At 44.4% G+C, this 72,089-nt stretch overlaps 2 protein-coding genes across 3 annotated transcripts; both read left to right on the top strand.

Annotated features, from left to right (window-relative positions):
- The first annotated feature begins 5,384 nt into the window (after positions 1 to 5,384).
- Positions 5,385 to 7,219, top strand: LOC144753001 (uncharacterized). Its single transcript, XM_078640809.1, has one exon. The coding sequence runs from the start codon at positions 5,385 to 5,387 to the stop codon at positions 6,675 to 6,677; it is 1,293 nt and encodes a 430-aa protein (XP_078496935.1). The 3' UTR covers positions 6,678 to 7,219.
- A 25,518-nt stretch (positions 7,220 to 32,737) lies between these two features.
- Positions 32,738 to 58,503, top strand: LOC144753002 (uncharacterized). 2 transcript variants are annotated; one of them, XM_078640810.1, is made up of 2 exons: positions 32,738 to 32,876; positions 37,839 to 39,171. In XM_078640810.1, exons 1-2 carry the CDS (start codon positions 32,821 to 32,823, stop codon positions 39,169 to 39,171), a joined length of 1,389 nt encoding a protein of 462 aa, XP_078496936.1. In that variant the 5' UTR covers positions 32,738 to 32,820. The 2 variants fall into 2 exon arrangements, with proteins under 2 accessions (XP_078496936.1, XP_078496937.1); XM_078640811.1 differs by lacking the exon at positions 37,839 to 39,171 and adding an exon at positions 56,990 to 58,503 and having other exon boundaries at positions 32,760 to 32,876.
- Positions 58,504 to 72,089: the final 13,586 nt, after the last annotated feature.

Genomic DNA, 72,089 nt, shown 5'->3' on the forward strand with positions numbered 1-72,089 from the left:
TCTACACGTGTCACTGGCAGAGCAGCACGCTCCTTGAACACTCCTCACTGTTATCCTGCCACACAGGGCAACATTCTGGGGACAGATCAGGGTCTTCTGGACAGAGGGGTACCCTGGGCAGGGAAGGAAAACCCCCTTGGGTCATGGAAATAGGCCATAGAGAGCCCCAGGCTTGGGTGTTTCACAAGGAAGTCACCATCTTCGTTCATATTGGAGCTCTGCCCCCTTTCAAATTTTTCTTAGTACATTTTCAATAGATACATCTCACTCCTGGAACTTGTTGTGACTTGCGCTGTTTCTCTCCACATCATTGTCTCTTGAGTCATTTTCTTTCTGTACAAGAAGCACCTCACAAATCTCATCATCCATAGAATCAAGAATTCATCAGTATGGCAGTAATACTCAACTGTACCTAAAGGTCTTCAAAAAAGGCCTTATCAGAAAACTCCTATCACTGAAAAATGGATTTCAAGTTCCTTACTGAAGGTGTACCCTACCAAACTGAATCAATCCTCCCTGCAAATGACCACAAAGAAGTCAACGTCCAAGAGTGACTCAAACACATGTATCTGGTCAGATTCTCCCCTTGGCTTAGCCCCAAAGCAAAATGCCTGACTTTCATTATTGACTCTGACCCATTCTTCAAAACTCACATTGCATAGAAAAAACAATCGGCATGGAACCAACTCTGTCCTGTGCACAACCACCAAACACAACTTCATCTTTTCCAGTTTGGATGTGGCAATACCCTCTGCACAGGAGTCCCAGATTTGACTCTAAAATTACTGAAAATGATCCTCTTAATAATGTGTGGAATGACAAGGGAACACACAAGCCTACCATGAGTGCTCACCCTTAAAGGTCACTTCATGTCTAGTACACATACAAAGAAGTAAAACATTTCCCCTCTGTTCCATACAGAGTAGGAACATTGAATATTGAACAGATCTTCTGTGTTGTGGGCCAGAATACCTGTTGACAGAGCATTTCATCATACTGATGTTTGTTTTTATTTAATTACTTAGACTATAATGTCAGAAAACTATCTTCAAAGTACATACAACCAGCCATTACATGCAAACAATTATCAGTAATATAATCAATTACATTGATTTAAATACAGCAACATCCAGTATGTTGATAAAATCAGGGCAGGACTGGCTACCGGGCAGTTGTGTGTGCTGCCGAGCTAGGGGCTAATTTCTCTGCGGTTGGGGCTTATTTCGTTGATGGGGACTTGCGTGCGATTTGAAATTAAAAAATCAAAACGAATTTCGTTTTGCACACGCAGATCCCCATCAACGAAATTAGCCCTCAGCACGGCAGCACACACAACTGCCCAGTAGCCAGTCCGGCCCTGGATAAAATGGTTCAAAGGAATTTTAAACATCGCTTATAAAACACTTGCATATTGGCAGTGGTGTGTGACTGTGTTGGGGTTGGCTGACATTTATCAAGAGAAACCCAATCCCCACAGTGGCGTAATGAAACATGAGGGGACTCCCCGGTAAAAAGTACACAGAGGGGGCCCCCCACACTCCGGACCCAGTCACGAGCTCCCACGCCAGGAGCCCGCTGCCTATGCCAGTGCCGGAGGGGGCCCCCTGGATCTCCCAGGGTCCCCACACCACGGGGCTGCCACCTTATTGACGGCATCTTTCACCATGTTAGTAAGAGACTCAGGGGCATATTATCAACAAGTAGCGATATTTATCGCTAACTAAACTTAGCGTCAATTTTTCTATCGCCGTGCTTTGCCTGATTTTATCGCAGAGATAACGTGCTATTAGCAACGGTTATCTCAAATGTGATAAAATGACAGGCGTTAGCGGCGAAATGCGTGAATATCGCTGGTAATCCAGCGATATTCACGCATTATCGCCAATGGGGACTTAGCCAGAATAACCACCTCCCATTGGATATAATGGCTAAGAACTGTTCTGAGCAGGCGTTCGTTTTTTGCGATATTCGCGATTAGCGCATTTTTATATCGCTACGTCTGGCTTGCTAATAGGCGATAGCGATGTTAGCGACTGCTTTCAGTCGCTAACAGGTTGGGTACGCCCACTTTGCATGACATTAGCAATAAATATCCCTGACATCAAAGCGGGCCCCAAACCACTCGCTATCGCCTACAAACTGTCGCTAACTGCTGTTAGCGACAGCTTGCTAATAGGGCAATGAAATTATCGCCGCTTAGCGGCTGAAAACGTCCGCTAAAGCGGTGACAATTTCATTTCGCCCTCCTTGATATTATACCTCTCAATTTCCTGATCAAACTCATCAGGCTGTGTCCTCCTAGGCGGGTTTCCTCTCAAAGCATCCCCTAGGCTGCCTGCCTCAATTTTGCTCCACCTTCGTACTACCCTCCATTCCGGGGGTGGTTGCATCGGCCGCCTAGCCAAAGGGACCATGAATCTGATCAGATAGTGGTCCAACCAGCTGCAGGGCCTGATGTCTATCAGACTGGCCGGTGGCTGAGTGGTCCAAATGAAACCACTCATTTGTCATTTGGCAATTTGTGGCCCACGAATGATGGTGGTGTAAGGCACCCTTAATGTGACTCAAAAAGACAAGAAGGAGAGATGTATTCAGCTTCCAATGGTGCAATCTTGTCATTGAAGGGGAATGAATCACTTGTGTCAACAATCCAGAGTCTCAAGCAGATTTTTTTGGAGACCCTCAACCACACATTGACAGTAGGATGGATAGTATTATCATTGAGGCATTATCTCTTGAGGGTTTGTTCTCCAAATGATTAACCCTCCTCAACCAGGAGGGAGACTGTCTGGGAAGTAGCAGTCATTAAAAGTGATTTAAAAATATCTCTTATCCTGTGAGAGGGAGTTCATTAGTCAGGAAAGGGACACGACTAAAAGAAATGGCGGTGCCTCCTCAGGTTCAGGACCCTTGGATGGCATCGGAGTGCAATCCTCTATGAACAAAGGAGAATTCTGAAGTTTTGGGCTCTTCATGACTGTGAATCGGCCTGCGTGCACCAAAACTCTGCCGCCTGTGGTGTCCACCAAATTGAAACTCTAGTGAACTGACTCTGAGCGCTACAGTGACCACCAGTGACAACTTGCAACATGAGATCTGCACTTTCCTCTACATCTTTGACAGCCTGTGTAACCTCTAACTGAAGCTCCACCAACAACCGTCTGCAACGCTTGACTGGATCTCCATGTAACAGTTACAACCATCTGTGATGCCAGGCCTGCTTTTCGCGTTGCAGCAGTAGTCATCTGCAACACTGTCCCTGCACCACAAGGCATCCTCCACTACGAACTGGGCTCTTTGCATTGGACTTTGAGATGGTAACATTTTCAGTGGGACTAGCCTAGTCCCTGTATCTGGCTCACTCGCCATCATGGTCAGCCTGAACTTATGATTGTCCCTTGGTCTAGCACCTTCAAATGACCATGAGTGGCCCTTTGTGCATTTAGATGCTAAACGTACCTAAAACATTAAAACTGAACTGGTTCTACTGATTGGATTTTTGTCATTCTGATAACATTTTATTTATTGAAGCCTCAACAGCGCTGGCGCTGTCTGCTAGACCCTGTGTATCTCTTCAGTGGGCTTTTGGCACACACACCAACTGCCATAGGTTTTTTCTTGTACCATTCCGACATGATGACTTTCTATTGGTCCATTCCTCTGAGTTGTCCCTCCTTTGGGTGCCTGTACCAGCTGAGGCGATTTCACAAAGTGATTGCTTTTGATGGCCATCAGCAGCTTCCTCCTGCAATGACAAGTTATGCGGCAATACTCCAGAGCCCACAAAGTACATACATCAGATCATCCTGCAGCGCTGTAGATTTGACCTAAAAGGGGTAAAGGGGGTCAAATTCAGGGCATTGTGTTCGCTGTCCTGCCTCTGCATGATACAAAAATCAAGGACCTTATCCCAGAATCTCGTTTCCACCATGATGTAATCAATTAGGGAGGATTGGCCTGCTCTGTTAAAAGTGTGCTGACTTGGCTGGTCGGAAGTAGTTCTTCCATTACATGCCCTAAGTGAAAGAGCTAGGGTATGTGAGTTGAGCTGCATTACCAGTGGTGACCATACTTTGGTAGGGGTAGTCAGGGGATCGGGTATAGACCAGTAAAGGTCTTCTTCAGTAGAAACTGAATGATTCAGGGTGACGAGGGGTTCGAAATGGCAATAAAAATCACCCCCTACAATCAACCATATCTCTGGGTCCAGGTTTAGGAATAAACGGCCACATGCATCATTGTTGGTATTTGCGATTCCTAAATTGCGAAAATTAAGGAATCACAATTTAGAAATCGCAAATACCTATGCATTAAAAATTCACATTTTTTTTGCGATTCCTTATTTTTCCTTATTTGCGATTCCCAATTTTGCGAATCGCAAATAAGGAATCCCTTTACATTGATTCCTATGGGCCTAGAGGCCCATAGGAATCAATGGGAAGGCATTCTCATTTTGCGATTCGCAATTAAGGAATCGCAAAATGAGAATGCAATTTCTAGGGTGCAGGGGGGGTCCAAAGGACCCCCCCCCCGCACCCCAGAAATGTAACTTACAGTCCATTTTTCACACATACATGCCCAAGGGCATGTGTGAGTGTAAAATGAAAGTGTCAAAAATTGACTTTTGTGCATTTTTTAAACTTTTCTTAAATTACCATGAAGGTTGACTTCATGCTAATTTAACACTTCTAATTTGCGAATTCGCAAACTTTTTCAGATGATGCATTGCATTTAAGACATCGCAAAATTGCGATTTCTTAAATGTAATCGCAATTTCAGAAATCGCAAATAATTTGCGATTTCTTAAATTGCGAAAAAACAAAAAAGGTTAATGCATCCCAAAACAAAGAATTGCATTCGCAAACGGCCGAATTTTGCGATTCGCACCGTTTGCGAATGCAATTCTGTTTGATGCATGTGGGCCAAAGTGTCCCAGGTGGTCGATTGTGACTGATTCTTGGCTGTTAATATATTTCTACTTATGCTTTTAGTAAAGTTGTACTTATTTGTGCAATTGTTTGGTTTAATTTATTCTGCAATTAAAGTTGCTTGAAATAAAGCCCCTAAAAAACAGTGCCCGATAACAAGGCAAGTTGATGGGGTGCATTGGTTTTAACCTGTCTGGTTTTTTTTTTGCCAAGGATTGTCATGTTGGTTCAAAACTGTGCTTGGCAGAGATACTAATTATTTACCGAGTTGTGTTTACACAATGCTTGCATCATCATCCACAATGCAGTGATTAGAAGTGGTAAATCAAGAATGAATTAGTTTACCTGTTTTACCTTTCATTGAACAATACTTTTAACTGTGCTATTAAACCATATACCTTTATTTTGATTCCAGGTACATGGAGGCTGCTGTACACAAAAATACGCTATTTGGAAATGGCTTTGTTAAGAAAATGGCGGGTGTGCTGTTTACTGGCAGCCATATTTCAAACTTCTGTGATACACTATGCGCTAGAAAACCTTTCCATTGTTCCAAAAAACACAGTACAAGAACATACCAATCAAGGTATTACACCCCTGAGTGACAACCGAACCTTCATAATCGGAGCTTATTACGATAAACGAGAAAATTACTCTGCACAGGTGGTCGCAATTGTTCATCGGCAGGAAGTGAAAGAACTCTACTGTTGGTCCGACTGCAGTAACATTAAGGGCTATATGTCTGTAAAGAAGGCGGTTATCGATTTCCTTGCCCATGATTTTGGGTTCCCCTATGTCATAGCACATCTCCTTTGCCCACAAGTCAGCCACTGCAACCCAAAATATGTGTCAATTCACTGGTCCAACAAAGGAGACATTGCCAAGCTCCCTGTATTTGAGATAAGAAACCGCGGGCCAAATACAATAACTTCCAACTTCACGGTCTGTATTTCCACTATGTTTGGAAATTCGACCAATGTTTTACAAATCATTCAAGCCATAGAGATGTACAAACTGCTTGGTGCCCAGAAAGTGATGATCTATAAACATAGCTGCAGCTTGCTGGTAGACAGAGTCTTACAGCATTACATCTCTGAAGGTACTGTTGAGGTGATACCTTGGCCAATTGACTTGTATCTTGATGTCTCTACAAACTGGCATTTTTCAATGGATCCTTACCCAAGAGATTTGGGCTATTATGGACAATTGGCAACCCTTAATGACTGCGTCTACAGAAATATGTACAGCAGCAAGTATGTGGTAATCAATGACTTGGATGAAATTATTATCCCCAAAAAGCACCCCAATTGGGCAGATATGATGGATTATCTCAATAAGCAATATCCAAATACTGGTATCTTTTTATTTGAAAACCACATCTTCCCCAACAATGTGGTAGACCCAACTTTGAATGTATCAGCATGGAGTGCAATACCTGGAGTTAACCTCTTGCAGCATGTTTACAGGGAGCCCAGGACCCCTGATAGCGAGAAAATGATCGTCAACCCCAGGGAAGTGATACAGATTTCGGTTCACACTGTTTTAAAAGCCTACGGAGGTTGGTGGAGGGTCCCTGGAGAAGTTGCAATTCTCCATCACTGCAGAGAAGCCAAGCAACCAAAGTTACCAAAAGAATCCTTAATTAGGGACACAACACTCTGGAGGTACAGTATGCCCCTAATCAGAAGGACTGAAGAGCTGAAAAACGATCATTCCCTGTTTGGAAACTTTCTATCACAAGCACCTTGACAGTGGTCCACCAACACCAGTAACTCCAGCTCAAACAACTGCTCATCAACCTGAACAGTGGGTCTCTCGAAAGGAGGAGAAAACTTTGTTTAAGGCATGCAAACATCCTTGTGTACGGATAAAGTGGCAGCACAAACAGGAAATGAAAAACAATGTAGTGACAAACGAATATACAAACCAATTTTTTCACAGATTTACACACATTATGCACCTTTCAGGTGTGACCTGTGATGATAAACAAAATAGCAAGACTTGTTTGATTCTCCAGGGTCTGAATTTAAAAACTATTTATGAAACCCATTAGATATATTATACCTGGTACTTCTTCTCAAGTCTTCTCACTGAGTTAACTTTAATCATGAGGATCACATTGCTTAACTTCCCCTTTCCTGGTATGATATGCTATCAGAAAATTGTAAACTCGGACAACGATGTGTATATATCATGATATTACCAAATGGCAGCCTTTAATGGAATGCAAGCGGGGAACAACCTTTACAACGAAGGTTTTACAACGCGGTACTGTTACCACACAACTTTTACAACGCAAAAGAGCGCTGGGGGGCGCTCTAGGATAGTAAATAGTTTAATTTACTATCCAACTCCTTCCCTACTATCCACGGGGAATGGAGTTGGAATAGTAAATTAAAATATTTACTATCCTGCGCCCCCCAACGCAAGTCGTTGTAACGACTTGCGTTGTAAAAATTACGTAGTAACGGCACGCGTTGTAAAAGTACACGTTGTAACGTCGTACATCCATGCAAGCAGCTCACGCTTTCGATTGTAATGCCAATTTCAGGCATATTTTCAGGACAAATTCCTCATTAATGTGATAATTTGTCTATGAATGGGGACAGTGTCTTGACTTCAGCTAGTAAACGAACACAAGGGATACTCAAAGTGCCAGTAAGGAACCAAGAATATTTAACTATCAAGCATCATTGGTTCACTGTGGACTTATTTACTAGAAAAATATTAAATACGGTGGATAATAATAATCCTGTATTTTGTAAAGCGCACAGCTACCCGTAGGTTTCCCGGCGCTGGAGGCCGTCGGGAAGATTAAGCAAGCTATTGCCCAGAGTCACATGGTGCTGGGCAGATCCCTGTCGCCGGTGATCGAACCGTGATCCCCAGTGCCTGGCGTCAGTCACCCTGTCCGCTGCGCCACACCTCTTCCACTCGCCCTGGCCGCTGCTCCACACCTCTGCCTGACTTATCAACAAATTAGATAATCAAAGATAGAAAACTTGTATCTTTCCCACGTAGATTGAATCTACTGCCGTCAGCACTTGAAAACAAGCATTTGCAATGCCATAGGTTTTGCATTTACGCGAGTTTGAGCTATTGACATTGCAAATGATGCATTTTATTTTGGTTCTCGTTTTTTAAAACATAAATAAAAGGCATTCTCAATTACAATGCCAATAGCTTAATCTCGCGTAAATGCGAGATCTATTGAATTGCACATGCTTTTTTTCATAGCTCAAACCTGTTACCTGTTACCAAGAGCATTAGGGCACTTTACAACACAACTAGGCTGTTACACGTTTGTAATTCCCAGAAACACTCACCAGCAGGTTTAAAAATCTGCTCAATATCCTTACCCAGAAAACAAAGAAAAGTTTATTAAATGGAGTACTTCGAGTCCGGACAAAGCGGCCTGATGGCTGATGGCATGGGAAAATGATAATTGGCCAGCTACCACAAGCAAAGGCAGGGCTTTAGAGGACAGCACTAAAGAGTACACGAACACTGACACAGAGAAGAATATTAGGAAAATTGTGCCCTGGGCAGCCTAACCCCCTTTTTCCATTGTTTTGGTATCTTCCATCTCTTTTGCCATACAGCCACGACGTGCATTAGGCACTGCTGAATTTAAAGGGCCAACAGGAAACAGCGGTCTTGTTACTTAGAGATTGCAGAGTACAGCACAGACAGTCATTAGAAAACACTGATTATTAGTAGGTCTCCTAGCTATAATTCCAGTAGTTGCAAAAAACACAGTTGATGGACAGAATGTAGAACAATGTCTTACATTCACCCCAGTACAAGGATCTGGGCCTAAATCCATCATTTTTTTGCACTCCACACCACCCTGGGTTAGACACGGTTAGAACGGTGATGGATTAAACCCAGATCTTTGACTGGGTGTGAGTGTTTGATTGATTCAGATGCTCCGTCCATCACCACCCCCTTTTGTACCGCTTTTGGCCGCCATAAGTGTGCAGGGTATGCTCAGACGTGAGTCCCTTGCTCACTTTGCCACTGGATTCAAGCAAGCCTGGCTGAAGACGGCTGGAATGCCAGAAACCGGTCCTCGGAAGCTTGTTTCCGGTCCAGGGAAGACATGGCTTGGCAGTTCGGGCTGGACTGTTCCCATGAGGCACAGGGTCAGACTGATTTGCATATAGCCATGTCTGAACTGGGGTGGCAGAGTGGGCTAAAGAACGGTGATGGATTAAACCCAGATCTTTGACTGGGTGTGAGTGTTTGATTGATTCAGATGCTCCGTCCAGCACCACCCCCTTTTGTACCGCTATAATTCCAGTAGTGTCTGGTTTTACAGGGGCTGACTGCTGCCGGCCTGTACCATAGCGTTTAACATAGCTCTTTGCTCCCCCTTTAGCAAGGCTGTCTCCCTATTATTGTACTTGCATTTATATAGCGCTACCTACACTGGCGTGTGCTCCAAGCACGAGATGGCCTTCTGGCTGCACCGAGGGGATTCAGCTACACTAGCTTAAAGTGAGAGTGCTCCAAGCACACGATGGTGGTGGGGGAGGGGTTGGATTCACTAGCAAACCCTGATTGTGCTCCAAGCACAAAATCGTAGGCTGGCTGCACTGCTCGGGGTTTGCAGCCGCACGGGCTTACATCGATACACAGTGTGGAATTGTTGCTTTAGATGAATGTGCACAAGCATACAAGATGGCTCTTTGTATGTGATGACATGCTTATGATATTATTACTATTTAAAATGTCAGGAGTTGTCCTGATAAAGTCGGCACACCAGTTGAGTCAGTTGGTTCTCCGATGCGTTGGCTATGCTGGCCGTAGGCTCCTTCTGTTTACCACTTTTGATATCTACAACTGGAGCATCCAATCATAACTGTGGGATCACTTACTACATTTGGCGACAGGATCTGTACCCACTTCAGGAGCCTACAGCAACATTTCTTTTTTTTTTATTTCAACAGTTTTTTATTAGCAAATTTTTCATATATACATACAGTACAGTGGTAGCGTTGCCTCGCGGGCTCCAACATTTCTGCGATTTTAGAAGTATCTTGCAAACCTTGGTGCAGCGTGCTTCCTGCATTAAATGACATGCCCGGAGGCATCGGCACTCATAACAAAGGGGACACTGCCGTAGTTGGAGTGAGCATCATGAAAATAGAATCGGAGGAAAGTGGCGGGTGAAAAAGCGACGGGCGGGCACAACAATTACAAACAAGCATTTGCAATGCAATAGGTCTCGCATTAGGAACGTTTGAGCTATTGGTATTGCAAATGACACATTTTTTATTTATGTTTTGTTTTCGAAAATAGCGAAATTAATAGCTTTGTCATTTACAATGCCAATAGTTATAACTTTCGCAAATGTGACACCTAAAGCATTTGTAATGCAATATGTGTTGTATTAACGTGACTTACATGTATTGATATTACAAATAACAATGGCTTTTCATTTTTTTCCAATAATTAATACTTAAATACAAGTTATTGTAATTTATAATGGCAATAGCTTAAACTTTTGTAAATAACTTTTGTGAAGATTATGTTCAGTGTATTTTATTGTGACGAAAATCCAAGAACAGAAGTGAAATATTAACATCTTTTTGTTACATTTGTAATAAAGCTTGAAACATTGAGAGAACATATTTTAACCAGTTGTTGTTGAATGGTTGCACAAAGTGATGCTGTGGCGTTCAGTGATGCTGTGGTAGCGCATAGTGATGTTGTGGTGCCCGAGTGATGCTGTGGTGGTGCGGAGTGATGCTGTATTCTATGTTTTGTTTTGCTATCCTATGTTTTGTTTTGTTATGCTATGCTTTGCTATCCTATGCTTTGATTTGTTATGCTATGCTATGCTGTGTTTTGTTATGCTATACTATGTTTTGTTGTGCTATGCTATGTTTTGTTGTGTTTTATTATGTTATGCTTTGTTTTGCTATGCTATGTTTTGTTGTGTTTGGTATGCTGTTTTGCTATGCTATTATGTTTTGTTTTGCTATGCTATGTTTTGTTGTGTTTTGTTAAGCTCTGCTATGTTTTGTTCTGTTTTGCTAGTTTTGTTATGCTATGTGTTATGTTATGCTATGTTTTGTTTTGCTATCCTATGTTTTGTTTTGTAATGGTGTTTTGCAATCCTATACTTTTTGATTTGTTATGCTATGCTATGCTGTGTTTTGTTATGCTATGCTGTGTTTTGTTATGCTATGCTATGTTTTGATATGCTATGCTATGTTTTGTTATGCTATGCTTTGTTTTGTTATGCTATGCTATGTTTAGTTTTGCTATCCTATGCTTTGCTTTGTTATGCTATGTTTTGCTATCCTATGCTTTGATTTGTTATGCTATGCCATTGGGTGCTAGGTCTCACGGAAACTAGAACAAGGAAAACAAGCATTGGCGAAAGCAAAATGAAATTAAAAAAAACAAAAAACTCAAGTGGTGACATGAGTGGTGTGCACACGCATCACCGCAAGTGCTCCTTTGCTGGCGTTCTGCTTGTTATAATGCACATGCGCGCGCGCTCTTGTGTGTGTTCTAGCAAGCAGATCGCCAGCAAAGTAGCATTTCCAGAGCACCTACTAGTTGTCTCTGCCGAGACAGCGCATGCGCTGGATCAGGCCGAAACCTAAAAATGACAGAACATTCCTTTTCTTTTCCCCTGCGTTGGTGCACAATTGGCTGCCATTCGCCAACGCAGGCACCCATGTGCCATGGTGCACATGTGTCTGTGTTGGGTACTTAAGCTGCCGGTGAATATGGAGGACCTGGGCTAACGTCATTTGGACCGTTTTTTCTGCTTGAAAGTCTGTGGATTCTGAAATTCATTTGTGATATGCGAACCCAGGCCTCCACCTACTTGGATTTACTTTTTGGAATCTATTGACTGCCGTATATTAATTATTTGAATCAAGATCCGGATACTTGAGCCCTAACAAAGTTCCATTCGAAACGAAACGCGTTGGCTGATGTCCCAATTTTTAAACTGAAAATATAATAAAGGATATATTTTGGAATACATTTGAAGCTCATTGACTTCATCCTGGTGCACCTTCCTTCTCTTTATGAACTCATTTATCTGGTTTCCAGTGGAGTGAAAGTACAGCGAACTCCGGATGTGTTTGCACAGACATTTTACTAATCTGTTGACTTAGGAACTGAGGTGCAGAACTGTGGTCAGCCGCATTTTGCTTTGTTTACTGTGTTGTAGAAGTGATTGTTTTTGTGCAGGAGGGACACCATCCAGCACAAAAACAATCACAAGAGGTGTTTTGCACATTCTATGCGGAATGCAGCACACATAAAAACAAGAAAAAATAAAGGTATTTCTCCTTGTTGGGCCTCTGTTACGCCTACCCTGTGGGGGGCGTAGGAATCTGACGCATTCCCAGCTTTACCAAACCTTGTAAATCTGGGAAAGCGCCAGGTTCCCTGGATGTTTCGTGGATATACCCACAACAACACCCATGGTACACCCCTTTCACGCAAAGTAATGCATGAATGGGAGCCATATTTACAAGGCCCGGAAAAGCCATGCAGGGTGGCTTTACATTGGCTTGTAAAATATAGGCAGGCACATTGCACCCCTGGTGTGCCTGCTAAAAAAGTGACGCATCGGTGGCGTAATGGCCGTGTAAATAAGCCCCCAAGACTACAATTCCCAGAAGGCACTGTGGTGTTAAATGAAGTACCATGATTGGAAACCATTTCCTTGCAGTCATTCTGTTGCCACTCTACCAAGGATGGAAACATGGTGATATGGAATCAGATCTAAACACTAGGGGTGGGTGAAATATTCCTTTCTGCCGGTGGAATTGGCAGAGTTCTGGCCAAATTCCACCAACCGCCACGCGGCGGAATTATTTCTCATGCGTCGCTTCGGAACGGTAAGTTTGCGACCATGAGTGAGATTTGGCGTCCACTACCATGATTTCTGGTTGCTATGAGGACATCAGGTGATATTTTTCTAACATGGGTGGTCACGACCATTCACAGATAGAAGGCTGCCACTTGAGTAGCGGAATTCTACGAGTTCCGCCCACCCACTACTAAATACTGAAAAGAACAGACTGTGCCCCATTCTTAAAGTTCGATGGAGAAATTCCTCTCTTATGCAAAGTTGGAAATACTTTTACAGGAGCTTTCAACTGCTGCAGGCGGGTGGAGCCAATCAAAACTAACGGCTGAATGGAGCGCATATTGCAATATCAGTGGGGCGCAACACTCTTCCCAGCACTCTTTCTGCCCTCTATTGATGTTAGCAAACATCTGTACAGTAGTGTATTGCGATGTACTAGGATTGGAAACCATTTCCTTGCAGTCATTCTGTTGCCACTCTACCAAGGATGGAAACATGGTGATATGGAATCAGATCTAAACACTAGGGGTGGGTGAAATATTCCTTTCTGCCGGTGGAATTGGCAGAGTTCTGGCCAAATTCCACCAACCGCCACGTGGCGGAATTATTTCTCATGCGTCGCTTCGGAACGGTAAGTTTGCGACCATGAGTGAGATTTGGCGTCCACTACCATGATTTCTGGTTGCTATGAGGACATCAGGTGAGATTTTTCTAACATGGGTGGTCACGACCATTCACAGATAGAAGGCTGCCACTTGAGTAGCGGAATTCTACGAGTTCCGCCCACCCACTACTAAACACTGAAAAGAACAGACTGTGCCCCATTCTTAAAGTTCGATGGAGAAATTCCTCTCTTATGCAAAGTTGGAAATACTTTTACAGGAGCTTTCAACTGCTGGAGGCGGGTGGAGCCAATCAAAACTAACGGCTGAATGGAGCGCATATTGCAATATCAGTGGGGCGCAACACTCTTCCCAGCACTCTTTCTGCCCTCTATTGATGTTAGCAAACATCTGTACAGTAGTGTATTGCGATGTACTAGGATTGGAAACCATTTCCTTGCATTGCTTCTGTTGCCACTCTACCACGGAGTCGTATTGCGATTAGTATGGCGATTAGTATGGCTCCGAAGCCTTCTCACTGGAAATTATGTGGTGTCACTGCCATAGCTACCAACTATGTAACTGGGAAACAGATGAGAGTTTCTGCATCGACTCAATATCCTGTGATTCTTGGCAAATCACTTAATCTCCTTATGCCTAAAAAAGTTAATGTGACCTGGTGTCATTTAATTGGTGCTCTTGTAAAGCTCTCCAATAGGTTTGGGAAACGTTCATGCTCTATAAAACTGTTAAAAAATACATTACGTGATTCCTTCGTAGGCCTGTGTTCTATTCCAGTAGAATAAGTCAGATTCACCATGTTTACGTGGCCCTGCATTGCTTGCTAAATGTGGAGTAATGCAATACAGAGCAAGCCACTGCCTTGCGTTACTCTGCCTTGGGAAGGTGTTACATAGGTGAGCGTGGGTGCTCCTGCACGTCCACCCATGGAGTTTGGCACACTCCAAGATTTACCATGACTGGTAAGCCTGGGTATGTGTCAAAATGCTATGCCTTCCCACAGGAGATGCAACTCCTCGTTGTTTCTTCTTTCTAAGTGTGCTGCATTCTGAAAAAAAGTCTCAATGACAGTGCCAGACGGGGTACCGAAATAGGCCCTGGCAAACTGCTTGGCTGCCCATAGCTGTTTGCTAGGGCCAGTTTCAGCCAATTTTGTTACAGGGGGCCGATATTGCTTGCCCTCTGTAACAAAAATCAGCCCCCTGGGGCTCAAAACTGGCTCTCACCCTGGCGGCCCACAGGGGAAAGGCCCGGTGCCCGCTATGGCCAGTCCGGCCCTGCTCAAAGAATTGTTTTTGTGCAAGAAGCTGTCTCTTCCTGCAATAAAAACAATCCAGCCTGCAACTCATGCACTCTTGCACCATGGCGCAAGAGTCTCTGGATTGCTGTTAGGCAGCAGATTGTGTGCCAGTGCAGGGAGAGAGCAGGAATGCACCATATCTTAGTAAATATGGCGCATTCCTGTCCTCTCCCTTTCACGCAGCACAGCAAGTTGTCTTGCTGCATTACGCTGCATGAAAGATTGTTAAATCTGCCCAATGGTGTCTTGGGTGCCATCAAGTTTCTTCATTATATTGGTACTTTGAATGTACAATTATTTCCCATAGCTCTTAAGTTGTCACGTTGTGAACACTTGAGCACCTTTGCACAGTACTTCATATTAATAATGTGATGACATATTTAATACGTTTTTTCGTAAATACCTTTGTATGACTTTGTTATAAATAACTTTACATTGTATGTCTTTTGTAAGACGTATGTACAATTAATGATTTGTAAATCAGTGAGCATATAACATATAGAGCTATCAGCCACTGTTGCATAAGTTCATCACCCAGGCTCTTGGCCGTTCATAGGGTAGCTCCTGTTTTCAGCACCCTGTTCTCCTGAATATCGTGGGAAACCAATACCATCTAAGTTTGTCCTCATAGTAAAATTGTATTAAAAGTTGATGATTTATCTGACAGTTAGAAGCACAGTGCTGGAGGATATTCTGAAGGATGAGCACAAAACATGTTTTTCTCAGCCAGTGGGCTAGGCAAATAGGCGCAGTCTTAGCCAATGCTTTCAATGCTCTCACATGCCGAAAAGATGGTCCTTGGATTCACCATAAAAGCTTTACGAGAAGAACATGTGTTAAGCATTTCAAAGAACCAACATGGACAATAAGTAATTGACATGACTCGAAAGAAATCCAACACCAATTTATTCAAATAAAGTAGAGTTTGATATTAACTTAGACCCCCAAACTAACACGATCAGATACATATAACTGGAGTTTGGGATTTTAGAAGAAAACATAAATCACAGCAAGTCAATACTGCAGAACTTTTGCATTGCGGTCAATGGGTATAAGAGGTAGTGACAGTCAGTCACTTGCAGGTCGAGATGCGTGGAACTCATGAGGTTAAAGGTGATGTGAGTTCCAGAATAAAGTAACAGCAGTCAGGTCAGTTTTACCTGGCCTGTGGATCATGGGTGCAGAGTTGTCCTGGTTGACCATGGTGCTGAACGGGAGCCACGGGAGAGCTGCTTTACCGCTTAAACACGGTGCTATGAAGAAACAGGGTGCAAAATCTCAACAACTGAGGCATTGTTGATGTCAGACGATAGTTGTAGGACATTGGCTATAGATGCAGCATCAGGTGAAGGGGTAAGTTGCCAGACCGGTGTCCAACAAGCCTTGGGAGCAGTAAGCACAACAGATGGGTACTTCGATGTCCAGAGGTCCCAGGGGACATAGTAGCTACCAGAATCCTCATGGAGGGCAGGACTACAGTTCTCACAATACACTAGACCATCTAGATTTGAGCGATCCTTTGGAGAGCCCGATGGCCAGCGATTTCACAGATCCAGAGTGGTCTTTTACCTGCAGTTTGCAGGGGACTAGTGCCACTAATTCAGGAGAGTCTGAGGTTGCTTCTGACTCTCACAGGGGTTCCTCTGTCTGAGGGAATCGAGCTTCAGCCTAGGATGAGTCTTGGTCATGCTGTTCCAGGAGTGTTGCCACAGATGCAGAGTATCCCTCTTTTGGTTTGTGTAAGTCCTGTTGTCACATACTCTGGTCTCCTCTTAGTCCTCTTTGATGCAGGTTGGTTCAGAACTGAGGTTAGCCCTTAAATCCTAGACCTTTAGGTGTTAGAGGTGTGGGTTCAAGTTGCCAATAGCGTACTAGCCCCATTGGCTAATCCGCCCATGAGGAGACCATATCCCGGGTTGTAGTTCAACTTTTCTACACAGAAAGCCACAATTCTACCACTTTTAAAAATGCCATAAATCTCCTTTAGCTGTATAGACCAGATATCCCACCCTAGAGGTGGTGTTAGCCTTCTGGGGGTGTACACCTGGGCATAGGGGGAGGCCTCCTTGTTACATATCAAAGGTGGTGCAGTCTTTGAAGCTTGATGTGTCACTTTAATAGCCAACCTGTCAGGGAGGTAGGTGTGACCTCCTTCCCATCCAGGCCATTGTTTCTGACTCCTGGGAGAGGCCACACCTCCTGGCAGGGGGCAGATTTCTGTCTTGGCAGCAGCAAGTGCTGGATGTCAGCCAGGGCACAGGAAAGGCTGGGGCAACCAAATGGTCAACCTCTAATGTAGCCACCGGGTGCATGCCACATCATACCCGACACAAGATTCGGACCAGGGGCGATGAGACTCTTTGTTTGATACCAAACATGACATATTTAAATGATAACAAAATGGATCTGCCAACCTCGGGTTTCTTCGGGTGCCAGACCATTTTATCCCATAGACTGTCTATCACTTATGGTGTCATTTAATGATAAAGTCCACTATAGGGAGATATAGGCTTGCACTACAGTCTGCGATGGCAGGTCGGCCGTCAGTAGTTCACTTGGGTCCTCCAGGGAGGCACAACCAGTGCTTCAGGCCCTGGTGAACTCTTTAACGCCCATGGCCTGGTACCACTGCTGCCATAATATAGGGACTAATAAGGGGGTTAAATTTCTTTGCCAATTGGGGTTACCAATTCACACATATCAGTTTTAGGGAAAGAACACTGGCCATGATCAAGGGTGTTACATGTGAACTCTTGAATGACTAGTCCCCATTTGTGGTACTTCTTCACTTTGGACTAATAGAAGAATACACTACATCAGCAATTTAATGTCTCTGTGACTTACTCTCACATGATCTATGTGCATTTTTACCAGTTGTTACACTATACACGTGGTAATGTGGCACACCATAATGGCACCTGAGGGTCGAAGCTTTTACAGGTGCCAAACCATGATGAGGGCTTTCCTTTTAATGGCACTCCAACCCTGCTCTCTAGGGAAGAGTCAATTTATGATATAGGCAACTGGTTGCTCCTGGCTCTCTTAAATGTTTTCTGACAACACTGCCCTAATCCAAGAAGCTCAGATCCTCAGAAGTATCTGTTTGAACAATGAACTCCTTCCCATAGTCTGGTGCCTTCAGGTCAGGTGCTGAGTATTTAGCCTCCTTGAGGGTGTCTAAGGCTGTTTGGCATCCCTATGGTCCATATGACATTCTTAGGATACTTTTTGGAGGTATTTTCAGTGAGTGGGACTACAATGGCCCCATACCCCTACACAAACCTCCTCTGGTACCCAGTCAAGCGAAGGAATGCCTTCACTTGGGTCTGGGTTTTGGGAGCCTCCCACTTCAGAATGGTCTTGATCTTGGTTTAGAGAAGTTTTACTTGGACTCCAGCTACAAGATGGCCCAAGTACACAACAGAACTCTGCATTATCTGGCACTTACTGGCTTTGATAGTTAGACCTGCCTGATGCGGGCCTGTAAAACCTCTTCATGTGGACCAGGTGATCCTCCTAGGTAGAATTAAAGACATCTGTATCATGTAGATATGCTACACTAAAGTTGTCTAGGACTGATAACTCTATTCACCATGCTTTGGAAAGTGGTAGGTACATTTTTCAGACCAAAGGGCATCACTTTAAATTGAAAGTGCCCTCTGGGGTTGAAAATGCTGACCTCTCTTTTTAGTCCGATCTGCCAGTACCCTGGTGTTAAATCAAAAGTACTTAAGAAAATAAGCTCATCTGCTCTTAGAATGGCGTGTGAATCAGTTTTAGTGACTGGATTTCAACCTCTGTAATCCACATAGAACCTCACTGGGTTTCCACTTTTGAGTGAGGTTATGGGACAAGAACTAGTGGGCAAGCCCGGAGACTGTCAGAAGGTTCAATCACCTCCAGCTCTAGCATCTTGATGACCTCAGTCTTAATGTAAGCCTTGACTTGATCAGACAGTTTTTATATTTTATTCTTGACAGGGAGACTGTCACCAGTGTCCACATCATGGGTACACCATGTTTTCGGACCAGGGGCCAAAGAAAAGAGCTCAGCAAACTGAACTAGGACTTGCCTGCAGTAAGCTTGCTGTTGGTCAGTCAGAGAGTCTGATAAGACAACACCCTCTACCGTACCACCATGTGGGTTGTTTGACAGTATGTCAGGGAGGGGTTCACTTTCCTCCATTTGGCCTTCACTAGTGGCCATGAGCATGGACATGTCAGCTCCGGCATGGTGTGGCTTCAGACGATTTACATGGAGAACTCTGTGAGGATTCCTAGGGGTGCCTAAGTAATCCAAGTAGGTGACTTACCCTTTCTTCTCCAAAATGGGATAGGGCCCTGTCCACTTGTCCTGGAGGGCCCTGGGAGCTACAACCAGTGCTGACTTTTGGTCATGCCAGTGCTTGATAAGTTCCTGGCTGGCCTCTAAATATTTGTTTGCTCTCTTCATGTACTCAGCCATGCATGAACACAGGCCCCATACATAGTCCACTATGTCCTGTTTGGGCTCCTTGGGAGGTTTTTCCCATACTTCCTTCACCAAACTTAAAGGACCCCTTACAGCATGGGCAAACAAAAGTTCACAAGGGCTGAATCCAACCCACTTTTGTAGGCAAACAAGAGCCATGGTAACAGAATATCCCATCTCCTTCTGAGTGTTTCTGGGAGACCTATTACCAAGCCTTTCATGGTTTTATTGAACCTTTAAACTAAACAATTTGTCTGAGGGTCATAGGGGGTGGTGAACTTGTAGCTCACACCACATTCATCCCATATTGCTTTTAGATATGCAGATATGGAATTTGTAAGGAGAAAATGTTTGCGCTTGAAAATAAATGATGTACGGCCAAGTACCTTCAATTTTATGTGAGTTGAATATGCACTGTTAATAAAAGCATAAATAAATTATTTTAAAAAGACATGGAATTTGTCCCTCTAATAGAGACCACCTCTTTAGGAAACCCTACCCTGGTGAAGGTACCAAGGAGGACCTTTGCCACTGCAGAGGTAGTGACAGTCCTGAGGGGAATTGCCTTTGGTTACCTAGTGGCATGGTCCACTACCACTACACCAAATCTGCTCCCACATGCAGTTTGATGGTCAAGGGGACCAACATTGTAAATCCCTACCTTCTCAAAGGGAGTCCCAACCATTGAAAGTGGAGCTAAGGGAGCCTTTGGCTGTGCCCCTGTCTTGGTACTGGCTTGACAGGTGACACAGGAGCGGCAACTTCACCTTTTCAGACATCTGCAGGTAATAGAAATGGGCAACCAATCTGTGACAGGTTTTGGTTTTCCCAAAATGTCCAGCTAGAGGGATGTCATGTGCTAAGGTCAGAATAAACTCTCTGTACACCTGGGGGACCACCGCTTTCCTCGCTGCCCTTGGTTTGGAGTCCCTGGCCTCAGTGTACAGAAGCTCATTTTCCCAGGGGATTCAATGGGTGCCTCTGCCATCTCCCTCTTCCTGCCACCTTGCAGCTTGTTGCCCAAGGCCTCAAGAGTTGGGTATGTCTTTTGCCTGTGGCATAGGTCCTCTTTGGAGGATCCCTCTGCACTTGGTTGCTCTGCCAGGTCAGGCCAGACTCCTTCTGCTGCAGTTTCCTCAGGCACCAGAGCATCACCATCAGGAGAACTCTTCCCCTGGTCTTGTGGCCTCATTGAGGCTACCTTATCAGTCCTCTTGCTTTTTCTTTTGCTTTTGGTGCTGTGGTCCACTATTTCAGGATCAAAGCTCCCATGACTTCCCTGGTGTGCTGTTTGTTCCCCTGTGGTAACACCCACCGACTAAGGGAGACCCATCATTTCTGCATAAGCCTTCCTTTCAAATTCTGCCCAAGTAGACATCTCAAGACTATTTCCCAACAGACACTCTACTAGGATGTTGGGACAAAACCACCTTCTTTGGGCCAGTATACCCTCCCAACTTTAAGCCTACCAAGGTCATTGGATGGAGTTTAATCTCATTGTCAGCACTGGTCACATGGTGACTAACACCAAGTATCATTTGGTCTGGGGAAACCAGTCTAACAGCCACCTTAGTGAATCTGGCACCTGTATCCCTCAGGGCCTCTACCTCTGTGCAATTGCGTTTAAGCCTTTGCCTATACTTCTCCAGGCTTGGAGATAAGACAACCAGGGCTTCAATATCCACCCCACCCAGCGAAACACAAGTGGCCTCAATGTATCCTCTGGCCTCTCCAGAGTATAGTTCCACCCCCAATCTTATGTTAGCCAACCCATTGGATTTTCCACCGCTGCAGGACTTTTTAGAGCATGCTGCCTCTCCTTTCTTGTGTCCTGACACAGCCCAGAAGCCTTTGCTAGGTCCCAGTTCTTACCCTGATACCCTTTGCCCTTGGTCTGGGAGACATTTCTGGGCCCACCATAATGAGAACAATTTTGGGGGCCTTTTGGGAGCTCTTTTTTATCATTGTTATTGCTCACCTCCTTCCCCTGCTGTGAAGTCCGAGTAGCCTTCTTATGGTCACTGCGACGATGGGTCTTTCTGGACACCCTGGATACCCATTTGTCAGCTAGCCTCCGCTCCTCTCTGGGAGAAGACAATTGGGAATCCAAATGCTGATGCAAATTCTCTATGGTACAAAATGTGCTCCTTCATAATCAAATTATAAAGCTGATCTAAATGTCGACCTCCAGCAATGATTGTGCCGCCTACTTAAGTAGCCCTTCAAACATATCTCATACCAGCCATTGCCGCCTGTATGTGCAGTTTTAAACTGCCATTTCGACCTGCCAAAATAAACCTTATGCCAGACCCAAGCCTTTCATTTTCATACATATAAGTCACCCCTAGAGCAGGCCCTGAACAGCCTAAAAGGCATGGTGCAGTATATTTAAAAAGTAGGAAATTTTAGGTTTTATATGTCCTGGTAGCGAAAATCTCTTAAATTCGTTTTTCACTGCACAATACCTACCTCTCCCATAAGATAGCATTTGAGTTACTTTATTACATTTAATAAGCTGTAATTTCCAAATGGGAGCAAGTACCCAGTTCATGTTTGGCATATTTGGAATTGTAATGAAAAATCCTCACTTATGGTAAAGTTGGATTTTAAATTGCAATTTTGAAAATGCCACATTTAGAAAGTTGGCATTTACCTGCCTTAGCCGGTTAGTGCCTGTAGCCTGTCCGTGGGTCACATGACTAGGTATAGCTGACAGTTTGGCTTTGTGTATTTCTCATAGACAGCCGCACACAATAGAGAGCTTAGGTGTGCCTGTATGAGCCATCACTACTAGCAGGGTAGGAGGATGGAGCTGGGCCCAGCCCTACTTACACTTGAATAGGCTATGTCGTCCACACAAAGGACTGCAGACCCTCTGTAGTTACTATGGAGCCAGGACCATGAAGGAGAGATGCCAGGGGATTGCAAAAGGAAACCTTTAGAAATTTCTCCTCCACTTCAAAATCACAACTCTGTATAAACATTTGACCTCAAACCGCAGCTCTTCAGTACACTTCTGAACCTGTAGATACTCTACCAGAAAGAATGCCTGTTGTGCTATTGAATGGACAACCACTCTGCTGACCTGCTGCAATGAAGGACTGCTGCCCTGCTGGGCAGATCTACTACTTGCTTCCCTCTTGTCTGAATGAGAAGGACTGGATCTCCCTCCAGGACTCCAAAGTGACAGTTGATTGGGCTACAGAGTAGAGCCTCAGGCTCCAACAACCTTGAACAAGCACCTGGACTCTGCCATCTTTGAGTCTACCCTGCCGACTCTACCCTGCCACCCCAGTCAACGCTACCCTGCCACCCCAGTCCTGGACCCTTGGAAGTCAGTCTAAGGTGCTCTACCAGCCTTTGTGGATCTAGCAGAACCAAATCTTTTCCTCTGCTGTGCAGCACAACCCCGAGCAGAACTGATGCATCGCTGCTACTGCATGTTTTTGAACCACCACAAAGACCCGCATCACTCCTCGTCGCCTTGTGGAAAAGTAAATTTTGCCATGTTCTGTGTCCCTACGTGTTCCCCATCTTATGTTATGTGTGCATGATTAATATGCATATGTATTCCCCATGTTTGATTAAAGACGCAATTACAGTTGTGTCCATCTCTAGTATGCCAGTTTCCAGTTCTCGTGAAAGCTACGAGTATTAGGCCTATGTAAAGTTACGTTGCCACGTTTCTCAGTGTGCACGTTATTTCATTGAAAAGTCTCCGTTTCTAGGCCTCAAAAGGGCCCGGACACCAGATTCAGCTCCTGTCTCCTGAGCCCTCGCTGAGGAGCGATACAGCCCCCACCTGTATTCCTGACCCTTCACTTACTTCCTGCCTCACAGTGCCCGGCTCAGCCTGGCTCTGCCTGCTAGTCTGCCAAGAGTATGTTATGATTCTAGTTATCAGTCCAGCCCTCCTTCTCTGCATTCCTAAGCTACTGAATCGCATCAATAGTTTCAGTCATCGTCTAGCCTTTACGTCTCCATGTAAGAGAAATACTGTATTAATGGTCATTTCATATTCTTCAACACGCACTACATGTAGAATAATGCATGCACCAGTCTTAGAGTCTGTTAGCCTTTACCCCGATAACTTCTGGATTCTATCAACATGTTCTCTAAACATCAGATACTAGATAGTGTTTAGGTACATGTCGCCCTGACTCTCCAGACTTCAGTCTCTGCTCCTAGCGCAGAAGTCATAGCCCCCAGCTTCTCCTAGTAACACGTCATTGTCAGTTTACGCGCACCACTAGGTTAGAGGTTCCAGCTCCTTAGGTAGCCCCCTCCATGTTTCCGCCCCATTTTATGACATATTCTGTTACGTTTACATCACATGTCTATGTTCACGCCTCTTGTTACACCTACTTTCACCCTTATCTTTCGCGACTGCTATTGACCACACCCACTGCTCCGCCTATTGTATGTACTGTAATGCAATTGTTTTAGTATATATACTTGTGCACTGTTATTAAATGTTACGCCGACGCCTGTACGCCAACACCGATCCTGCCCCCGGCAGCGCTGCCATCCTATTCCTGTGCAGGTTGTCCTGTTCCTGTCCTTATGCTGTATTAAACCTGCAAACTCCTACTACCTCGAATCTTGACTCTTATTTATTGAGCTATCTGTTATTACTATGTCCAGTCAAAAATAGATCCGGTATTATTTATTTATATACCACATAATGGCGCCCAAACAGGGACTTGCCCTTTCCCCACGCGCCGGTGAAGCCACGTATGCCCCCTGATCCTCTGCAGCCGTGACGGAACCATACCGTGCACGTGCAGATATTTCTGCTTCAAGTATCCCTCAGGCCCACGGAGGAGACGGAGGTTGCGGTCCAGCATCCAGACGAGGCGGTGGAGGAACGCGGCGAGTCCCGACCAGAGCCCAAGCCGAGAAGACACTAGTGATTTTTATTCTAGATTTGAAAAATGTTTTATTATAAACAGTGGATTGAAGACGAGTAGCGAGTCATACCCTCATCTTTTTGTTACTAAATTAGTCGAGAATTCAAGTCCACAAGTTAAGAATCGAGTTTTGAAAGTCGAAAGTACATGGCAAGCTAGTACCCCGTCCCAGATGTTACAGATGCTCCAGTATCACCAGAATAGAATCAGAGAAGAGCAAGAACACGAGAGAAGACGTATGAAAGACACGAAAATGAAAGTACTAGTTGCACAATCTATTCCTCAAGACAGTCAGAAGAAGGGTACGAATCAAGCCAGTCATCCTGCAGCTCCCGTTAAAGGGACCTGCAATTATTGTAAACAGCCAGGTCATTTTATAAACGAGTGTGCAGTTCTGAAACATAATATAGCCACTGGTAAGACTAAAGAAAGACCACGTCCGCCTAGACAAGAACAAGTTTCACAGACTTCTCAACCACAGAATGCACAACAGACAGTTCCAGCACCGCAGCCTATTGCTGCAACACAGCATGTTACACAGCAGATGTACCAGTATGCACAGTCCGAGTATCCAGAGTACCAGCAGTACTCATGAAACAGCCTAGAGAGGGAGGTAGGCTTGCCTCTCATCGAGATTCCTGTAGATCAAGAAGGTCCCTATGTTCACAGTCAAGTATTAGGGAAAGACAGAAAGTTTCTGATTGATACAGGGGCAAGTAGGACCACTATAAGTCACGCCGAAGTACCAGGGGCTCCGCTCTCAGGCTCTAGAAATGTTTCCCTTGGATTTTCAGGAAAGCCTATTATAAACGAGATATCTAAGCCAGTTACTTTAGAAGTGGGTCCATTGTCCCGCACTACTGATCTATTACTTACGAAATCATGTCCAGAAAATTTGTTAGGCATTAAGACACTGAAAGAATTAGGTGCAGTCATATGTTGTTCCCCCGAGGGAATACGTTTGTTCTTACGTGACTTCAAGGGTCACTATGTATTACGAGATTTTGATCCGAGATTGTCTAATGTCCCGCAGCATCTATGGGCGCAAGGTCCAACTGATGTAGGTTTCATGCAGATCACACCTCATCGTGTGACTCTCAAGCAAGGTATAGTCCTGCCACGAATCAGACAGTACAGATTGCCACCTGAGGCTGTAGCAGCCTTATCCAAAATTATTGACGAGCTCATGGCTCAAGGAGTAGTTGTAGAAACTGACTCCAATGTATGTAATTCTCCGATCATTCCAGTCATGAAGCGTACTGATCCAAATGCACCCCCAGTATATCGATTAGTGATTGACCTTCGAGAACTCAATAAATGTATTATTCCCCAGTACCCAGTTGTTCCAGATATTTCTTCCCTATTGACAGCCATTGATTCCGAAGCCTCATTTTTTACAGTCATAGACCTCAAGAACGCGTTTTTCAGTGTCCCCATTCATCCAGACAGCCAGTTTCTTTTCGGATTTTGTTTAAATGGAAGGAGCTATAAATTCACACGAGCTCCTCAAGGTTTCACAGAAAGTCCTAGTATTAATAGTCAAGCACTTAAGAGACAACTAGACAACATTCACATGCCAGCTGACACTGCCCTGCTCCAGTATGTCGATGATCTACTGATCACAGCCCGTTCTGAACGTGACTGCGAGCGAGCGTCACTTACAGTTCTGTATTTCCTAGCCGAAATGGGGCACAAGGTGTCCCCTTCAAAACTTCAATTCTGTGTCCAGCAAGTGATCTACTTAGGCCACTTACTGTCCAAGTGGGGTAGGCAGTTGACACCAGACCGTATCCAGTTAATAGCGAGTCTTCCTCAGCCCAAGACCCAGAAGGAGGTACGTGCTTTTATCGGCCTTACTTCTTATTGCAGACAATGGATTCCTCAGTATGCATTTCTAGCCAAGCCATTAATCCAGTTAACGACACAGGAGGCAGCCGTATCGACTGTCCTCCCTTGGACATCTGAACATACACTTAGTTTCAATGAGTTAAAGAAAGCTTTATGCCAAGCTCCTGTTTTAGCTACACCAAACTACAGTAAGCCTTTTACACTTTTCGTCACAGAACGTGAAGGTACAGCATTATCTGTTCTCACGCAAGATCAAGCAGGACAATACAAGCCCTGTGCTTATTTTTCGAGCACACTAGATCCAGTAGCCCAGGCTCTGCCTGCGTGCCTCAAGTCAGTTGCAGCCACAGCACTAGCTATCAGACAAAGTGATTCCATAGTATTAGGTCACTCCTTGACAGTACAAGTTCCACACTCTGTGGAAGTTCTTTTAAACCGAACACAGACTCAGCACTTGACAATTGCACGTTTAACAGGTTATGAACTGACACTGTTCCAGCCACACATAGAAATCAGACGCTGCAACGTTCTAAATCCTGCTACACTGTTACCGTCAGTTATTTCGAATCCTGCCACACACGACTGTGTGGAAGTAGTTAATACTATGACTAAGCCAAGACAAGATCTGACAGATATTCCATTACCAGATCCTGACCTGACACTTTATGTGGATGGTTCATGTATGAGAACAAGTACAGGAGAACTAGTAGCCGCGTATGCAGTGACTACTGACACTGAAGTTATAGAAACACACTGTATTGACACCCTGTCTGCTCAAGCAGCAGAGCTAGTTGCTCTGACCCAAGCCTGCATACATGCCAAGAACCTGAAAGTTAATATTTACACAGATTCACGCTACGCATTCGGAGTTGTACACGACTTTGGAGTGCTCTGGCAGGAGAGAGGTTTCATGACCTCTCATGGAACCAAGATTCAGCATGGTCTCCTAATTCAAGCTCTGTTAGATGCCATACATTTACCGACATCTATTGCTATCATGAAATGCAAAGAGTCCAGACATGTCAGTTAATCCGACACAGACACATACTCCAGATCCGACTACCTGCATGACAGTTAAGGACCCTACTCAAGATGTCATAGATATCCAGTTACATGCTACTCCCGATGAAATCAAGAAATGGTCCGAACAAGGAGGGGTCCAGACAGATCAGGGATGGGTAACGAAGGGAAAAGCCACATGGTTTCTCCCCGACTCTATGGTTCAAGTCATTATCAATACCGCACATAGTCCAGCACATTTAGGAGAAAAAGCCATGTTAGACAGTATCCAGAACATTTGGTTCAACAAGCATTTACGAGCTGCAGCCAAGCAGAAAGTCCGTACCTGTATGATATGTTGCCAGTTTAATCCAGGTAAAAGTGTCCCGGTGGAACAAGGTGGATTCCAACCCCCTGACCACCCTTTTGAGGTCCTCCAGATGGATTATATTCAGATGGAGCGATGTCGAGGTTTCAAGTATGTCCTTGTAGTTGTATGCGCTTTGTCCAGGTGGACAGAAGCATATCCAGTCCCAGATTACACAGCCACGACCACTGCCAAGCAGTTGGTTCGTGAATTCTTCCCCCGCTATGGACTCCCTAGGGTCGTATATTCTGATAACGGCCAGCCATTCTCATCTGAATTGATGAAACACGTTTCCCTTTTGTTAGGATACCAGTGGAAGTTCCATTGTGTACGCCATCCTGAAGCAGCCGGTCTCGTAGAGAGACATAATCAAACCCTGAAAATCCGTATTGCCAAAGTCTGTCAAGAAAAAGGTGTAGATTGGCTAGTTGCTCTGCCAGTCGCTCTGTTTTATATGCGCATGGTCGCACATTCCAGATCAGGTCTGTCCCCGTACGAGGTCGTATTCGGCCGCCCCCCAAATATGTGGGGTACACCTAGACCTCGAAGTATTACAGATGTTTCAAGTAATATGCTGACAGATTACCTAGCTTCCTTGATGTCTGCCCTCCACTCTTGTCGTTCACAGGTTGCCGCCGCATTTCCAGACAATACCGAGGTGGCACCGCATTAAATCGTTCCCGGAAGTCTGGTTCTCGTAAGGAACTTTGATCGTTCAAGTCCGCTGGAGCCCCGCTGGAAGGAGCCCAAGCAAGTCCTCCTGGCCACCCGTACTGCCGTCAAGCTGGAAGGCAGGAAGGGCTGGGTGCATTTGTCGCATGTAAAGAAGTTTTATGGACTAAAGACTGTTTCCAAGAACATTTCCGAGGATTTTAAAGACTGCCAAAGTACTATTCTCAAGGACTGTCCCGCAAATGACATTGATACGAAACCCTCCCTGTTAGAGAAAACTCCGCAGCAGGAGTATAAGTTAAAATTAAGGTCTAGCAAAATAAGTCAGCCAGTTTGATTGTCTAAGTCCTCCCCTAGGTGAAACGGTTAGACCGGTTTCTGACATGTATAAAATAGACCCCCATAGAGAGAGAGTTAGTGAGAACTCTAAAAGTTGCATTATTATTTTATGTTTTCTGTTATATCTCAGCCTTATGATTACCTGCACGAGTTATGCATTGTATTTATATTTTCCAGTTTCTCATGTAAATAAGTCTCCTAATACTACAGTAGAGCATACGTTTAGTGATCTGCCTCCTCATGAACTATCTTATCGTCTTGCTATGCGAAATAATTCCTTTATCCGCATGTTACATTATTCACACCAGACCAGCAATGCCACTAATTGTTGGGTGTGTGGTCGACTCCCCCCTTTCCAGACACCGAAGGGAGTTCTGCCACTGTTTCCTTATCCATTTTCACATAACGGTTCATGTGGAGCATGGTCCACGTTAACGTCATCCTCAAATGATATGTCCTTTCTGAACAGTACATGTTTTCCAGACAAGCAAGGTCTTCCCCACAGAACAGGGTTAGATCTAGAAAATGAAGTTTATAATTTGGGTAATTATTCTTCGAATTTTATGGTATTGAATGTTCAGTCTGATACTACTCCAGACTTACCTGCTATGTCAGTATTACCAGTTAAAGGTGAATTATGTGTCAGAAATAATGGTTCCGTACATGTAGGACATAGTGATTGTACTACTATTGTCGAGTATAGTGACAGTGGGAAATCTATTTTCAAAGCTTCACGTCATTCTTATTTTGTTTGTGGTCAGACCGCATATGTTCGTTTGCCCCTCGATTGGGAGGGAACCTGTTACATTGCCTTCCTACTGCCACCAGTTTTTCTAGCCCCACCTGACTATCATAGGAACTCCCACCTAGTACATACTAGACACAAGAGAGACCTCCCGATTGTCTATTATACTGAAACTGCTCTAGAACAATACATAGATATCAATAAAGGTGTCTTTCCCTACTTAGGTACTGTCGTGAATAGTAAACTGATACGTAGATTAACCAGAACACTTGAAGCAGTAGTGATTGAGACTACCTCTGCTCTAAGTAACTTAACCGAAGAGCAATCTTTTATGAGAATTGTCGTGCTCCAGAATCGTCTCGTCCTTGACGTCATACTGGCCGATAGGGGCGGGGCATGTAGAGTCATCGGATCTAGTTGCTGCATTTTCATTCCTAATAACGCGCCGTCTGTTTATTCAGCTATAACCAGACTCCATAAAATTGCCCATCTGTTACACCAAAATCCAGGCACCTGGACATGGTCCGGTTGGTTCTGGAGTATAATTTCTACCTGGGGATGGAAAGTGTTGTCCTTTCTAGGTATTGCAGTAGCGATCACATTCAGTTGCTGCCTCTGTATACAATGTGGCCCTGCGATTTGCGGCATTTGTGCTACCTCTTGTATTCCTAGTCCCAAGTCCCGTCCTAAATCCCGTTCCAAGAAAATTCGAGACGAGCAAATGATACTTTATGAGATGATAGATGGTATCATGAATATTGATGTTTCCTGATGGAAACGTAGTGACAAGGAGGGAATGTGGAAAAGTAAATTTTGCCATGTTCTGTGTCCCTACGTGTTCCCCATCTTATGTTATGTGTGCATGATTAATATGCATATGTATTCCCCATGTTTGATTAAAGACGCAATTACAGTTGTGTCCATCTCTAGTATGCCAGTTTCCAGTTCTCGTGAAAGCTACGAGTATTAGGCCTATGTAAAGTTACGTTGCCACGTTTCTCAGTGTGCACGTTATTTCATTGAAAAGTCTCCGTTTCTAGGCCTCAAAAGGGCCCGGACACCAGATTCAGCTCCTGTCTCCTGAGCCCTCGCTGAGGAGCGATACAGCCCCCACCTGTATTCCTGACCCTTCACTTACTTCCTGCCTCACAGTGCCCGGCTCAGCCTGGCTCTGCCTGCTAGTCTGCCAAGAGTATGTTATGATTCTAGTTATCAGTCCAGCCCTCCTTCTCTGCATTCCTAAGCTACTGAATCGCATCAATAGTTTCAGTCATCGTCTAGCCTTAACGTCTCCATGTAAGAGAAATAATGTATTAATGGTCATTTCATATTCTTCAACACGCACTACATGTAGAATAATGCATGCACCAGTCTTAGAGTCTGTTAGCCTTTACCCCGATAACTTCTGGATTCTATCAACATGTTCTCTAAACATCAGATACTAGATAGTGTTTAGGTACATGTCGCCCTGACTCTCCAGACTTCAGTCTCTGCTCCTAGCGCAGAAGTCATAGCCCCCAGCTTCTCCTAGTAACACGTCATTGTCAGTTTACGCGCACCACTAGGTTAGAGGTTCCAGCTCCTTAGGTAGCCCCCTCCATGTTTCCGCCCCATTTTATGACATATTCTGTTACGTTTACATCACATGTCTATGTTCACGCCTCTTGTTACACACCTACTTTCACCCTTATCTTTCGCGACTGCTATTGACCACACCCACTGCTCCGCCTATTGTATGTACTGTAATGCAATTGTTTTAGTATATATACTTGTGCACTGTTATTAAATGTTACGCCGACGCCTGTACGCCAACACCGATCCTGCCCCCGGCAGCGCTGCCATCCTATTCCTGTGCAGGTTGTCCTGTTCCTGTCCTTATGCTGTATTAAACCTGCAAACTCCTACTACCTCGAATCTTGACTCTTATTTATTGAGCTATCTGTTATTACTATGTCCAGTCAAAAATAGATCCGGTATTATTTATTTATATACCACAGCCTCAGCAGATCCACTGTTGTGGGATGCATTCCCAGTGCAGACCCTCACATACCTTCTCACAGCACCCTCAATGACGACACCAGACTTTGCATCGTAGCCTCGCAGCCCTTGGAACTGAGGCATCGCCCTGACTGCATGCCGCATCCTCGATGCAGAAATTTGCATCACAAGTCCTTATCGACGGGATCCTCAAAGATGATTTAGGACCTGCACCACAGCCTGGCCGCATCTCAGAACTGATGCATCACTTCAGCTGCGAAACGTATCTTCGACGTGGATCTTTGCAATGCTACTTAATCCAGGATTTAAAGTACTTTGTTGAGTGGGCCTAAATGGGTCCCTGTAGCCGGCCTGCACTCCATTACGGTCTGCCTGAGCTTGTGACTTTGAACTGGTCCAGCACGACCAGATAGCCACAGTTGGCGCTTTGTAGTTTTAGGTGTTATTTTTCCTAAAATCCTTAACATTGAATTTATCTGGTTCTACTGCCTAGGCTTTTGTCATTTAGGTCTGTTTTGTTTATTAAAAATGACTCTATTTTTCTAAGTCTTTTGTGGGATCCTTTTGTGATGTGTTTTCACTGTGTTACTGTTTTAAGTGTTGCCCAAATACTTTACATATTGCCTCTAAGTGACTGCTCTGTGCCAAGCTACCTGAGGACGAGCACAGGCTAATTTAGGGTTTGCTTGTGATTTAATCTTGAAAATAATTGTGATTGCTGCTTCAGAGGGTTTTACTCCCCTCAACCAGTAACCCAATTTCTTACTCCCGTATTCAAAGTTGTAACGGTCTCTGCAACTTTCTCCTCTGAGACGTCTAAGTTCAATTCCTCCCCATCATTCGGGAGGAGAGTAGAGATACGGAGGCCCGCCATGAATGCATGTTTTCGCTTGGTATCCACTGGACTTTCCCTGGTATAGAGCAATGAGTAGAAGATAGAAAATGTTCACGTAATATCCAACAAATGAGTCTAGGATCATCAATGAGCTCCCCCCTGCTTTAGTTGCATCGTCAGTAGTCGCCCGCCCTTTTCACTGTGTTCATAGGAGGTCTGCCTGATGCTGGAGAGTGTCTTTTCCACTTCCAGTGTATTAACTTCATTGACTTCAAGTTTCTTTGCCAAGAGCATCCTCAGAAGTTTAGGGTTAGGATGTCCTAGAAATCCTCCTGGAGGGACTTCACTTCAGTTTCCAACACCTTTATCCTCATGGCAGCCATGACCTGTGCAATACCGGCTTCTCTCATCAGCATCTTGTGTGAGTAAGCCTTCCCTGACACCTATAGGACCTGTTTGGAATCCGTCGTAGGGCTTATTGAGTACCAGGTAGTCATCAAAAAGGGCCTTCAATTGGGTCTTCTTCTCCTGTGACTTGAGTTTTTACATGTCTGTCACCATCTGTGGGATTTGGGCAAAGTCAGATGCAAGTACCGGGTAAGAGCAATACGAACCTGGTCAGAGACTGCCCTTACGCCAATGGTGCATGTTCGTGTTATAGATATAGCCATGGTGTTAGTCAGAAGAAGTTCAACCGAGACTCTGAAACATAGGCGGGAGAGAGGCATGTATATTTCCCAGTCCGTAGGATGTAGCAGACACCATATATCATATGAGGAGTGGTCGTCCATCAGATCTTGAAGCACAGTCCGGTCACCATCACATCTCATATTTGGTCTTCTCATTTTGTCCAGGAAAGGATACATAATTAAGTTCCAAACACCGCCAATGACCAGTTTATGGGAGCAGTCTATGAAGTTTTTGCAGCCAAGAGGAGCAGATGAGGACTGGGAGGTGGTGCAATCTGCCTGTTCAAGTTCCAGAGGGAGTGAAAAGGTGAGGCCCAGGAGTTCTGTGAGAAATGTCTGGAGGAATGTTGGGACATCGTGAGTGTTTTCAAACTCAGCGACTCCAAAAATGCAGGAATTTTTCCTACGGCAGTGGTCTTCAAGGTCCATCAATTGCTTCTGTGTGTTCAAAGTTCCACACTCCATGTCATGGTTTCTGTCACTCACTTTTCAAGGCCATCGATTTTATGAACCGTTTGCGCTTGGGGCCATTTAGGGTCCGTGAATTGGGTGGATATGCCTTGGGTCCTACAGAGATTGGGGTGCACAGAAGGGGGTGGGACAAAGGCAGAATACCACATGGACACACTCGTGAGGCGTTTTACTGGTAAGAGACACCTGACAGCATCAGCACCTCTCTAGCCTGCCCGATCCAAGATGGCAGTGCCCCTGAATAACACTCCCTGCACGGGAGGCGGACTGCCAGATATGGCCCTATGGCAGCACCAGCCCCTCCTGGGTTACCAGTAGTGGTCCATCAAGAGGGTAAGACAGGATCTTGTATATGTTGTAGTACCGTCTGAAGGGTCGTTGAAGCTGGTGTCAGCGAGGACACAGTGCTGTGCAGGCTGGCGAGAGCCTACACGTGTCACTGGCAGAGCAGCACACTCCTTGAACACTCCTCACTGTTATCTTGCCACACAGGGCAACAGTCTGGGGACAGATCAGGGTCTTCTGGACAGAGGGGTACCCTGGGCAGGGATGGAAAACCCCCTTGGGTCATGGAAATAGGCCATAGAGAGCCCCAGGCTTGGGTGTTTCACAAGGAAGTCACAATCTTCGTTCATATTGGAGCTCTGCCACCTTTCAAAATGTTCTTAGTACATTTTCAATAAATACATCTCACTCCTGTAACTTGTTGTGACTTGCGCTGTTTCTCTCCACATCATTGTCTCTTGAGTCATTTTCTTTCTGTACAAGAAGCACCTCATCAATCTCATCATCCATAGAATCAAGAATTCATCGGTATGGCAGCAATACTCAACTGTACCTAAAGCTCTACAAAAAAGGCCTTATCAGAAAACTCCTATCACTGAAAAATGGATTTCAAGTTCCTTACTGAAGGTGTACCCTACCAAATCAATCCTCCCTGCAAATGACCACAAAGAAGTCAACGTCCAAGAGTGACTCAAACACATGTATCTGGACAGATTCTCCCCTTGGCTTAGCCCCAAAGCAAAATGCCTGACTTTCATTATTGACTCTGACCCATTCTTCAAAACTCACATTGCATAGCAAAAACAATCGGCATGGGACCAACTCTGTCCTGTGCACAAACTCCAAACACAACTTCATCTTTTCCAGTATGGATGTGGCAATACCCTCTGCACAGGAGTCCCAGATTTGACTCTAAGATTACTGAAAATGATCCTCTTAATAATGTGTGGAATGACATGGGAACACACAAGCCTACCATGAGTGCTCACCCTTAAAGGTCACTTCATGTCTAGTACACATACAGAGAAGTAAAACATTTCCCCCTCTGTTCCATACAAAGTAGGAACATTGAATATTGAACAGATCTTCGGTGTTGTGGGCCAGAATACCTGTTGACAGAGCGTTTCATCATACTGATATTTGTTTTTATTGAATTACTTAGACTATAATGCCAGAAAACTATCTTCAAAAGACATACAACCAGACATTACATACAAACAATTATCAGTAATATAATCAAATAAATTGTTTTAAATACAGCAACATACGGTATGTTGATAAAATGGTTCAAAGGAATTTTAAAAATCGCTTAAAAAACACTTGCGTATTGGCAGTGGTTTGTGACTGTGTTGTTGTTGGCTGACATTTATCATGCGAAACCCACTCCCCCCCCAGTGGCGTAATGAAACATGAGGGGAACTCCCCTGTAAAAAGTACACAGAGGGGGCCCCCCACACTGTGGACCCAGTCAGGAGCTCTCACGCCAAGGGCCCGCTGCCTATGCCAGTGCCGGATGGGGCCCCCTGGAACTCCCAGGGTCCCCACACCATGGGGGCTGCCACCTTATTGACAGCATCTTTCAGCCTGTTAGTAAGAGACTCAGGGGCATATTATCAAGGACCGGTGTAAAAATTATTGCTGATAAAACGGCAATAATGGGCTTGATAATATGCCCTTGTTAATTCCCATAGAAGTCCATGTTCTGATGTTAACATAGGCTTCTATGGGAATTAACAAGGGCGTATTATCAAGCCCATTATCGCCGTTTTATCGGCAGTTTCCTGTTGATAAAACGGCGATAATTTTAACACCGGTCCTTGATAATATGCCCCTCAATTTCCTGATCAAACTCATCAGGCTGCGTCCACCTAGGCGGGTTTTCTCTCAAAGTATCCCCTAGGCTGCCTGCCTCAATTTTGCTCCACCTTCGTACTACCCTCCATACCGTGGGTGGTGCGTCGGCCGCCTAGCCAAAGGGACCAAGAATCTGATCAGATAGTGGTCCGACCAGCTGCAGGGTCTGATGTCTGTCAGACTGGCCGGTGGCTGAGGGGTCCAAATGATACCACTCATTTGTCATTTGGCAATTGATGGTGGTGGTGTAACACACCCTTAATGTGGCTCAGAAAGACAAGAAGAGAGAAGGAGAGATTTATTCAGCTTCCGAAGGTGCAATCTTGTCATTGAAGGAGAATGAATCACTCGTGTCAACAATCCAGAGTCTCAAGCAGATTGTTTTGGAGATCCTCAACCACACATTCGCAGTAGGATGGATAGTATTATCATTGAGGCATTATCTCTTGAAGGTTTGTTCTCCAAATGATTAACCATCCTTAACCAGGAGGGAGACTGTCTGGGAAGTAGCAGTCATTAAAAGTGATTTAAAAATATCTCTTATCCTGTGAGAGGGAGGAGTTCATTAGTCAGGAAAGGGACACAACTAAAAGAAATGGGGGTGCCTCCTCAGGTTCAGGATCCTTGGATGGCATCGGAGAGGACTCCTCTATGAACAAAGGAGAATTCTGAAGTTTTGGGCTCTTCATGACTGTGAATCGGCCTGCGTGCACCAAGACTCTGCCGTCTGTGGTGTCCGCCAAATTGAAACTCTAGTGAACTGACTCTGAGCGCTACTGTGACCACCAGTGACAACTTGAAACATGAGATCTGCACTTTCCTCTACAGCTTTCACAGCCTGTGTAACCTCTAACTGAAGCTCCACCAACAACCGTCTGCAACCCTTGACTGGATCTCCATGTAACCGTTACAACCATCTGTGATGCCAGGCCTGCTTTTCGCGTTGCAGCAGTAGTCATCTGCAACACTCTCCCTGCACCACAAGGCATCCTCCACTACGAACTGGGCTCTTTGCATTGGACTTTGAGATGGTAACGTTTTCAGTGGGACTAACCTATTCCCTGTATCTGGCTCGCTCGCCATCATGGTCAGCCTGAACTTATGATTGTCCCTTGGTCTAGCACCTCCAAATGACCATGAGCGACCCTTTGTGCTTTTAGATGATAAACTTACCTAAAACATTAAAACTGAACCGGTTCTACTGATTGGATTTTTGTCATTCTGGTAACATTTTATTTATTGAAGCCTCAACAGCGCTGGCGCTGTCTGCTAGACCCTGTGCATCTCTTCAGTGGGCTTTTGTCACACACACCAATTGCCATAAGTTTTTTCTTGTACCATTCCGACATGATGACTATCTATTGGTCCATTCCTGTGAGTTGTCCCTCCTTTGGGTGCTTGTACCAGCTAAGGCGATTTCACAAAGTGATTGCTTTTGATGGCCATCAGCAGCTTCCTCCTGCACTGAGAAGTTCTGCGGGGATGTATGACGTTACAACGCATGCTTTTACCACGCATGCTGTTACAACGCAAGTATTACAACACAAACCTTTACAACGCATTACACTTGGGGGTGCTGGATAGTGAATAGTTTAATTTACTATTCCAACTCCAGTCCCCGTGGACACTAGGGAAGGTGTTGGATAGTAAATTAAAACTATTCCCCATCCTAGAGCGCCCCCCCCCCAGTGTAATGCGTTGTAAAGGTTTTCGTTGCAATACTTGCGTTGTAACAGCACTGCGTGGTAAAAGTTTCGTTGTAAAGGATGTTTCCCGGTCTGCGGCAATACTCCAGAGCCCACAAAGTACATACATCAGATCATCCTGCAGCGCTGTAGACTCGATCTGAAAAGGATACAGGGGGTCAAATTCAGGGCATTGTGTTCGCTGTCCTGCCTCTGCATGATACAAAAATCAAGGACCTTATCCCAGAATCTCCTTTCCACCATGATGTAATCAATTAGGGAGGATTGGCCTGCTCTGTTAAAAGTGTGCTGACTTGGCTGGTCGGATGCAGTTCTTCCATTACATGCCCTGAGTGAAAGAGCTAGGGTATGTGAGTTGAGCTGCATTACCAGTGGTGACCATACTTTGGTAGGGGTAGTCAGGGGGTCGGGTATAGACCAGTGAAGGTGTTCTTCAGCAGAAACTGAATGATTCAGGTTGATGAGGGGTTCGAAATGGCAATTAAAATCACCCCCTACAATCAACCATATCTCTGGGTCCAGGTTTAGGAATAAAGTGTCCCAGGTGGTCGATTGTGACTGATTCTTGGCTGTTAATATATTTCTACTTATGCTTTTAGTAAAGTTGTACTTATTTGTGCAATTGTTTGGTTTAATTTATTCTGCAATAAAAGTTGCTTGAAATAAAGCCCCTAAAAAACAGTGCCCGATAACCATTATCCCAAGGCAAATGGGGTGCATTGGTTTTAACCTGTCTGGTTTTTTTGCCTAGGATTGTCATGTTGGTTCAAACCTGTGCTTGGCAGAGATACTAATTAATTACCGAGTTGTGTTTACATAATGCTTGCATCATCATCCACAATACAGTGATTAGAAGCGATAAATCAAGAATGAATTAGTTTACCTGTTTTACCTTTCATTGAACAATACTTTTAATTGTGCTATTAAACCATATACCTTTATTTTGATTCCAGGTACATGGAGGCTGCTGCACAAAAAATACGCTATTTGGAAATGGCTTTGTTAAGAAAATGGCGGGTGTGCTTTTTACTGGCAGCCATATTTCAAACTTCTGTGATACACTATGCGCTAGAAAACCTTTCCATTTTTCCAAAAAACACAGTACAAGAACATACCAATCAAGGTATTACACCCCTGAGTGACAACCGAACCTTCATAATCGGAGCTTATTACGATAAACGAGAAAATTACTCTGCACGGGTGGTCGCCATTGTTCATCGGCAGGAAGTGAAAGAACTCTACTGTTGGTCCGACTGCAGTAACACTAAGGGCTATATGGCTGTAAAGAAGGCGGTTATCGATTTTCTTGCCCATGATTTTGGGTTCCCCTATGTCATAGCACATCTCCTTTGCCCACAAGTCAGCCACTGCAACCCAAAATATGTGTCAATTCACTGGTCCAACAAAGGAGACATTGCCAAGCTCCCTGTATTTGAGATAAGAAACCGCGGGCCAAATACAATAACTTCAAACTTCACGGTCTGTATTTCCACTATGTTTGGAAATTCGACCAATGTTTTACAAATCATTCAAGCCATAGAGATGTACAAACTGCTTGGTGCCCAGAAAGTGATGATCTATAAACATAGCTGCAGCTTGCTGGTAGAGAGAGTCTTACAGCATTACATCTCAGAAGGTACTGTAGAGGTGATACCTTGGCCAATTGACTTGTATCTTGATGTCTCTACAAACTGGCATTTTTCAATGGATCCTTACCCAAGAGATTTGGGCTATTATGGACAATTGGCAACCCTTAATGACTGCGTCTACAGAAATATGTACAGCAGCAAGTATGTGGTAATCAATGACTTGGATGAAATTATTATCCCCAAAAAGCACCCCAATTGGGCAGATATGATGGATTATCTCAATAAGCAATATCCAAATACTGGTATATTTTTATTTGAAAACCACATCTTCCCCAACAATGTGGTAGACCCAACTTTGAATGTATCAGCATGGAGTGCAATACCTGGAGTTAACCTCTTGCAGCATGTTTACAGGGAGCCCAGGACCCCTGATAGCGAGAAAATGATCGTCAACCCCAGGGAAGTGATACAGATTTCGGTTCACACTGTTTTAAAAGCCTACGGAGGTTGGCGGAGGGTCCCTGGAGAAGTTGCAATTCTCCATCACTGCAGAGAAGCCAAGCAACCAAAGTTACCAAAAGAATCCTTAATTAGGGACACAACACTCCGGAGGTACAGTATGCCCCTAATCAGAAGGACTGAAGAGCTGAAAAACGATCATTCCCTGTTTGGAAACTTTCTACCACAAGCACCTTGACAGTGGTCCACCAACAGCAGTAACTCCAGCTCAAACAACTGCTCATCAACCTGTACAGTGGGTCTCTCGAAAGGAGGAGAAAACTTTGTTTAAGGCATGCAAACATCCTTGTGTACGGATAAAGTGGCGGCACAAACAGGAAATGAAAAACAATGTAGTGACAAACGAATATACAAACCAATTTTTCATAGATTTACACACATTATGCACCTTTCAGGTGTGACCTGTGATGATAAACAAAATAGCAAGACTTGTTTGATTCTCCAGGGTCTGAATTTAAAAACTATTTAGGAAACCCATTAGATATATTATACCTGGTACTTCTCACTGAGTTAACTTTAATCATGAGGATCGCATTGCTAAACTTCCCCTTTCCTGGTATGATATGCTATCAGAAAATTGTAAACTCGGACAACGATGTGTATATATAATGATATTACCAAATGTCAGCCTTTAATGGAATGCAAGCGGGGAACAACCTTTACAACGAAGGTTTTACAACGCGGTACTGTTACCACGCAACTTTTACAACGCAAGTCGTTACAACGACTTGCGCTGGGGGGCGCTCCAGGATAGTAAATAGTTTAATTTACTATCCAACTCCTTCCCTACTATCCACGGAGAATGGAGTTGGAATAGTAAATTTAAATATTTACTATCCTGCGCCCCCCAACGCAAGTCGTTGTAACGACTTGCGTTGTAAAAGTTACGTAGTAACGGCACGCGTTGTAAAAGTACGCGTTGTAACGTCGTACATCCATGCAAGCAGCTCACGCTTCGATTGTAATGCCAATTTCAGGCATATTTTCAGGACAAACTCCTCATTAATGTGATAATTTGTCTATGAATGGGGACAGTGTCCTGACTTCAGCTAGTAAACGAACACAAGGGATACTCAAAGTGCCAGTCAGGAACCAAGACTATTTAACTATCAAGCATCATTGGTTCACTGTGGACCTATTTACTAGAACAATATTAAATACGGTGGATAATAATAATCCTGTATTTTGTAAAGCGCACAGCTACCCGTAGGTTTCCCGGCGCTGGGGGCCGTCAGGAAGATTAAGCAAGCTATTGCCCAGGGTCACATGGTGCTGGGCAGATCCCTGTCGCCGGTGATCGAACCGTGATCCCCAGCGCCTGGCGTCAGTCGCCCTGTCCGCTGCGCCACACCTCTTCCACTCGCCCTGGCCGCTGCTCCACACCTCTGCCTGACTTATCAACAAATTAGATAATCAAAGATAGAAAACTTGTTTCTTGCCCACGTAGATTGAATCTACTGCCATCAGCACTTGAAAACTAGCATTTGCAATGCCATAGGTTTTGCATTTACGCCAGTTTGAGCTATTGACATTGCAAATAATGCATTTTATTTTGGTTCTCGTTTTTTAAAACCTAAATAAAAGGCATTGTGAATAACAATGCCAATAGCTTAAACTCCCGTAAATGCGAGATCTATTGAATTGCAAATGCTTTTTTCCACAGCGCAAACCTGTTACCTGTTACCAAGAGCATTAGGGCACTTTACAACAGAACTAGGCTGTTACACGTTTGTAATTCCCAAAAACACTCACCAGCAGGTTTAAAAATCTGCTAATATCCTTACCCAGAAAACAAAGAAAAGTTTATTCAATGGAGTACTTCGAGTCCGGACAAAGCGGCCTGATGGTTGATGGCATGGGAAAATGATAATTGGCCAGCTACCACAAGCAAAGGCAGGGCTTTAGAGGACAGCACTGAAGAGTACACGAACACTGACACAGAGAAGAATATTAGGAAAATTGTGCCCTGGCCAGCCTAACCCCCTTTTTCCATTGTTTTGGTATCTTCCATCTCTTTTGCCATACAGCCACGGCGTGCATTAGGCACTGCTGAATTTAAAGGGCCAGCAGGAAAACAGCGGTCTTGTTACTTAGAGATTGCAGAGTACAGCACAGACAGTCATTAGAAAACACTGATTATTAGTAGGTCTCCTAGCTATAATTCTAGTAGTGTCTGGTTTTCCAGGGGCTGACTGCTGCCGGCCTGTAACATAGCGTTTAACATAGCTCTTTGCTCCCCCTTTAGCAAGGCTGTCTCCCTATTATTGTACTTGCATTTAAATAGCGCTTACTGTGGTGAACAACCATTACAAGGCAACTATTACAACGACATACCATTACCACGCAACTATTACAACGCAAGTCATTACAACGGCTTGCGCTGGGGGGCGCTCTAGGATAGGGAATAGTTTAATTTACTATCCAACACCTTCCCTACTATCCACGGGGACTGGAGTTGGAATAGTAAATTAAACTACTCACTATCCAGCACCCCCCAACGCAAGTCGCTGTAACGACTTGCGTTGTAAAACTTGCGGGGTAAAGGCATGCATTGTGAAAGCATGCGTTGTAATGACATACATCCCTTACTACACTCACGTGTGCTCCAAGCACGAGATGGCCTGCTGGCTGCACTGAGGGGATCCAGCTACACTAGCTTAAAGTGAGAGTGCTCCAAGCACACGATGGTGGTGGGGGAGGGGTTGGATTCACTAGCATACCCTGATTGTGCTCCAAGCACAAAATCATAGGCTGGCTGCACTGACCGGGGTTTGCAGTCGCACAGGCTTACAACCAGACACAGTGTGGAATTGTTGTTTTAGATGAATGTGCACAAGCATACAATATGGCTCTTTGTATGTGATGACATGCTTATGGTATTATTACTATTTAAAATGTTAGGAGTTGTCCTGATAAAGTCGGCACACCAGTTGAGTCAGTTGGTTCTCCGATGCCTTGGCTATGCTGGCCGTAGGCTCCTTCTGTTTACCACTTTTGATATCTACAACTGGAGCATCCAATCATAACTGTGGGATCACTTACTACATTTGGCGACAGGAACTGTACCCACTTCAGGAGCCTACAGCAACATTTCTGCGATTTTAGAAGTATCTTGCAAACCTTGGTGCAGCGTGCTTCCTGCATTAAATGACATGCCCGGAGGCATCGGCACTCATAACAAAGGGGACACTGCCGTAGTTGGAGTGAGCATCGTGAAAATAGAATCGGAGGAAAGTGGCAGGTGAAAAAGCGAAGGGCGGGCACAACAATTACAAACAAGCATTTGCAATGCAATAGGTCTCGCATTAGGAACGTTGGAGCTATTGGTATTGCAAATTACACATTTTTTATTTATGTTTTGTTTTCGAAAATAGCGAAATGAATAGCTTTGTCATTTACAATGCCAATAGTTATAACTTTCGCAAATGTGACACCTAAAGCATATGTAATGCAATATGTGTTGTATTAACGTGACTTACATGTATTAATATTACAAATAACAATGGCTTTTAATTTTTTTCCAATAATTAATACTTAAATATAAGTTATTGTAATTTATAATGGCAATAGCTTAAACTTTTGTAAATAACTTTTGTGAAGATTATGTTCAGTGTATTTTATTGTGACGAAAATCCAAGAACAGAAGTGAAATATTAACATCTTTTTGTTACATTTGTAATATAGCTTGAAACATTGAGAGAACATATTTTAACCAGTTGTTGTTGAATGGTTGCACAGATTGATGCTGTGGTGGCGCTGAGTGATGTTGTGATGGCGAATGAGTGATGCTGTGGCGTTCAGTGATGCCGTGGTAGCGCATAGTGATGTTGTGGTGCCCGAGTGATGCAGTGGTGGTGCGGAGTGATGCTGTATGCTATGTTTTGTTTTGCTCTCCTATGTTTTGTTTTGTTATGCTATGCTTTGCTATCCTATGCTGTGATTTGTTATGCTATGCTATGCTGTGTTTTGTTATGCTATGCTGTGTTTTGTTATGCTATGCTGTGTTTTGTTATGCTATACTATGTTTTGCCATGATTTGTTATGCTATGATATGTTTTGTTGTGCTATGCTATGTTTTGTTGTGTTTTATTATGCTATGCTTTGTTTTGCTATGCTATGTTTTGTTGTGTTTGGTATGCTGTTTTGCTATGCTATTATGTTTTGTTTTGCTATCCTATGTTTTGTTAAGCTATGCTATGTTTTGTTGTGTTTTGCTAGTTTTGTTATGCTATGTGTTATGTTATGCTATGTTTTGTTTTGCTATCCTATGTTTTGTTTTGTAATGCTGTGTTGCTATCCTATGCTTTGATTTGTTATGCTATGCTATGCTGTGTTTTGTTATGCTATGCTGTGTTTTGTTATGCTATGCTATGTTTTGTTATGCTATACTATGTTTTGTTATGCTATGCTTTGTTTTGTTATGCTATGCTATGTTTAGTTTTGCTATCCTATGCTTTGTTTTGTTATGCTATGTTTTGCTATCCTATGCTTTGATTTGTTATGCTATGCCATTGGGTGCTAGGTCTCACGGAAACTAGAACAAGGAAAACAAGCATTGGCGAAAGCAAAATGAAATAAAAAAAACCACCCAAAAACGCGAGTGGTGACGTGAGTGGTGTGCACACGCGTCACCGCAAGTGCTCCTTTGCTGGCGATCTGCTTGTTATAACGCACATGTGCGCGCGCTCTTGTGTGTGCTCTAGCAAGCAGATCGCCAGCAAAGTAGCATTTCCAGAGCACCTACTAGATGTCTCTGCCGAGAGCAGCGCATGCGCTGGATCAGGCCGAAACCTAAAAATGACAGAACATTCCTTTTCTTTTCCCCTGCGTTGGTGCACAATTGGCTGCCATTCGCCAACGCAGGCACCCATGTGCCATGGTGCAGTGGTGTCTGTGTTGGGTACTTAAGCTGCCGGTGAATATGGAGGACCTGGGCTAACGTCATTTGGACCGTTTTTTCTGCTTGAAAGTCTGTGGATTCTGAAATTCATTTGTGATATGCGAACCCAGGCCTCCACCTACTTGGATTTACTTTTTGGAATCTATTGACTGTCGTATATTAATTATTTGAATCAAGATCCGGATACTTGAGCCCTAACGAAGTTCCATTCGAAACGTAACGCGTTGGCTGATGTCCCTATTTTTTTATACTGAAAATATAATAAAGGATATATTTTGGAATACATTTGAAGCTCATTGACTTCATCCTGGTGCACCTGCCTTGAATTGAATTGAATTGAATTGAAAGAGGATTTATAATGCGCAAGAACAATAACCCGCAGGTATCAAGGCGCCTAGCAAAAGATAAAAGAATGATCAGGAAAGAACATAAGGACCTAAACATATGCTTGGCGGAAGAAAAAGGTTTTTAAGGCAGTACGGAAGTTCTGTAGGGACGGGAGAGATCTCAGATCCAGAGGAAGTTCGTTCCACCACTTAGGAGCAAGGGTGGAAAAGGCTCTGCCACCCCATTTGGCTCTTCGTACACGGGGGGCTGCCAGAAGCAGTTTTCCAGAGGAGCGCAGGTTCCTTCGGGGGACATAGTGGGAAATGATGGATCCTATTCCAGTGTCGCTCTTTTTGGCGATGGCTCTATAGGTCATACAAAGGACCTTAAACCGGATACGATATTCTACCGGCAGCCAGTGCAGCGTTTTCCTGGCTGCAGTGGCCGAAGAGCGTCTAGGGATATCCAGGACAAATCTGGCTATGGCGTTTTGTACTACCTGTAAGCGCTGCAGCTGTCCTTTATTAAGTCCAGCATACAGCGCGTTAGAATAGTCCAGACGCGAGCCAATAAGAGCAACAGCTATTTGTTTTCTTGCCTGGAGGGAAAGATATTTCCTGACCCTTCGTAGGGTGTGAATCAGGCCCCAACAGGTGGAAATGGTTCTGCTCACCTGGTTGCCTAAGTCAAGGGCAGGATCTATTAGCATCCCGAGATTTTTTGCAGAAGATGAACTCATTATGAACTCATTTATCTGGTTTCCAGTGGAGTGAAAGTACAGCGAACTCCGGATGTGTTTGCACAGACATTTTACTAATCTGTTGACTTAGGAACTGAGGAGCAGAACTGTGGTCAGCCGCATTTTGCTTTGTTTACTGTGTTGTAGAAGTGATTGTTTTTGTACAGGAGGGACACCATCCAGCACAAAAACAATCACAAGAGGTGTTTTGCACATTCTATGCGGAATGCAGCACACATAAAAACAAGAAAAAATAAAGGTATTTCTCCTCGTTGGGCCTCTGTTACGCCTACCCTGAGGGGGGCGTAGGAATCTGACGCATTCCCAGCTTAACAAAACCTTGTAAATCTGGGTAAGCGCCAGGTTCCCTGGATGTTGCGTGGAAATACCCACAACAACACCCATGGTACACCCCTTTCACGCAAAGTAATGCATGAATGGGAGCCATATTTACAAGGCCCGGAAAAGCCATGCAGGGTGGCTTTACATTGGCTTGTAAAATATAGGCAGGCACACTGCACCCCTGGTGTGCCTGCTAAAAAAGTGACGCATCGGTGGCGTAATTGCCGTGCAAATAAGCCCCCAAGACTACAATTCCCAGAAGGCACTGTGGTGTTAAATGAAGTACCAGGATTGGAAACCATTTCCTTGCAGTTATTCTGCTGCCACTCTACCAAGGATGGAAACATGGTGATATGGAATCAGATCTAAACACTAGGGGTGGGTGAAATATTCCTTTCTGCCTGTGGAATTGGCAGAGTTCTGGCAAAATTCCACCAACCGCCACGTGGCGGAATTATTTCTCATGCATCGCTTCGGAACGTTAAGTTTGCGACCATGAGTGAGATTTGGCGTCCGCTACCATGATTTCTGGTTGCTAGGAGGACATCAGGTGAGATTTTTCTAACATGGGTGGTCACGACCATTCACAGATAGAAGGCTGCCACTTGAGTAGCGGAATTCTACGAGTTCCGCCCACCCACTACTAAACACTGAAAAGAACAGACTGTGCCCCATTCTTAAAGTTCGATGGAAAAATTCCTCTCTTACGCAAAGTTGGAAATACTTTTACCAGAGCTTTCAATTGCTGCATATCTGATCTGCCTCTTCAGGCCGGTGGAGCCAATAAAAACTAACGGCTGAATGGAGCACATATTGCAGTATCAGTGGGGCGCAACACTCTTCCCAGCACTCTTTCTGCCCTCTATTGATGTTAGCAAACATCTGTACAGTAGTGTATTGCGAAATAGTAGGATTGGAAACCATTTCCTTGCATTCATTCTGTTGCCACTCTTACCAAGGAGCCGTATTGCGATTAGTATGGCTCCGAAGCCTTCTCACTGGAAATGGTGTGGTGTCACTGCCATAGCTACCAACTATGTAACTGGGAAACAGAGGAGAGTTTCTGCATCGGCTCAATATCCTGTGATTCTTGGCAAATCACTTAATCTCCTCATGCCTAAAAAAGTTAATGTGACCTGGTGTCATTTAATTGGTGCTCTTGTAAAGCTCTTCAATAGGTTTGGGAAAAGTTCATGCTCTATAAAACTGTTAAAAAATACATTACATGATTCCTTCGTTGGCCTGTGTTCCATTCCAGTTGAATACGTCAGATTCACCATGTTTACGTGGCCCTGCATTGCTTGCTAAATGTGGAGTAATGCAATACAGAGCAAGCAGCTGCCTTGCGTTACTCTGCCTTGGGAAGGTGTTACATAGGTGAGCGTGGGTGCTCCTGCACGTCCACCCATGGAGTTTGGCACACTCCAAGATTTACCATGACTGGTAAGCCTGGGTATGTGCCAAAATGCTATGCCTTCCCACGGGAGATGCAACTCCTCGTTGTTTCTTCTTTCTAAGTGTGCTGCATTCTGAAAAAAAGTCTCAATGACAGTGCCAGACGGGGTACCGAAACAGGCCCTGGGAAACTGCTCGGCTGCCCGTAGCTGTTTGCGAGGGCCAGTTTCGGCCGATTTTGTTACAGGGGGCCAATATTGCTTACCCTCTGTAACAAAAATCAGCCCCCAGGGGCCCAAAACTGGCTCTCACCCTGGCGGCCCACAGGGGAAATGCCTGGTGCCCGCTATGGCCAGTCCGGCCCTGCTCAAAGAATTGTTTTTGTGCAAGAAGGTGTCTCTTTCTGCAATAAAAACAATCCAGCCTGCAACTCATGCACTCTCTTGCAGTGCAGTGCCTGGTTTGCTGTTAGGCAGCAGATTGTGTGCCAGTGCAGGGAGAGAGCAGGAATGCACCATTTATCTATACTAATATAATAAAGAGAGAGCCCAAACCTTCAGGCGGGTAATCTCAGGAGCCACAGCACCAATCACAACACCCAATACAGCGTTGGAAAGGGCAGTTGCAGCAGAAGGACATAGGCTATGCAGATGCCCACCATATACATTTAAAAGGTAAAAGAACCGTGCCAGCAAAGTAGTCCCTTGTGGGCGTGTCTGCGTTGTGCTGTGGGCGTGTGTTGGGGGCGTGACAAACGCTGGTGGCGTGTGGTACGTTCCGCCCTTCATGCCATGTCTCATATCGTGTGCTGGGGGCGTGGGCGGGGCGCGGGATTACGGAAAAAAAAGCGAGCGCTGTGCCAAATATTTCATTGTTTTTTCTTTCCAGGTTCTGTACATTCCAGCTCCGGGTGTCCACCCTGCTCCCTTTAAATACCCCTGCACCACATAATCATAACCCACCCTTACTCCTTAAAATACCCCAACACCCTTAAACACTAAGCCATCTTCACCCTATAAATATACACTGTACCCCAAAACCCAAACCTATCCCTAAACCCTATAAATACCCCTGTCCCCCAAAACCCAAACCTAGCCCTGAACCCTAAAAATACCCCTGTACCCCAAAACCCAAACCTACCCCTAAACCCTAAAATACCCCTGTACCCCAAAACCCAAACCTACCCCTGAACCCTAAAAATACCCCTGTACCCCAAAACCCAAACCTAGCCCTGAACCATAAAAATAACCCTGTACCCCAAAACCCAAACCTACCCCTGAACCCTAAAAATACCCCCATACCCCAAAACCAAACCTAGCCCTGAACCATAAAAATAACACTGTACCCCAAAACCCAAACCTACCCACTGAACACTAAAAATACCCCTATACCCCAAACCTAGCCCTGAACCCTAAAAATACCCCTGTACCCCAAAACCCATACCTATCCCTAAACCCTATAACTACCCCTGTACCCCATAACCCAAAACTATATCTGAACCCTTAAAATACCCAAACACCCCAAAACATATACCTCAGTACCCTAAAACATATACCCATACTTACCTTATCCAAACATTAAAAAAAATATGCTTTTACCATTCATACATTTACAACTAATTTCGTTGTAAATGTATGCGTGGTAAAAGCATATAAAATGTAATGCCATGCGTTATAATGGCATTGCGGTGTCATGGTACTTTCGTAATGAAAGTATGCGGAGTGATGGTATGCGGAAAGAAAGGTGCGGAATAATGGGTGTTTACCCTCCCCGGTAAGTACATTGGTGGCACGGCGGCCCACATCTCAAGCAACATACTCATATTTTTTTACCACCGATTTGAAAAATGCACAGGTCTCTCTCTTTGATGGCCAGCACTGACATACACTTTTAGACACAGCTCCCACCACAAGTTCTAGAATTGCGAACTTTAGAGCTGGGGAGCTACGTTCGAATCTCGGCATCAGCTCAACATCCTGTGATTCCAGGCAAATCGCGTTGTCTCCCCGTGCCTACCACAAATGAATGTGTTCTTCTGTAATGTAAATTGTGCTCATGCCATGTTGTCGAGTTCGCGCTATATAATATTGCAAGGAAAAATAAAGTAGGGAAACTCGAGTTCACACACTACTGAACGCGCACGCTTAAGTGCATCAACAGTGCACTGTGAATCGGAGCATTTCACAGGCCTGTCACAGATAAGAAATGCTATCAAAACGAAAATCCTACAAAACAATATACTACTGGCCGGCAGCAATTCATATCCAGACAACGTCGGGACGGGCTGCTAGTTAGTAAATATTGCGCATTCCTGTCCTCTCCCTTTCATGCAGCGCAGCAAGTTTGCTTGCTGCATTACGCTGCGTGAAAGATTGTTAAATCTGCCCAATGGTGTCTTGGGTGCCATCAAGTTTCTTCATTATATTGGTACTTTGAATGTACAATTATTTCCCATAGCTCTTTAGTTGTCACGTTGTTAACACCTGAGCACCTTTGCACAGTACTTCATATTAATAATGTGATGACATTTTTAATACGTTTTTTCGTAAATACCTTTGTATGGCTTTGTTATAAATAACTTTACATTGCATGTCTTTTGTAAGACATATGTAAAATTAATGATTTGTAAATCAGTGAGCATATAACATATAGAGCTATCAGCCACTGTTGCATAAGTTCATCACCCAGGCTCTTGGCCGTTCATAGGGTAGCTCCTTTTTTCGTCACCCTGTTCTCCTGAATATCGTGGGAAACCAGTACCATCTATTCACAAGTTTGTCCTCACAGTAAAATGGTATTAAAAGTTTATGATTTATCTGACAGTTAGAAGCACTGTGCTGGAGGATTTTCTGAAGGATGAGAACAAAACATGTTTGTCTCTGCCAGTGGGCTAGGCAAATAGGTGATGTCTAATCGCGTGCGGACATACAGCCCATTCCTTCGCGGTTCTGCTTCACCACATCACGGGGTTGGACCTCTTGGCCACCGACCAGGCTGTGATAGCTCCACCTGCCCCTCATACTGTCCCTTGTCTTGATAAAGACCCGCCGCGACCACCAACTGGGGCGCTCTAGGGTCGAAACGTCGACGCTTAACCACTGGTCAAGATAACTCCAGGAGCTTGTACAATTACCCCTTGTCTCCTTGGAGCATTAACTCAACACTCTGGCCATCTTAATTCCCCATGTATAAATTGTATATGTGTGTCACTGGATTTAATGCACTGATCACTTTGTTCACCAACAGTCACGTTCATCACATGTTTTCGTAATGGTTCTACCATTTATTGAAACCTGTGGCATCACAGAATGTAGTAATTCTTGTGTATTGCGATTGTTTTTTACTAATATAAAGACTTTATTTCGAGTTGCTTGTTTTCAGAGAGGTTCTTTCAATGTATATTGAGCTGATCTAGCCTTCCTTTAAAGTAATTTCTCACTACCCAACAGAACCACTTTGTATTTAACCACGCTTACCCAGGTTCTGAGGGACACAGGGTCACCCCTTTTATGTAAGCCATGAAGGAGAGATGCCAGGGGATTTCAAAAGGAGACCTTTAGAAATTTCTCCTCCACTTCAAAATCACAACTGTGTATAAACATTTGACGTCAAACCGCAACTCTCTAGTACACTTCTGAACCTGTGGATACTCTACCAGAAAGAATGCATGTTGTGCTGTTGAATGGACAACCACTCTGCTGAATTGCTGCAATGAAGGACTGCTGCCCTGCTGGGCAGACCTACTACTTGCTTCCCTCTTGTCTGAATGAGAAGGACTGGATCTGCACCCAGGACTCCAATGTGACTCCAAGGACTAGTTGATTGGGCTCCAGAGTAGAGCCTCAGGCTCCAACAACCTTGAACAAGCACTTGAACTCTGCCATCTTTGAGTATACCCTGCCAACTCTACCCTGCCACCCCAGTCCAGGACCCTTGGAAGTCAGCCTAAGGTGCTCTGCCAGCCTCTGTGGATCTAGCAGAACCAAATCTTCTCCTCTGCTGTGCAGCACAACCCCGAGCAGAACTGATGTATTGCTGCTACTGCATGTTTTTGAACCACCACAAAGACCCGCATCACGCCTCGTCGCCTCAGTGGAGCCACCACTGTGGGATGCATTCCCAATGCAGACCCTCACATACCTTCTCACAGCACCCTCAATGACGACACCAGATTCTGTATCGTAGCCTCGCATCCCTTGGAACTGAGGCATCGCCCTGACTGCACGCCGCATCCTCGATGCAGAAATTTGCATCACAAGTCCTTATCGACGGGATCCTCAAAGATGATTTTGGACCTGCACCACAGCCTGGCCGCATCTCAGAACTGATGCATCACTTCAGCTGCGAAACGTTTCTTCGACGTGGATCTTTGGAATGCCCCTTAATCCAGGAATTAAGGTATTTTGTTGAGTGGGCCTAAATGGGTCCCTGTAGCCGGCTTGCACTCCATTACGGTCTGCCTGAGCTTGTGACTTTGAACTGGTCCAGCACGACCAGATAGCCACAATTGGCGCTTTGTAGTTTTAGGTGTTATTTTTCCTAAAATCCTTAAAATTGAATTTATCTGGTTCTACTGCCTTGGCTTTTGTCATTTAGGTCCTGTTTTGCTTATTAAAAATGACTCTGTTTTTCTAAGTCTTTTGTGGGATCCTTTTGTGATGTGTTTTCTCTGTGTTACTGTTTTAAGTGTTGCCCAAATACTTTACATATTGCCTCTAAGTGACTGCTCTGTGCCAAGCTACCTGAGGACGAGCACAGGCTAATTTAGGGTTTGCTTGTGATTTAATCTTGAAAAGAATTGTGATTGCTGCTTCAGAGGGTTTTACTCCCCTCAACCAGTAACCCAATTTCTTACTCCCGTATTCAAAGTTGTAACGGTCTCTGCAACTTTCTCCTCTGAGACGTCTAAGTTCAATTCCTCCCCATCATTCGGGAGGAGAGTAGAGATACGGAGGCCCGCCATGAATGCATGTTTTCGCTTGGTATCCACGGGACTTTCCCTGGTATAGAGCAATGAGTAGAAGATAGAAAATGTTCACGTAATATCCAACAAATGAGTCTAGGATCATCAATGAGCTCCCCCCTGCTTTAGTTGCATTGTCAGTAGTCTCACGCCCTTTTCACTGTGTTCATAGGAGGTCTGCCTGATGCTGGAGGGTGTCTTTTCCACTTCCAGTGTATTAACTTCATTGAGTTCAAGTTTCTTTGCCAAGTGCATCCTCAGACGTTTAGGGTTAGGATGTCTAGAAATCCTCCTGGAGGGACTTCACTTTAGTTTCCAACACCTTTATCCTCATGGCAGCCATGACCTGTGCAATACCGGCTTCTCTCATCAGCATCTTGTGTGAGTAAGCCTTCCCTGCCACCTATAGGACCTGTTTGGAATCCATCGTAGGGCTTATTGAGTACCAGGTAGTTATCAAAAAGGGCCTTCAATTGGGTCTTCTTCTCCTGTGACTTGAGATTTTACATGTCTGTCACCATGTGTGGGATTTGGGCAAAGTCAGATGCAAGTACCGGGTAAGAGCGATAAGAACCTGGTCAGAGACTGCCCTTACGCCAATAGTGCATGTTCGTGTTATAGATATAGCCATGGTGTTAGTCAGAAGAAGTTCAACCGAGACTCTGAAACATAGGCGGGAGAGAGGCATGTATATTTCCCAGTCCGTAGTATGTAGCAGAGACCAAATATCATATGAGGAGTGGTCGTCCATCAGATCTTGAAGCACAGTCCGGTCACCAACACATCTCACATTTGGTCTTCTCAATTTGTCCAGGAAAGGATACAGAATTAAGTTCCAAACACCGCCAATGACCAGTTTATGGGAGCTGAACTCCATTAGCAGTCTATGAAGTTTTTGCAGCCAAGACGAGCAGATGAGGACTGGGAGGTGGTGCAATCTGCCTGTTTAAGTTCAAGAGGGAGTGAAAAGGTGAGGCCCAGGAGTTCTGTGAGAAATGTCTGGAGGAATGTTGGGACATCGTGAGTGTTTTCAAACTCAGCGACTCCAAAAATGCAGGAATTATTCCTGCGGCAGTTGTCTTCAAGGTCCATCAATTGCTTCTGTGTGTTCAAAGTTCCACTGTCATGGTTTCTGTCACTGACATTTCAAGGCCATCGATTTTATGAACTGTTTGCGCTTGGGGCCATTTAGGGTCCGTGAATTGGGTTGATATGCCTTGGGTCCTACAGAGATTCAGGTGCACAGAAGGGGTGGAGCAGAGGCAGAATACCACATGGACACACTTGTGAGGCGGTTTACTGGTAAGAGACACCTGACAGCATCAGCACCTCTCTAGCCTGCCCGATCTAAGATGGCAGTGCCCCTAAATACCACCCACGGCCCGGGAGGCGGACTGCCGGATATGGCCCTATGGCAGAACCAGCACCTCCTGGGTTACCAGTAGTGGTCCATCAAGAGGGTAAGACAGGATCTTGTATATGTCGTAGTACCAGCTGAAGGGTCGTTGAAGCTGGTGTCAGCGAGGACACAGTGCTGTGCAGGCTGGCGAGAGCCTACACGTGTCACTGGCAGAGCAGCACGCTCCTTGAACACTCCTCACTGTTATCCTGCCACACAGGGCAACAGTCTGTGGACAGATCAGGGTCTTTCCAGACAGAGGGGTACCCTGGGAAGGGAAGGAAAACCCCCTTGGGTCATGGAAATAGGCGATAGAGAGCCCCAGGCTTGGGTGTTTCACAAGGAAGTCACCATCTTCGTTCATATTGGAGCTCTGCCACCTTTCAAATTTTTCTTAGTACATTTTCAATAAATACATCTCACTCCTGTAACTTGTTGTGACTTGCGCTGTTTCTCTCCACATCATTGTCTCTTGAGTCATTTTCTTTCTGTACAAGAAGCACCTCACAAATCTCATCATCCATAGAATCAATAATTCATCAGTATGGCAGTAATACTCAACTGTACCTAAAGGTCTACAAAAAAGGCCTTATCAGAAAACGCCTATCACTGAATAATGGATTTCAAGTTCCTTACTGAAGGTGTACCCTACCAAACTGAATCAATCCTCCCTGCAAATGACCACAAAGAAGTCAACGTCCAAGAGTGACTCAAACACATGTATCTGGACAGATTCCCACCAAGCACCAAAGCAAAATGCCTCACCTTCATTATTGACTCTGACCCATTCTTCAAAACTCACATTGCATAGAAAAAACAATCGGCATGGGACCAACTCTGTCCTGTGCACAACCACCAAACACAACTTCATCTTTTCCAGTTTGGATGTGGCAATACCCTCTGCACAGGAGTCCCAGATTTGACTCAAGAATGATCCTCTCAATAATGTGTGGATTGACAAGGGAACACATAAGCCTACCATGAGTGCTCACCCTTAAAGGTCACTTCATGTCTAGTACACGTACAAAGAAGTAAAACATATGCCACTCTGTTCCATACGGAGTAGGAACATTGAATATTGAAGAGATCTTGTGTGTGTTTTGGGCCAGAATACCTGCTGACAGAGCATTTCATCACAATGATGTTTATTTGTATTTAATTACTTAGACTATAATGCCAGAAAACAATCTTCAAAGTACGTACAATCAGCCATTACATACAAACAATTATCCGCAATATAATCTATTTAAATGATTTACATACAGCGACATACAGTGTGTTGATAAAATGGGTCAAAGGAATTTTAAAAAAATCACTTCTAAAACACTTGTATATTGGCATTAGTGTGTGACTGTGTTGGGGACTCCCCTGTAAAATGTACATGGAGGCCCCCCCCCACGCTATGGACCCAGTCAGGAGCTCTCACGCCAGGTACCCGCTGCCTATGCCAGTGCTAGAGGGGCCCCCTGGAGCTCCTGGTCCCCACACCATGGGGCTGCCACCTTATTGATGGCATCTTTCAGCCTCTTAGTAAGAGATTCAATGTCCTGTTCAAGCTCATCAGTCTGTGTCCTCCTAGGCAGGTTTCCTCTCAAAGCATCCCCTAGGCTGCCTGCCTCAATTTTGCTCCACCTTCATACTATCCTCCATTCTGGGGTGGTTGCGTGGGCCGCCTAGCCAAAGGGACCAAGACTCTGAACAGATAGTGGTCTGACCAGCTGCTGGGCCTGATGTCTGTCAGACTGGCCGGTGGCTGAGTGGTCCAAATGATACCACTCATTTGTCATTTGGCAATTTGTGGCACACGAATGATGGTGGTGTAAGGCACCCTTAATGTGGCTCAAAAAGACAAGAAGGAGAGAGGAGAGATTTATTCAGCTTCCAAATGTGCAATCTTGTCTTTGAAGGGGAATGAATCACTTGTGTCAACAATCCAGAGTCTCAAGCAGATTGTTTTGGAGACCCTCAACCACACATTCGCAGTAGGATGGATAGTATTATCATTGAGGCATTATCTCTTGAGGGTTTGTTCTCCAAATGATTAATCATCCTCAACCAGGAGGGAGACTGTCTGGGAAGTAGCAGTCATTAAAAGTGATTTCAAAATATCTCTTATCCTGTGAGAGGGAGGAGTTCATTAGTCAGGAAAGGGACACGACTAAAAGAAATGGGGGTGCCTCCTCAGGTTCAGGACCCTTGGATGGCATTGGAGTGCACTCCTCTATGAACAAAGAAGAATTCTGAAGTTTTGGGCTCTTCATGACTGTGAATCGGCCTGCGTGCACCAAGACTCTGCCGCCTGTGGTGTCCGCCAAATTGAAACTCTAGTGAACTGACTCTGAGCGCTATAGTGACCACCAGTGACAACTTGCAACATGAGATCTGCACTTTCCTCTACAGCTTTGACAGCCTGTAACACCTCTAACTGAAGCTCCACCAACAACCGTCTGCAACCCTTGACTGGATCTCCATGTAACCGTTACAACCATCTGTGATGCCAGGCCTGCTTTTCGCGTTGCAGCAGTAGTCACCTGCAACACTCTCCCTGCACCACAAGGCATCCTCCACTACGAACTGGGCTCTTTGCATTGGACTTTGAGATGGTAACGTTTTCAGTGGGACTAACCTAGTCCCTGTATCTGGCTCGCTCGCCATCATGGTCAACCTGACCTTATGATTGTCCCTTGGTCTAGCACCTCCAAATGACCATGAGTGGCCCTTTGTGCGTTTAGATGCTAAACGTACCTAAAACATTAAAACTGAACTGGTTCTACTGATTGGATTTTTGTCATTCTGGTAACATTTTATTTATTGAAGCCTCAACAGCGCTGGTGCTGTCTGCTAGACCCTGTGTATCTCTTCTGTGGGCTTTTGGCACACACACCAACTGCCATAGGTTTTTTCTTGTACCATTCCGACATGATGACTTTCTATTGGTCCATTCCTCTGAGTTGTCCCTCCTTTGGGTGCTTGTACCAGCTGAGGCGATTTCACAAAGTGATTGCTTTTGATGGCCATCAGCAGCTTCCTCCTGCAATGACAAGTTCTGCGGCAATACTCCAGAGCCCACAAAGTACATACATCAGATCATCCTGCAGCGCTGTAGATTTGACCCAAAAAGGATAAAGGGGGTCAAATTCAGGGCATTGTGTTCGCTGTCCTGCCTCTGCATGATACAAAAATCAAGGACCTTATTCCAGAATCTCGTTTCCACCATGATGTAATCAATTAGGGAGGATTGGCCTGCTCTGTTAAAAGTGTGCTGACTTGGCTGGTCGGATGCAGTTCTTCCATTACATGCCCTGAGTGAAAGAGCTAGGGTATGTGAGTTGAGCTGCATTACCAGTGGTGACCATACTTTGGTAGGGGTAGTCAGAGGATCAGGTATAGACCAGTAAAGGTCTTCTTCAGCAGAAACTGAATGATTCAGGTTGATGAGGGGTTCGAAATGGCAATTAAAATCACCCCCTACAATCAACCATATCTCTGGGTCCAGGTTTAGGAATAAAATGTCCCAGGTGGTCGATTGTGACTGATTCTTGGCTGTTAATATATTTCTACTTATGCTTTTAATAAAGTTGTACTTATTTGTGCAATTGTTTGGTTTAATTTATTCTGCCATTAAAGTTGCTTGAAATAAAGCCCCTAAAAAACAGTGCCCGATAACAATTATCCCAAGGCAGGTTGATGGGGTGCATTGGTTTTAACCTGTCTGTTTTTTTTGCCAAAGATTGTCATGTTGGTTCAAACCTGTGCTTGGCAGAGATACTAATTATTTACTGAGTTGTGTTTACATAATGCTTGCATCATCATCCACAATACAGTGATTAGAAGCGGTAAATCAAGAATGAATTAATTTACCTGTTTTACCTTTCATTGAACAATACTTTTAACTGTGCTATTAAACCATATACCTTTATTTTGATTCCAGGTACATGGAGGCTGCTGCACAAAAAAATACGCTATTTGGAAATGTCTTTGTTAAGAAAATGGCGGGTGTGCTGTTTACTGGCAGCCATATTTCAAACTTCTGTGATACACTATGTGCTAGAAAACCTTTCCATTGTTCCAAAAAACACAGTACAAGAACATACCAATCAAAGTATTACACCCCTGAGTGACAACCGAACCTTCATAATCGGAGCTTATTACGATAAACGAGAAAATTACTCTGCACGGGTGGTCGCCATTGTTCATCGGCAGGAAGTGAAAGAACTCTACTGTTGGTCCAACTGCAGTAACATTAAGGGCTATATGGCTGTAAAGAAGGCGGTTATCGATTTTCTTGCCCATGATTTTGGATTCCCCTATGTCATAGCACATCTGCTTTGCCCACAAGTCATCCACTGCAACCCAAAATATGTGTCAATTCACTGGTCCAACAAAGGAGACATTGCCAAGCTCCCTGTATTTGAGATAAGAAACCGCGGGCCAAATACAATAACTTCAAACTTCACGGTCTGTATTTCCACTATGTTTGGAAATTCGACCAATGTTTTACAAATCATTCAAGCCATAGAGATGTACAAACTGCTTGGTGCCCAGAGAGTGATGATCTATAAACATAGCTGCAGCTTGCTGGTAGAGAGAGTCTTACAGAATTACATCTCTGAAGGTACTGTTGAGGTGATACCTTGGCCAATTGACTTGTATCTTGATGTCTCTACAAACTGGCATTTGTCAATGGATCCTTACCCAAGAGATTTGGGCTATTATGGACAATTGGCAACCCTTAATGACTGCGTCTACAGAAATATGTACAGCAGCAAGTATGTGGTAATCAATGATTTGGATGAAATTATTATCCCTAAAAAGCACCCCAATTGGGCAGATATGATGGATTATCTCAATAACCAATATCCAAATACTGGTATATTTTTATTTGAAAACCACATCTTCCCCAACAATGTGGTAGACCCAGCTTTGAATGTATCAGCATGGAGTGCAATACCTGGAGTTAACCTCTTGCAGCATGTTTACAGGGAGCCCAGGACCCCTGATAGCGAGAAAATGATCGTCAACCCCAGGGAAGTGATACAGATTTCGGTTCACACTCTTTTAAAAGCCTACGGAGGTTGGCGGAGGGTCCCTGGAGAAGTTGCAATTCTCCATCACTGCAGAGAAGCCAAGCAACCAAAGTTACCAAAAGAATCCTTAATTAGGGACACAACACTCTGGAGGTACAGTATGCCCCTAATCAGAAGGATTGAAGAGCTGAAAAACGATCATTCCCTGTTTGGAAACTTTCTACCACAAGCACCTTGACAGTGGTCCACCAACACCAGTAACTCCAGCTCAAACAACTGCTCATCAACCTGTACAGTGGGTCTCTCGAAAGGAGGAGAAAACTTTGTTTAAGGCATGCAAACATCCTTGTGTACGGATAAAGTGGCGGCACAAACAGGAAATGAAAAACAATGTAGTGACAAACGAATATACAAACCAATTTTTCACAGATTTACACACGTTATGCACCTTTCAGGTGTGACCTGTGATGATAAACAAAATAGCAAGACTTGTTTGATTCTCCAGGGTCTGAATTTAAAAACTATTTAGGAAACCCATTAGATATATTATACCTGGTACTTCTCACTGAGTTAACTTTAATCATGAGGATCACATTGCTTAACTTCCCCTTTCCTGGTATGATATGCTATCAGAATATTGTAAACTCGGACAACGATGTGTATATATCATGATATTACCAAATGTCAGCCTTTAATGGAATGCAAGCGGGGAACAACCTTCGTTGTACAACGAAGGTTTTACAACGCGGTACTGTTACCACGCAACTTTTACAACGCAAGTCGTTACAACGACTTGCGCTGGGGGGCGCTCCAGGATAGTAAATAGTTTAATTTACTATCCAACTCCTTCCCCACTATCCACGGGGAATGGAGTTGGAATAGTAAATTAAAATATTTACTATCCTGCGCCCCCCAACGCAAGTCGTTGTAACGACTTGCGTTGTAAAAGTTACGTAGTAACGGCACGCGTTGTAAAAGTACGCGTTGTAACGTCGTACATCCATGCAAGCAGCTCACGCTTCGATTGTAATGCCAATTTCAGGCATATTTTCAGGACAAATTCCGCATTAATGTGATAATTTGTCTATGAATGGGGACAGTGTCTTGACTTCAGCTAGTAAACGAACACAAGGGATACTCAAAGTGCCAGTCAGGAACCAAGACTATTTAACTATCAAGCATCATTGGTTCACTGTGGACTTATTTACTAGAACAATATTAAATACGGTGGATAATAATAATCCTGTATTTTGTAAAGCGCACAGCTACCCGTAGGTTTCCCGGCGCTGGAGGCCGTCGGGAAGATTAAGCAAGCTATTGCCCAGGGTCACATGGTGCTGGGCAGACCCCTAACGCCGGTGATCGAACCGTGATCCCCAGCGCCTGGCGTCAGTCGCCCTGTCCGCTGCGCCACACCTCTTCCACTCGCCCTGGCCGCTGCTCCACACCTCTGCCTGACTTATCAACAAATTAGATAATCAAAGATAGAAAACTTGTATCTTTCCCACGTAGATTGAATCTACTGCCATCAGCACTTGAAAACAAGCATTTGCAATGCCATAGGTTTTGCATTTACGCGAGTTTGAGCTATTGACATTGCAAATGATGCATTTTATTTTGGTTCTCGTTTTTTAAAACATAAATAAAAGGCATTGTCAATTACAATGCCATAGCTTAAACTCGCGTAAATGCGAGATCTATTGAATTGCAAATGCTTTTTTTCATAGCGCAAACCTTTTACCTGTTACCAAGAGCATTAGGGCACTTTACAACAGAACTAGGCTGTTACACGTTTGTAATTCCCAAAAACACTCACCAGCAGGTTTAAACATCTGCTTAATATCCTTACCCAGAAAACAAAGAAAAGTTTATTAAATAAAGTACTTCGAGTCCGGACAAAGCGGCCTGATGGTTGATGGCATGGGAAAATGATAATTGGCCAGCTACCACAAGCAAAGGCAGGGCTTTAGAGGACAGCACTGAAGAGTACACGAACACTGACTCAGAGAATAGTGCCAATATCGGCCCAAACCCCGGACCGCTCCTCCTCCAACTTTCCCAGATAACTGACACCACACAATGTTTTGTTGGAGAAAGTTGTTGCAGCATATTAGCATGTACATTATGCCAACATGTTGGGTTATCTTACGGGCGATCCAAGAGCAGGCCGCCTCTCGCGACCCGCCCACCTGATGAGCCATAACCCCCGTGGTGTTAACCGCGGGGGCGTTGTCAGTTTTGGGGGTAGCTCTAACCCCTCCCCTCGGCGGACCTCTATTCCGCCCCTTACTCTCGCCCCTCCCTCTCCGGGGGGGCGGAGCGTTGTTGGCAACCCCCGGTTGCTCAGGTCTACAACCGCCCGAAGGACTAACGGGGTGCCATCACTCCTCCAGGATCCATCCCAGCGTGGATCTCCCTGGGGATAATTTGCTCTCGCACCCTTCCGGGGCTCCTGTAGAGGGTACCCTTCTGTACCTTCCTGCATTGGATCGCCCTGTAACTCCGCCTGCAACACAAAAGACAGTAATATTTGTAGCAACAAGCCCCCCCTTACTGCCCGAAAGCAGGGTAAGCGGAAGGGTGGGCAAAAAGCGCATGGGCAGCCACCGTCCTAGGTCCACGGGGGAAGGGGGGGAGGGGCGAGGGTCAGCTCTCCACCGCAGCCAGGAACAAAGAGGGGGCTTGACCCTCGCCCCTGAGTCGTATAGCTTGTGTTGCCCATCCCCCTGGACGAAGGAAGTGACCTCACAGGGGGACCATCGGGCCCCCCAACACTAGTCCGCTCATGGGTCTGTGCCATCCTCTGGCACTAAGGGTGGCTGCCCTCGTAGGTGGCCACCTTTGGTGGCCCGGGGCAGCCAGTCAGAATATTAGGAAAATTGTGCCCTGGCCAGCCTAACCCCCTTTTTCCATTGTTTTGGTATCATCCATCTCTTTTGCCATACAGCCACGACGTGCATTAGGCACTGCTGAATTTAAAGGGCCAGCAGGAAAACAGCGGTCTTGTTACTTAGAGATTGCAGAGTACAGCACAGACAGTCATTAGAAAAAACTGATTATTAGTAGGTCTCCTAGCTATAATTCCAGTAGTGTCTGGTTTTACAGGGGCTGACTGCTGCCGGCCTGTACCATAGCGTTTAACATAGCTCTTTGCTCCCCCTTTAGCAAGGCTGTCTCCCTATTATTGTACTTGCATTTATATAGCGCTTACTACACTCACGTGTGCTCCAAGCACGAGATGGCCTTCTGGCTGCACCGAGGGGATCCAGCTACACTAGCTTAAAGTGAGAGTGCTCCAAGCACACGATGGTGGTGGGGGAGGGGTTGGATTCACTAGCAAACCCTGATTGTGCTCCAAGCTCAAAATCGTAGGCTGGCTGCACTGATCGGGGTTTGCAGCCGCACAGGCTTACATCCAGACACAGTGTGGAATTGTTGTTTTAGATGAATGTGCACAAGCATACAAGATGGCTCTTTGTATGTGATGGCATGCTTATGGTGTTATTACTATTTAAAATGTCAGGAGTGGTCCTGATAAAGTCGGCACACCAGTTGAGTCAGTTGGTTCTCCGATGCGTTGGCTATGCTGGCCGTAGGCTCCTTCTGTTTACCACTTTTGATATCTACAACTGGAGCATCCAATCATAACTGTGGGATCACTTACTACATTTGGCGACAGGATCTGTACCCACTTCAGGAGCCTACAGCAACATTTCTGCGATTTTAGAAGTATCTTGCAAACCTTGGTGCAGCGTGCTTCCTGCATTAAATGACATGCCCGGAGGCATCGGCACTCATAACAAAGGGGACACTTTACATTTACACATTTACATTTACATTTACACATTTACACTGCCGTAGTTGGAGTGAGCATCATGAAAATAGTATCGGAGGAAAGTGGCGGGTGAAAAAGCGACGGGCGGGCACAACAATTACAAACAAGCATTTGCAATGCAATAGGTCTCGCATTAGGAACGTTTGAGCTATTGGTATTGCAAATTACACATTTTTTATTCATGTTTTGTTTTTGAAAATAGCGCAATTAATAGCTTTGTCATTTACAATGCCAATAGTTATAACTTTCGCAAATGTGACACCTAAAGCATTTGTAATGCAATATGTGTTGTATTAACGTGACATACAAGTATTGATATTACAAATAACAAAGGCTTTTAATTTTTTTCCAACAATTAATACTTAAATACAAGTTATTGTAATTTATAATGGCAATAGCTTAAACTTTTGTAAATAACTTTTGTGAAGATTATGTTCAGTGTATTTTATTGTGACGAAAATCCAAGAACAGAAGTGAAATATTAACATCTTTTTGTTACATTTGTAATAAAGCTTGAAACATTGAGAGAACATATTTTAACCAGTTGTTGTTGAATGGTTGCACAGATTTATGCTGTGGTGGCGCTGAGTGATGTTGTGATGGCGAATGAGTGATGCTATGGCGTTCAGTGATGCTGTGGTAGCGCATAGTGATGTTGTGGTGCCCGAGTGATGCTGTATGCTATGTTTTGTTTTGCTATCCTATGTTTTTTTTTGTTATGCTATGCTTTGCTATCCTATGCTTTAATTTGTTATGCTATGCTATGCTGTGTTTTGTTATGCTATGCTGTGTTTTGTTATGCTATACTATGTTTTGCTATGATTTGTTATGCTATGATATGTTTTGTTGTGCTATGCTATGTTTTGTTGTGTTTTATTATGCTATGCTTTGTTTTGCTATGCTATGTTTTGTTGTGTTTGGTATGCTGTTTTGCTATGCTATTATATTTTGTTTTGCTATTCTATGTTTTGTTAAGCTATGCTATGTTTTGTTGTGTTTTGCTAGTTTTGTTATGCTATGTGTTATGTTATGCTATGTTTTGTTTTGCTTTCCTATGTTTTGTTTTGTAATGCTGTTTTGCTATCCTATGCTTTGATTTGTTATGCTATGCGGTGTTTTGTTATGCTATGCTGTGTTTTGTTATGCTATGCTATGTTTTGTTATGCTATGCTATGTTTTGTTATGCTATCCTGTGCTTTGTTTTGTTATGCTATGTTTTGCTATCCTATGCTTTGATTTGTTATGCTATGCCATTGGGTGCTAGGTCTCACGGAAACTAGAACAAGGAAAAGAAGCATTGGCGAAAGCAAAATGAAATAAAAAAAATAAAAAAAACGTGAGTGGTGACGTGAGTGGTGTGCACACGCGTCACCGCAAGTGCTCCTTTGCTGGCGATCTGCTTGTTATAATGCACATGCGCGCGCGCTCTTGTGTGTGTTGTAGCAAGCAGATCGCCAGCAAAGTAGCATTTCCAGAGCACCTACTAGATGTCTCTGCCGAGAGCAGCGCATGCGATGGATCAGGCCGAAACCTAAAAATGAGAGAACATTCCTTTTCTTTTCCCCTGCGTTGGTGCACAATTGGCTGCCATTCGCCAACGCAGGCACCCATGTGCCATGGTGCAGTGGTGTCTGTGTTGGGTACTTAAGCTGCCGGTGAATATGGAGGACCTGGGCTAACGTCATTTGGACCGTTTTTTCTGCTTGAAAGTCTGTGGATTCTGAAATTCATTTGTGATATGCGAACCCAGGCCTCCACCTACTTGGATTTACTTTTTGGAATCTATTGACTGTCGTATATTAATTATTTGAATCAAGATCCGGATACTTGAGCCCTAACGAAGTTCCATTCGAAACGTAACGCGTTGGCTGATGTCCCTATTTTTTTAAACTGAAAATATAATAAAGGATATATTTTGGAATACATTTGAAGCTCATTGACTTCATCCTGGTGCACCTTCCTTCTCTTTATGAACTCATTTATCTAGTTTCCAGTGGAGTGAAAGTACAGCGAACTCCGGATGTGTTTGCACAGACATTTTACTAATCTGTTGACTTAGGAACTGAGGTGCAGAACTGTGGTCAGCCGCATTTTGCTTTGTTTACTGTGTTGTAGAAGTGATTGTTTTTGTGCAGGAGGGACACCATCCAGCACAAAAACAATCACAAGAGGTGTTCTGCACATTCTATGCGGAATGCAGCACACATAAAAACAAGAAAAACTAAAGGTATTTCTCCTCGTTGGGCCTCTGTTACGCCTACCCTGTGGGGGGCGTAGGAATCTGACGCATTCCCAGCTTTACAAAACCTTGTAAATCTGGGTAAGCGCCAGGTTCCCTGGATGTTGCGTGGAAATACCCACAACAACACCCATGGTACACCCCTTTCACGCAGAGTAATGCATGAATGGGAGCCATATTTACAAGGCCCGGAAAAGCCATGCAGGGTGGCTTTACATTGGCTTGTAAAATATAGGCAGGCACACTGCACCCCTGGTCTGCCTGCTAAAAAAGTGACGCATCGGTGGCGTAATTGCCGTGTAAATAGGCCCCCAAGACTACAATTCCCAAAAGGCACTGTGGTGTTAAATGAAATACCAGGATTGGAAACCATTTCCTTGCAGTCATTCTGTTGCCACTCTACCAAGGATGGAAACATGGTGATATGGATTCAGATCTAAACACTAGGGGTGGCTGAAATATTCCTTTCTGCCGGTGGAATTGGCAGAGTTCTGGCAAAATTCCACCAACCGCCACGTGGCGGAATTATTTCTCATGCATCGCTTCGGAACGGTAAGTTTGCGACCATGAGTGAGATTTGGCGTCCGCTACCATGATTTCTGGTTGCTAGGAGGACATCAGGTGAGATTTTTCTAACATGGGTGGTCACGACCATTCACAGATAGAAGGCTGCCACTTGAGTAGCGGAATTCTACGAGTTCCGCCCACCCACTACTAAACACTGAAAAGAACAGACTTTGCCCCATTCTTAAAGTTCGATGGAGAAATTCCACTCTTATGCAAAGTTGTAAATACGTTTACCAGAGCTTTCATTGCTGCATATCTGATCTGCCTCTTCAGGCCGGAGGAGCCAATCAAAACTACCGCTGAATGGAGCACATATTGCAGTATCAGTGGGGCGCAACACTCTTCCCAGCTCTCTTTCTGCCCTCTATTGATGTTAGCAAACATCTGTTCAGTAGTGTATTGTGAAATACTAGGATTGGAAACCATTTCCTTGCATTCATTCTGTTGCCACTCTACCAAGGAGCCGTATTGCGATTAGTATGGCTCCGAAGCCTTCTCACTGGATATTATGTGGTGTCACTGCCATAGCTACCAACTATGTAACTGGGAAACAGATGAGAGTTTCTGCATCGGCTCAATATCCTGTGATTCTTGGCAAATCACTTAATCTCCTCATGCCTAAAAAAGTTAATGTGACCTGGTGTCATTTAATTGGTGCTCTTGTAAAGCTCTCCAATAGGTTTGGGGAAAGTTGATGCTCTATAAAACTGTTAAAAAATACATTACATGATTCCTTCGTAGGCCTGTGTTCTATTCCAGTCGAATAAATCAGATTCACCATGTTTACGTGGCCCTGCATTGCTTGCTAAATGTGGAGTAATGCAACACAGAGCAAGCCGCTGCCTTGCGTTACTCTGCCTTGGGAAGGTGTTACATAGGTGAGCGTGGGTGCTCCTGCACGTCCACCCACGGAGTTTGGCACACTCCAAGATTTACCATGACTGGTAAGCCTGGGTATGTGTCAAAATGCTATGCCTTCCCACGGGAGATGCAACTCCTCGTTGTTTCTTCTTTCTAAGTGTGCTGCATTCTGAAAAAAGTCTCAATGACAGTGCGAGACGGGGTACCGAAATAGGCCCTGGCAAACTGCTCGGCTGCCCGTAGCTGTTTGCTAGGGCCAGTTTCAGCCAATTTTGTTACAGGGGGCCAATATTGCTCGCCCTCTGTAACAAAAATCAGCCCCCAGGGGCTCAAAACTGGCATCCACCCTGACGGCCCACAGGGGAAATGCCCGGTGCCCGCTATGGCCAGTCCGGCCCTGCTCAAAGAATTGTTTTTGTGCAAGAAGGTGTCTCTTCCTGCAATAAAAACAATCCAGCCTGCAACTCATGCACTCTTGCACCATGGCGCAAGCGTGCCTGGATTGCTGTTAGGCAGCAGATTGTGTGCCAGTGCAGGTAGAGAGCAGGAATGCACCATATATTAGTAAATATGGAGCATTCCTGCTCTCTCCCTTTCACGCAGCGCAGCAAGTTGTCTGCTGCATTACGCTTCGTGAAAGATTGTTAAATCTGCCCAATGGTGTCTTGGGTGCCATCAAGTTTCTTCATTATATTGGTACTTTGAATGTACAATAATTTCCCATAGCTCTTAAGTTGTCACGTTGTGAACACTTGAGCACCTTTGCACAGTAAATTAATAATGTGATGACATATTTAATACTTTTTTCGTAAATACCTTTGTATGGCTTTGTTATAAATAACTTTACATTGTATGTCTTTTGTAAGACGTATGTAAAATTAATGATTTGTAAATCAGTGAGCATATGACATATAGATCTATCAGCCACTGTTGCATAAGTTCATTACCCAGACTCTTGGCCGTTCATAGGGTAGCTCCTGTTTTCATCACCCTGTTCTCCTGAAAATCGTGGGAAACCAGTACCATCTATTCACAAGTTTGTCCTCATAGTAAAATTGTATTAAAAGTTTATGATTTATCTGACAGTTAGAAGCACTGTGCTGGAGGATATTCTGAAGGATGAGCACAAAACATGTTTGTCTCTGCCAGTGGGCTAGGCAAATGGTTAGCCAATGCTTTCAATGCTCTCACATGCCCAAAAGATGGTCCTTGGATTCACCATAAAAGCTTTACGAGAAGAACATGTGTTAAGCATTTCAAAGAACCAACATGGACAATAAGTAATTGACATGACTCGAAAGAAATCCAACACCAATTTATTCAAATAAAGTAGAGTTTTATATTAATTTAGACACCCAAACTAACACGATCAGATACATATAACTGGAGTTTGGGATTTTAGCAGAAAACATAAATCACAGCAAGTCAATACTGCAGAACTTTTGCATTGCGGTCAATGGGTATAAGAGGTAGTGACAGTCAGTCACTTGCAGGTCGAGTTGCGTGGAACTCATGAGGTTAAAGGTGATGTGAGTTCTAGAATAAAGTAACAGCAGTCAGGTCAGTTTTACCTGGCCTGTGGATCATGGGTGCAGAGTTGTCCTGGTTGACCATGGTGCTGAACGGGAGCCACAGGAGAGCTGCTTTACCGCTTAAACACAGTGCTATGAAGAAACAGGGTGCAAAATCTCAACAACTGAGCCATTGTTGACGTTGTAGGGCATTGCCTATAGATGCAGCATCAGGTGAAGGGGTCAGTTGCCAGACCGGTGTCCAACAAGCCTTGGGAGCAGTAAGCACAACAGATGGGTACTTCGATGTCCAGAGATCCCAGGGGACATAGTAGCTACCAGAAACATCATGGGGGGCAGGACTACAGTTCTCACAATACACTAGACCATCTAGATTTGAGCGATCCCTTGGAGAGCCCGATGGCCAGCGATTTCTCAGATCCAGAGTGGTGTTTTACCTGCAGTTTGCAGTGCCACTAGTTCAGGAGAGACTGAGGTTGCTTCTGACTCTCACAGGGGTTCCTCTGTCTGAGGGAATCGAGCTTCAGCCTAGGGTGAGTCTTGGTCATGCTGTTCCAGGAGTGTTGCCACAGATGCAGAGGATCCCTCTTTTGGTTTGTGTAAGTCCTGTTGTCACATACTCTGGTCTCCTCTTAGTCCTCTTTGATGCAGGTTGGTTCAGAACTGAGGTTATCCCTTAAATCCTAGACGTTTAGGTGTTAGAGGTGTGGGTTCAATTTGCCAATAGTGTACTAGCCCCATTGGCTAATCTGCCCGTGAGGAGACCATATCCCGGGTTGTAGTTCAACTTTTCTACACAGAAAGCCACAATTCTACCACTTTTAAAAATGCCAGAAATCTCCTTTAGCTGTATAGACCAGATATCCCACCCTAGAGGTGGTGTTAGCCTTCTGGGGTGTACACCTCCTGAATACCTAATATTCCCACCTGCGCAGTGTGCAAATGCACCTGGGCATAGGAGGAGGCATCCTTGTTACATATCAAAGGTGGTGCAGTCTTTGAAGCTTGATGTGTCCCTTTAATAGCCAACCTGTCAGGGAGGTAGGTGTGACCTCCTTCCCATCCAGGCCATTGTTTCTGACTCCTGGGAGAGGTCACACCTCCTGGCAGGGGGCAGATTTCTGTCTTGGCAGCAGCAAGTGCTGGATGTCAGCCAGGGCACAGGAAAGGCTGGGGCAACCAAATGGTCAACCTCTAATTTAGCCACCCGGGTGAATGCCACATCATCCTCGACACGAGATTCGGGCCAGGGGTGATGAGACTCTTTGTTTGATACCAAACATGACATATTTAGGTGATAACAAAATGGGTCTGCCAACCTCGGGTTTCTTCGGGTGCCAGACCATTTTATCCCATAGACCGTCTATCACTTATGGTGTCATTTAATGATAAAGGCCACTATAGGGAGATATAAGCTTGCACTACAGTCTGCGATGGCAGGTCTGCCGTCAGTAATTCACTTGGGTCCTCCAGGGAGGCACAACCAGTGCTTCAGGCTCTGTGAACTCTTTAACGCCATTGGCCTGGTACCACTGGTGCCATAATATAGGGACTTATAAGGGGGTTAAAGTTATTTTCCAATTGGGGTTACCAATTCACACATATTAGATTTAGGGAAAGAGCACTGGCACTGGGGCCTGGGCAGCATGCTCCAGTGCATTTTCAGAGGCATAACCATCACCATTGGAGCAGAAAGTGGGGGGGAGTGTGACCATACAAGAAGGGCACATTTCTACATGACCCCTGACAACAGGTGATGAGCAACTAACCTATCCCCTGGTAGTTTTCATTGTCTAAGTGGAAAAACCTGGAAAGGCCATCTGCATTGACATGGTCAGTCCCTGGTGTGTGTTCCACTGAAAAGGCCATACCCTGTAGGGAAATGGACCACCTCAACAATTTCGGGTTCTCTCCTCTTGAAGTGAGTTCCAAACAGGTAGGGTTTCAGCTGCTACTATTACAAAAAGTAGTGTACAGTTAGGGGGGTTTACCCAAAAGGAGTCACTGGGACCTGGGTTGCTTAGTAATATGAGGAAGGGGTCCCAATGAGATTGAGAACACAAAGTAAAACTGGATAAAGACAACAATCACGTAGACATTAAATTCAACCACATTGTTTTAATCACAATGGGTACAACATGATCAATAACATCAATAGTCAAGTAATTGGTGAAAGGTGGAGCAAGGCCCCGGAAGGAGGGAAAAAGGGAGGTGCGTGATGTTGTGAGGATACAGTGATGGGGAAGGGTTGATAGGTGACAGAATAATCAGTATTGCCAACCAAATAGTTTTGATGGTTACATACTATGTACAAAACAAAACTGGAAATAATCCACTTTAAAATCAAGACAAATCATACTCCAAACAGTACAGTATATGAACAGTTGGGGCGTGGAGTCGATGATTAGGGCAAGTAGTTGTCGACGTTTCGACCCTCTCATATAGGCAGGTATAGTTATGTCCTTGCGACGGGAACTTCTTCAGGACAGGAGAAAGGGGGCAGACCACCTTTTTGGAGTCAGTTCAGGTGTAATACCAGTCTAGGACACCAGACATATTGCGAACTCAAGCGGATTCGTCGCCTGATTCACTCGGCCTCCGATTAACTTGAGGATTCATCCGGCATCTAATCCGGTTCCTATTTCCTCGTGGAGAGAGTATTCTGACGGGGAACATTAACCTGGTGTCCTAGACTGGTATTACACCTGAACTGACTCCAAAAAGGTGGTCTGCCCCCTTTCTCCTGTCCTGAAGAAGACCCCGTCGCAAGGACATAACTATACCTGCCTATATGAGAGGGTCGAAACGTCGACAACTACTTGCCCTAATCATCGACTCCACGCCCCAACTGTTCATATACTGTACTGTTTGGAGTATGATTTGTCTTGATTTTAAAGTGGATTATTTCCAGTTTTGTTTTGTACATAGTATGTAACCATCAAAACTATTTGGTTGGCAATACTGATTATTCTGTCACCTATCAACCCTTCCCCATCACTGTATCCTCACAACATCACGCACCTCCCTTTTTCCCTCCTTCCGGGGCCTTGCTCCACCTTTCACCAATTACTTGACTATTGATGTTATTGATCATGTTGTACCCATTGTGATTAAAACAATGTGGTTGAATTTAATGTCTACGTGATTGTTGTCTTTATCCAGTTTTACTTTGTGTTCTCAATCTCATTGGGACCCCTTCCTCATATTAATATTACAAAAATGCAGAAGTGGAAAGCATATACCGCACACATGTCTCCCTCTAGATGTGGTCAGTGCAAAAAAAGGAACAAAGTTACATAGTGCTACCACAGACTACAGCCCTGCTACAATGAGGTGTAAGTAGGTCAACTGCATAGGCAATGGATTCTGCAACAGATGATTAAAGTCTGGAGCACCCAAAAAATTTGGAATTATGGAAGGGAAAGATAGACCTATTTATTTTCACTATTAACAAAATGCATTGGTGTCTCACAATATTAGATTGGTTATTTAATTTTTAACATACAACAAAAGACATTAATCGCAATTTCTCGATTTCACTGTTGATACACATGATGTAATCAACTTGGATGAGGTAGTTATTTACGATGGAAGCAGCATGGAAACAGCACTGACCACATGTTTTTTCATTTGAAACAAATTCCTCTGGCCGTTTTGGTGTGGCACCAATGATGGCTACTTCATGGATAGTGTAACAACTGGTAACAATGCACATAGATAACACGAGAGTGAGTCACAGAGACATTATTCTGCTTGTAGGTCCAGAGCTCACGCGTGATTAAAAGGACGCCAGCGTCCTGTTAATCACATGCAAGCTCTGGACCTACAAGCAGTGTAGTTACGAAAACACCCATGATCAAGGGGGTTACATGTGAACTCTTGAATGACTAGTCCCCATTTGTGGTACTTCTTCACTTTGGACTAATAGAAGAATACACTACATCAGCAATTTAATGTCTCTGCGACTTACTCTCACATTATCTATGTGCATTATTACCAGTTGTTACACTATCCACGTGGTAATGTGGCACACCATAATGGCACCTGAGGGTCGAAGCTTTTACAGGTGCCAAACCATGATAAGGACTTTCCTTTTAATGGCACTCCAACCCTGCTCTCTAGGGAAGAGTCACTTTCTGATATAGGCAACTGGTTGCTCCTGGCTCGCTTAAATTTTTTATGACAACACTGCCCTAATCCAAGAAGCTCAGATTCTCAGAAGTATCTGTTTGGACAATGAACTCCTTCCCATAGTCTGGTGCCTTCAGGTCAGGTGCTGAGTATTTAGCCTCCTTGAGGGTGTCTAAGGCTGTTTGGCATCCTATGGTCCATATGACATTCTTCGGTTACTTTTTGGAGGTAAGTTCAGTGAGTGGGACTACAATGGCCCCATACCCCTACACAAACCTCCTCTGGTACCCAGTCAAGCCAAGGAATGCCTTCACTTGGGTCCGGGTTTTGGGAGCCTCCCACTCCAGAATGGTCTTGATCTTGGTTTAGAGAAGTTTTACTTGGCCTCCAGCTACAAGATGGCCGAAGTACACAACAGAACTCTGCATTATCCGGCACTTACTGGCTTTGATAGTTAGACCTGCCTGATGCGGGCCTGTAAAACCTCTTCATGTGGACCAGGTGATTCTCCTACGTAGAATTAAAGACATCTGTATCATGTAGATATGCTACACTAAAGTTGTCTAGGACTGATAACTCTATTCACCATGTTTTGGAAAGTGGTAGGTAAATTTTTCAGACCTAAGGGCATCACTTTAAATTGAAAGTGCCCTCTGGGGTTGAAAATGCTGAACTCTCTTTTAAGTCCAATCTGCTAGTACCCTGGTGTTAAATCAAAAGTACTTAAGAAAATAAGCTCATCTGCTCTTAGAATGACGTGTGCATCAGTTTTAGTGACTGGATTTCAACCTCTGTAATCCACATAGAACCTCACTGGGTTTCCACTTTTGAGTGAGGGT

This window comes from Lissotriton helveticus, chromosome 5_1 (genome assembly GCF_964261635.1).
Source record: "Lissotriton helveticus chromosome 5_1, aLisHel1.1, whole genome shotgun sequence".
NCBI lineage: Eukaryota > Metazoa > Chordata > Amphibia > Caudata > Salamandridae > Lissotriton > Lissotriton helveticus.

Coding starts and splice junctions, on each gene's coding strand:
- LOC144753002 (XM_078640810.1), top strand. CDS start 32,821: ATGAGGACTGGGAGGTGGTGCAATCTGCCTGTTCAAGTTCCAGAGGGA. Junction 32,877..37,838: donor GTTCCAGAGGGAGTGAAAAG/GTGAGGCCCAGG, acceptor TTTTGATTCCAG/GTACATGGAGGCTGCTGCAC.
- LOC144753001 (XM_078640809.1), top strand. CDS start 5,385: ATGGCTTTGTTAAGAAAATGGCGGGTGTGCTGTTTACTGGCAGCCATA.